At 37.2% G+C, this 72,089-nt stretch overlaps 4 protein-coding genes across 5 annotated transcripts; 2 read left to right on the top strand and 2 right to left on the bottom strand.

Annotated features, from left to right (window-relative positions):
- Positions 1–17,732: 17,732 nt before the first annotated feature.
- Positions 17,733–24,182, top strand: lim2.3 (lens intrinsic membrane protein 2.3). The gene is made up of 5 exons (XM_073818398.1): positions 17,733–17,882; positions 19,765–19,957; positions 20,047–20,196; positions 20,310–20,444; positions 23,972–24,182. The coding sequence occupies exons 2-5, from the start codon at positions 19,783–19,785 to the stop codon at positions 24,028–24,030; spliced, it is 519 nt and encodes a 172-aa protein (XP_073674499.1). The 5' UTR covers positions 17,733–17,882; positions 19,765–19,782; the 3' UTR covers positions 24,031–24,182.
- Positions 24,183–25,350: 1,168 nt separating this feature from the next.
- hspa8b (heat shock protein family A (Hsp70) member 8b) lies at positions 25,351–31,833 on the bottom strand. 2 transcript variants are annotated; one of them, XM_073817711.1, is made up of 9 exons: positions 31,714–31,833; positions 29,374–29,586; positions 29,043–29,248; positions 28,633–28,785; positions 27,278–27,833; positions 26,864–27,066; positions 26,213–26,411; positions 25,897–26,129; positions 25,351–25,817 (listed from the first exon to the last, which is right to left on the bottom strand). In XM_073817711.1, exons 2-9 carry the CDS (start codon positions 29,576–29,578, stop codon positions 25,632–25,634), a joined length of 1,941 nt encoding a protein of 646 aa, XP_073673812.1. In that variant the 5' UTR covers positions 29,579–29,586; positions 31,714–31,833; the 3' UTR covers positions 25,351–25,631. The 2 variants fall into 2 exon arrangements, with proteins under 2 accessions (XP_073673812.1, XP_073673811.1); XM_073817710.1 differs by having other exon boundaries at positions 29,374–29,583; positions 31,714–31,811.
- Positions 31,834–36,448: 4,615 nt separating this feature from the next.
- Positions 36,449–42,991, top strand: LOC141284342 (zona pellucida-like domain-containing protein 1). Its single transcript, XM_073817344.1, has 10 exons — positions 36,449–36,551; positions 37,722–37,948; positions 38,038–38,222; positions 38,308–38,380; positions 38,486–38,583; positions 42,095–42,175; positions 42,266–42,437; positions 42,570–42,669; positions 42,764–42,784; positions 42,885–42,991. The coding sequence occupies exons 1-10, from the start codon at positions 36,449–36,451 to the stop codon at positions 42,989–42,991; spliced, it is 1,167 nt and encodes a 388-aa protein (XP_073673445.1).
- Positions 42,992–48,972: 5,981 nt separating this feature from the next.
- Positions 48,973–68,033, bottom strand: sytl2b (synaptotagmin-like 2b). The gene is made up of 18 exons (XM_073818264.1): positions 67,823–68,033; positions 63,406–63,557; positions 63,207–63,327; positions 62,729–62,795; positions 61,281–61,398; positions 60,374–61,186; positions 56,965–59,400; positions 55,134–55,226; positions 54,849–54,902; positions 54,395–54,489; positions 54,194–54,298; positions 53,135–53,295; positions 52,946–53,048; positions 51,862–52,023; positions 50,622–50,700; positions 50,283–50,382; positions 49,968–50,173; positions 48,973–49,854 (listed from the first exon to the last, which is right to left on the bottom strand). The coding sequence occupies exons 1-18, from the start codon at positions 67,921–67,923 to the stop codon at positions 49,706–49,708; spliced, it is 5,115 nt and encodes a 1,704-aa protein (XP_073674365.1). The 5' UTR covers positions 67,924–68,033; the 3' UTR covers positions 48,973–49,705.
- Positions 68,034–72,089: the final 4,056 nt, after the last annotated feature.

Here is a 72,089-nt window from a genome sequence, read left to right as displayed (position 1 = left end):
CTGTCACTTAAGACAGCGCTCCTGACTGCACTGGCCTCCATCAAGAGGGTAGGGGACCTACAAGCCCTCTCTGTCAGCGAAACGTGCCTTGAGTTATGTGCCCAAGGTTCCCACCACGCCCTTCCACGATCAGGTGGTGAACCTGCAAGCTCTGCCCCCGGAGGAGGCAGACCCAGCTTCTGCGCTGCTGTGCCCTGTTCGTGCTCTGCGCACTTACGTAGACCGTACTCGGCACTTCAGACGCACCGAGCAGCTCTTTGTCTGCTTCGGAGTTCAGCAGAAAGGGAATGCTGTCTCCAAACAGAGGTTGGCCCATTGGGTGGTGGGAGCCATCTCCCTGTCTTATTTATATCAGGGAGAGCCATGCCCCTTAGGTGTTCGTGCCCACTTCACTAGGAGTGTTGTCTCATCCTATGCTACAACCTCCGCATAGAGGTCGTATCCTCCTGTGTCTTAACATAAAGACTTCAGGTGAGCGGAAGGACGGCTTGTGTCGGCTTGCTGCGCCATTCACACGTGGATCCGTGCGCCATTTTCCCAGAATGTTCCCTCCGGCGAACCCTGGGTCCTCCATGCCCCGCAGTCAGGCCTAGATGCGGAGTAGTCCCTGACTGTGATCCTGCCTGGGTCTCCTTCGAACCGCAGGTTGTGGATATATTTTTCAATATTTCCAGCGGAGAAGACCACTGTTTCCCTCGTGTATCCCTAAGAAGCTTTATGGATATATTGAATTATTCTCATTTCCACATGTGAAGATCTCATGTGCTCCGTCCCCCCAACCCATGCTTCAGTACATCTGGCATCCCTGTGGGGCCCCGTCTACTGGCCCCCAGGGCGTTGGGAAGGTTACGTTACAATTTCCATCTGCTGACACGTCCGCCTGTCAGCACGTGGGGTTGTGCGTAACGTGGCGTCAGGGTCGTGGCCTGTTCCATAGGGTCTGTTCCCATATGTAACGTCGTAGTGAAACAACTGAAGGGGAACGTCTAGGTTACGAAGGTAACCCTCGTTCCCTGAAGGAGGGAACGGAGACGTTACATCCCCTGCCACGACCCTGGCGTCGCGCTGACGCCGGCTCGATTCGGCTCCTCAGCAAAAACCTGAATGACTGGCTGTATGCCGCCATCTTATATACCCGTATGTATGGGGGAGTGGCTTGGCATGCAAATGCCACTCGCCAATTTTCATTGGCCTTTTGAATAAGGCTCAGAGATGATTGGACTCTCAAGCGAGTTCCCATATGTAACGTCTCCGTTCCCTCCTTCAGGGAACGAGGTTTACCTTCGTAACCTAGACGTTTTAATAATAATAATCGTATTTATTATCTATGGAGGCAGCATGTCATACTATTATTATATTACCAGTACTTGTTGAGCATGTAAGCAATTTCTGTATGTATGAAGGCCTATTTAAAAAACTAATTACATATATAATTAAATAATAAATGTAATAAATAAAATTTAATAGCAAAAGAGAAAAACTTTGAGAAGAATTCTGAATTTTTCTCGGAATGCTAAGTTTGCATCTCAAAAGTTTAGATCTCACAATTCAGACTTTTTTCTTTTTTTATCTCAGAATTCTGTTTTTTTTTTTTTTTTTTTTTTTTAGAAAAAATAAATACAGAATATAGCTGAACCTATAATCGTTCAAATTTTTCCAGGACGATTATTTCAATTACTTTCCCTTTAAAAAACATTAGCGCTCCGTTCCGTTATTCCGCCGACATGTCGATGGAGAGCTTAAACAGTATTTATACAGTAAAAAGTATTTACAGGATATACAAGGGTAATTTTATTTAGAGGAGATACTGCTTATTTTCTACTTTTAATATGAAAAACATTGACAATTATTTATTTTGTTTCCAATAGTGCAAGGTATTTATTTTCACTAATTTAAGAAAAATGTGACTTTTCGTTTTAAGCAATGCTTGCTTTAATTTCAGTTGTTCAACACTGATGTTCAATTAATAATCATAGATCGTAGATAGTGTGTTTCCTTAAATTATTTTAAAATCAAGTAATGCACCCTTCATCCAAAAATCTCTCGCTTGTAATATGTGCGCATATTTCCTGTACAAAACTTGTCAGTGAACTATGAGGGCAAAAAATAAATATTATATAAATATAATTAAATATAATTTAATTAATAAACAAAATAATCCTTCATTAATCGTAATCGGGTTAAAATGTTCAATTAATCGAGATTTTGATTCTAAGCCAAATTGCCCAGCCCTACTGCAAGCAGTGATTACCAGGGTTTAGGAACTTTAAGACATTTAAGCACATATGAAAAAAGACATTACATAATTTTTAACAAGCCTGTAACCACCTAAATATATGATATTAAAAAAGCATTTTTGCAGATCCCGGCTATTTACCTTATAAATATGTTTTTGCATGCTTGTTTAGAATCACCTGTTGCATGTGCTCAACATGTTTTGTGAAGTTTTGAGTTTTTGTTTAGGTTTTATAGGCTTTTGGGTATATTTGGACAGGCTCCTTTTCTAAACAACCCCGTTATAGCTTCCCAAAGGTTATATTTCAACATATTTTTAACAATTATTGACCTAGAGAGTCTAGAGAATTGTACTGCTGCATTTATTCCAGACTGAGTGAAGATGGAAGATTTGGTGAAGATATCTCATTCTTCCAGAGAATCTTACTGCACTGGCTTGGTTCTGATCGGGTGAACAACCTAGGACTAGTTTGCAAAAGAAGGTTTTTTAAATAATGCAAAATACCCAGAAATTTCATGGTGTTGGACGTTTTGTCATGAGCCAAGAATTCCAAGACACTTGAGCCTGCGACAAACGGTTGAGTTATGAGAGATTTCGATTGTTGTAGAACCCCCGTCAGGCCGATTGGGGTGAGACTTGGCAACGTTGTACTGTAGATGGTGAGAGTACTACCATTCCTCCAAGTTTCAAGTCTCTATGACTTAGGGTTTGGACTGCACGATCAGTTTTAGAAGGAGATCCTTGGCCACTCTAACAATTATAATAGAGTTTTAGAACCATGCGTAAGAGATGATCAGTCAACATGCCGCTTGAACTGAGGTTTTACAACGATCTGTCACGACACATTAAAGAGCCACAAAACAATATTTATTGTTTGAATTTCTTAAAAAATGACAAAATTTAAAAACTGAGACTTATAACGAGTACTTATACTTTTGCTGGCCTGATGACTGCAGTAGATTAGGGTTTTATATTATAATTTTCAATCCACATTGACAAACTGAAGCAGAGAGCGTCTGGTTGGCTCGAACTGTGAGTGATTTCCTATTTCAATTAATGTGGATTAACTGAGCTACAGCAAGGCCTGTGCTGGATCATTGTCTAATGAGGAGAAATGACTGACAGAATGCATTATTTCACCCATTTGTAACTATGGGGAAATCTGCTCTAGAATGTGTAATGACTTGCATCACTATATGAGATGCAAATGACTGTTACTTTAAAATACAAATCTAAAATTACAGTTTAGATCACAAGCAGGAGTAACATTTAATAATTTCCCAATTCTGCAAAATTTGCTAGTCAGTATTGGTAGGCAAGTAAAATCTGTTCCTGATTATGCTGAAAACTGAAAGCTGCATGAATATGATGAGATAAATTCAACACCTGACTTTACCAAGAGAAACAGTGCCAATTGATTCAAATACTTTTTATCTTCAAAAATGGCTCCGAAAACCCCTAACAATGTGGATGAGTGATTAAAAACAAGAAACCATGATAATCTGTCTTCACCTAGTGGTAGATCAATGGTTTTGCACTGCACATATGGCGTGGGCATGACTGGTCAAAAACAGAGTTGAGTAGGGCTGTCGCGATAACCGCAATATCGCAATACCGCGCTATTGACGTGCATAACCGCAGAGGAATGCAACAACCGCAGCAACCGCGATATTTGCCTGTTTTCTTTTTTCCTAAGGATTTGCCCTTCTCACTTAATGCCTGTGTGCTGAATATTAAATTAATAATAAGTTAGTAATGATAACATAATGTGTCTATTATGAGGCTCAGTAGATATGCACTTAACAAGCCTAAACAGACAGCGAATGAGAGAGAGATCGACTGAGCTTGTGCAGTTACCTGCGTCTGTCTTTCAGATTGAGTCAGGTATGTATGTGAAACTAACTTGTCATGTCCAAGGAAAGTGAAATCTCTGTCTTAACATCGATGCTCTGCTGGTCAGCTGAGCCTTTAAAAGTGGCGATTAAAGTTAAAATGATTTCAACTTCGTGTTTCATTACGTCTCTCTTTGAATAAATAATCGTTTTTGAACGTGTAGTTGAATGAACGGTTTAAAGACTTACTCAAAGATAATAGGCTCTTGCCTCCATCTTGTGGCGTAAAAATGAAACTGCACTGACTGACAGCTCGCCTAGAACACGTAGGTGAAATACTGACAGAAAGTCTCTTGTCCAGTCAGACTCGAGGGTGCGCGCTAACTGATGTATGTACGAAGATTTCAGATGCAAAGCCTCTAAATATGTCTGACATTTTTCTTCAAAATTTGCATTTCTTTCTGGCTAGGTTTCTATGTAAGTACTGTTTACTTCACTTCATGTATCAATGCGATTTGGTTTCGGTTTATTGATTTCTGAATATGACCTTACATTGTAACAGCCTACACACAATTATATATATATATATATATATGGCGGTAATACCGCATACCGCGCTACTGAGCCACTCAAATTTACCGCAAGGGAAATTCCTTAACCGCGACAGCCCTAGAGTTGAGTGAGTTCAAACCAGATGGTCGGGACACAGCAACAAGTCTCACACTCCAGACTTCAGTGTCTGTTATCATGAATAGTCGTGATAGCCATGATCGTAAAATACAGAGGCTGAGAAAAACATGAGCAGCATTTAAATAACATAGTTTAACCTGCTTTAAGCTGGCTTGTTTGACAAGTTTAGCACGGCCAAAATCTGTCTAAAACCAGTAAATATCATTTCCTGACCAGGCTGTGAGACCAGAAGAACAATTCATATTTTTTAAGAAGTCTTCTAAAATTGAGGCCTAATTCCTATTAAAACTACTTGCGTATTCAGTGTTTGAGCTAATTTTTGTACTCTTGAAAAAGCACTGGGAGAAGATTGAAAACTCAATTGCTTGAAGCCATTGTTTCAGTTGTAAAATGGATTTAGACGAGCATAAATCTAATTAGCCAATTAGCCAGCCAGCAGCACAGATCCACAGTGACGTTTAGCCTAATGAATCCGCCACACTGCGTTGTTTGCCACGGTTCCCTCAGCTCTCTGAAATGAACCGTGTGTCCCAAAATGAGCTTTCAGCACCTCGGAAGCCATTCTGACAGACACAGGAGGATTTCAAAGACTGTGATCATTCAGCCATTATTGCGTCATTCCAAAATCAACGCCCATGACGCAAAGGATGACGTCATGATGCATTGCTTGCTATGCTGAGGGCATCTGCCTTGTTCAATTTCACCGCTGGGAGCAGAGAAAATGAAGCTTGTATAATTGAGGAGTGAGTTAATACTGCATCACAAACTTTTCAATTATACAAGAGCAGTTTTCTCTCTTGCACCCCATGAATCTAGTTTCTGTGTCCACAAATCATTCATTTAAAAAGCCCTTTTCTTTCTGTCATTTCTTTTAAGTTGCAATTGTTTTGTGTGTTTTATTTTTTATTATAATTAGTCATAGTCAAAGTTTTCAACTTTTATCTAACTCTTTTGAACAAAGAACAAAACAAAACAGAAAAAAAACTATGTCAGAAAGCCCTCAGATTTTCATCCAAAATATCTTGATTTGTGTTCTGAAGATGAACAAAGGTCTTACAGGCTTAGAATGAAATGATGGTGAATAATTAATGAGAGAATTTTCATTTTTGGGTTAACTGTTCGGTCCTTTAATACACAAAAAGGAGACTAAGTAATACAAACTCAGGAAAAAGTTAACTTTTTTTTACCCAAAGTCATTACCCCCACTGATTTATTATAATTAGTATTAATTGTTGTATTAATTAAACAAGTGAATTATTCATTTGTTCAGATATTATAACCATGTCTCGTTGACATTGAACACATTGTGTTTAAAAACACCAGATGCAGCACAAGAAAGGAAACAAACACAACGTCTGCTTTCATAGGACAAAAATTGCATCATGGTTATTCTTCATGAAACAAAGCAGAATGCAAAAAAGCAAGTTTACTTTGGGGTGCTGATGCAGATGTTCTCATCTAGTGCATATTTTCATAGGAAAAAAAATTAAAGTGGAATGGAAAAGTTTCCATGGGTTCTTTGGATGGAGGCCTATTATGGGATTTTAAAGGTGTCATGAACTGCCTTTTTTAGTGTTTTGTACTGTTCTCTGAAGTCCCCTTATTATGTTATCAAGATTTGTACATAAAAAATATCAACAGGCTATTTTGTGTCTTGTTTTTAACCCCCCTAATCAGAAAGCTCTGTTTGAATAGCGAATGGCGGATTGTAGACTCGGAAGTAAACGCCCACTGCTATGATTGGCTAACATTGTGTATGTTTGACAGCCTAAATCCTTAATACAGTAGATGGATACATAGCTACTCAATATATTAAACGATCTGTAATAACAGACAAATCAACAGTGACCACGTAATATAAACAGTTACTCACAGTTTTGCAACATTACTGTTGGAATCAATATAGCAGACACAACATTGTCTTTTAGTTTTAATCTTTTGGAAAATCTCACATTGAAATGTGCCTTGTTTGTAAATAAATCTGTGGCAAAATGTAGTAAACAAAGGACCAAGTTCTTAGAGTCATTTTTATAGTCTAGTCTAACTTCCTGTTTGGTGGCCATTTAAGGAGGCCTACACCAAACAGGCCCCGCCAAGTATTGTTTTGCTGTGCGGACTCTACTTGGCATTTCTCCTGTTTCATTGCCATGTTTTGATATTTTTCCATGGTTTTGTTTCCTGTCATAGTTTTGCTTTATTTTCGCTATTGTTTCATTCTGTTTCTCTGCCATAGTTCTGCTTAGTTTCATAGCCTTGTTTATTTGTTACTTTCGGACTGCTTACTTGGATTTTGACGTTCTGCCTGTTTACTGGATTACACTTTTGTCTTGCCTTCGTATTACTGTTTGTTTGGAGATCGACCCTGCCTGTCTTGACTACGATCTGTTAAATAAAGCTAGCGTTTGGATCTTACACACTGTCGTCGAGTCCTGCGTTACACAGCGATGTAGAAGCACGTGTTGATCTTCTTCTGTGGAGGCAGTGTTTAGCCACACTTTTACATTACATGAAAAAAGATGGCGGCGCGTGCACACACAGCGGCTTCTCTCTCTCCCGACCAAACAGTGTTTTCGTGTTTTTCGTCCTGTAAGTCGCAGTGTTTTTGTACGTCTTTGTCGCGTTTATCTGCCCTTAAGCGCGTTTATAGCCGAACATTTTTGCTCGACGTCGGCAGAAACAAAGTTTTTAAGTTGAACTCTGTGGACGCTGAAGAGCTGAATGATCTGGGTCTGCTCCGGAGGCCTACTCAATCACCGACCCCCACTCCTGCACCTCGCCCACAATGGAGGCGCCTCAAGCAGTGTGAGAGGAAGCAGAAGAGGGGTAAGCGCGGAGGTATCCGAGCTAGGCTAGCGGCTAGCCCACACAAACCCGCTATCCCTTCCATCGTTCTGGCCAACGTACGCTCATTAGACAACAAACTGGACTACATCCGACTACTACGTTCATCTCAAAGGAATGTAAAGGACTGTTGTGTTTTTGTGTTCACGGAAACATGGCTCAGCGACAGTTGTCCCGGACCGCGCCATTCAGTTCGACCTGCTGACATGCTATCGTGCCGACAGGGTTGTCGTCACGGGGGGTAAGACCCGCGGTGGCGGACTTTGTGTTTATATCAATGCCGCTTGGTGCCGCGATGCTGTTGTAGTCTGCAAATACTGCTCACCAGTGTTGGAATTTATGGTTATTAAGTGCCGGCCGTTCTATCTACCAAGGGAATATACAGCTATACTGCTGTGTACATCCCTCCCACCTCCAACAACAACAGGAGCGAGGCACTATATGAACTGTATCAGCACATCAGTGAGCAGGAGACAGCCCACCCTGTTGCTTTACTCATCGTGGCTGGGGATTTCAATCATGCAGACTTAAAGAGTGTGCTTCCAAAAATTCAGCAACACATTGACTTTCCAACACGGGGAAATAACACGCTGGACTATGTTTACACCACCCAGAGAGGAGCTTACAAAGCTTTCCCCCTCCCCCACCTCGGCGCCTCTGATCACATCACTGTTATGCTAATGCCCTCTTACAGACCGCTTGTTAAAGTCACCAAACCGGTTCGTAAGCAGATACAAGTGTGGCCAGAGGTGTCTTCAGATGTTTTACAGGACTGCTTTAACACCACAGACTGGAATATGTTTAAGCAGGCTGCCACTTACAACAACACCACTGACCTCCAGGAGTACACAGAGACTGTTACAGCCTACATTAACAAATGCACTGAGGATGTAAAGGGGGTCGCACACCGAACGCGCAGCGCAGCGCCGCGTCGCGTCGCGCCACGTCTTTAAAATTCGAACACATAGTTTTCTATGAGCATACGCACACCGGCGGCGCCATTCGGCGTCTGTCCGCGGCGCCCAGCTACGACTCAGGAAGCTGTTCAAATTTCTGCCGCGCCACAGAGCGCCATCTGCATAGTTTTATATTAAATAACATCATATTTGTCTCAAATCGTCCTATTAGATTAAAAAAACAAGATACCACTGCTGCAAAATACTACGTACATTAGGTTTACAGCTTGAAAAAAATGTAAACCTATATAATTAATTCATATTTTATTTTCTCGAGACATTTTTACATAGGCTACGCAAAATCTAAAGTCCTATGTAACATTTGCCTGTCATTATTATATTCACTGTCTTTGACTGCCATCTATTGGATTTACAAGGTCACTCACAACCGTCATTCAGGTCATTTAAATAACGGTGTAGCGGAGCGCGATGGACGACGAAAAACTGATCAAGGAAGTAGGGAAATAGAAATAGCCAGAATTATTTGCAACAAATCATAGATTCAACATAAGGAATTCATCAGCTTGGAGGAAGATTACCGATGTCATCGGTTTTTCAGGTAAGAATGTTCAATTTTGTTTACGTACGATCTGAGGTAAAATGTATAGTGAGCAACTGTATGTAATTGTACAGTACAATCATAAAATAATGTACAGTAGGCATTGTCATTTCATGTCCTTAAAAATATCAATACTGTTGACCACAAAATGACAATTATTTTATTTTAAATACAAACCCTCATGTTGAATTTAGACTCCAATAAACTGCCTCAACAACAATACGATTATAATTGAAGTTTACAAAGAAATAAGTATACCTTACACAACAAAATAGCATGTAGTTTTTTATTGAGCAAACCAATCATATTACTAGCTACAGCATAGGGAATGTTGAAATTGCTTGTAATAATACAAAATGCTACTAATTGATGAATGGGAATCTAGCCTAAAAATGAGCTGGCGCGTATAGAATGTGCGCGTCCGGTGTGCGATACCTCCAGCTGTCCTCGGCGCGACGCGACGCGACGCTGCGCTGCGCGTTCGGTGTGCGACCCCCTTAACAGTCACCAAAACCATCACTGTCCGCGCCAACCAAAAGCCATGGATGACAGGGGAGGTCTACAGGCTGCTGAAAGCTTGGAACGCTGCCTTCAGAGCTGGAGACGAGGCGAGCCTGAAGACAGCTAGGGCCAACCTTTCCTGTGGCATCAGAGAGGCTAAGAGACAGTACTCCAGAGTCATACAGGGCATACAGACCATCACAGATTACAAGCCCCCACCACAGACCTGTGACAGCACCATCTCCCTGCTGAATGAGCTGAACACCTTCTTTGCTCACTTTGAAGTGCAAAACAGCACCACAGCACAGAAGACCCCACCCCCTCCTGGTGACCAGGTGATAACTTTGTCCCCGGACAATGTGAGGAGATCCCTCAGCAGGATCAACGCTCGCAAAGCTCCGGGTCCTGACAACATTCCTGGTCGTGTACTGAGAGACTGTGCAGTGGAACTCACTGATGTCTTCACAGACATCTTTAACATCTCACTCTCCCAGGCTGTCGTCCCCACCTCTTTCAAAGCCACCATGATCATTCCGGTGCCAAAAAAGTAATCTCCTTCCTGCTTTAATGACTACCGTCCAGTTGCACTTACCCTAATCCTCATGAAGTCCTTTGAACGGCTAGTCATGCAGCACATTAAGTCTGTCCTTCCCCCCTCACTGGACCCCTTCCAGTTTGTGTATCGGCCCAACCGCTCGACTGATGACGCCATCTCCACTGCACTCCACTCAGCACTCACACATCTGGACAAAAAAAGACTCATATGTCCGAATGCTGTTCATAGACTTCAGTTCAGGATTTAACACTATAATCCCCCAACAGCTCACACAAAAACTGGTCCAGCTGGGGCTCAGCACCTCACTGTGTAACTGGCTGTTGGATTTCCTCACAGGAAGACCACAAGCAGTACGGGTCGGCAGTAACACATCCAGCACTATCATTCTAAACACGGGGGCCCCTCAGGGATGTGTGCTGAGCCCCCTCCTCTTCACTCTGCTGACCCACGACTGCACACCGTCACACAGCTCCAACCTCTTCATTAAGTTTGTGGATGACATGACTGTGGTGGGTCTCATTAGCAACAGGGATGAGACAAACTACAGAAGCGAGGTCAGCCGCCTGGCCACGTGGTGCAGAGACAACAATCTCTCTCTGAATGTGGAGAAAACGAAGGACATTGTTGTTGACTTCAGGAGAGTGCACACTCAGTATGCTCCTCTGACCATCAACGGTGCGTCTGTGGAGAGAGTGAGCAGCACCAAGTTCCTGGGTGTGCACATCACTGAGGATCTCTCCTGGACAAACAACACCACTGCACTGGCCAAGAAAGCACAGCAGCGTCTCTACTTCCTCCGCAAACTAAGAAGAGCAAGAGCACCAGCCCCCATCATGTACACTTTCTACCGAGGAACCATCGAGAGCATCCTGCCAAAAAACTCTCCAACGCATAGTCAGAGCAGCTGAGAGGATAATTGGTGTCCCTCTCCCCTCCCTCCAGGACATCTACAGCACACGTCTCACCAAAAAAGCCCTCTGCATAGCCCTCACAGGAGATTGTGCAAACTTTTACTTCCTCAAAAAAACTCATTGTGCATGATTTATAAACCTGTTTCCTCATGGGGACCTGAGAAATGTCCCCACAAGGTCAAAATTTACTGGTATTCCTATCCTTGTGAACGTGATGAATACCAGGTACACACACACACACACACACACACACACTGACCTGCACCAGTCACTTTGTGCAGCATTGGTCTGCCAACTACCTCACACTGCTCATAAGACAGTTACAAGACTGCTCTGACACTTTTGCACATTTACAAGCTCTGTTGCACTATATTGTTTACATGGTTTGCACTCTCTACCATGTGCCCTTACTTGTATATTGTATTTTTCATTTTATATTTTATATATTCGATCATGCAAGTTTGCATTGCACAACATCAGAAAGATTAGGCCCTTCCTAACAGAGCATGCTGCACAACTCCTCGTCCAGGCCCTGGTCATTTCCAGGCTGGACTACTGCAATGCTCTTTTAGCCGGTCTTCCAGCATGTACAATCAGACCTCTACAAATGATTCAGAATGCAGAAGCACGTCTGGTCTTCAATGAGCCCAAAAAGGCCCATGTCACACCTCTCTTTATATCCCTGCACTGGCTACCGGTTACAGCCCGCATCAAATTCAAGACACTGATGCTGGCCTATAGGACAGCCACCGGCTCATCACCTGCCTACCTCCATTCACTACTTCGTATCTACACTCCCTCCAGAAGTCTGAGATCCTCTAGTGAAAGACGCCTGTACCACCACAGAGAGGCATGAAATCACTTTCCAGAACATTCTCGTTCAACGTTCCTGCCTGGTGGAATGATCTTCCCACCCCTCTCCGGAATGCAGACTGCTTAACTGCTTTCAAGCGACTGCTGAAAACCCATCTTTTTCGACACTATTTGATTCAATAATATTATTTAAAAAAAAAAAAACTTTGTTCTCCTCTCTTTCTTGAGCTTCTCTTTCTAGCCTGTACTCATCTAACAACGCCTAATATATGGTATTTTTGAGCACTTCCTATGTTGATCTGCCTCCTTAGGATGAATCACTTGTTGTATTCCCAATTTGTAAGTCATTTTGGATAAAAGCATCTGCTAAATGAATAAATGTAAATGTATATTATATGTTTATTTGTATTTATTCGTATTTTTTAAATTCTACCTTTGTATTTAATGTTACTTTTGTATTAATGTTACTTGTATGCACAATGGGTCTGAGAGTAACGCAATTTCAATTCTCTGTATGTCCTGTACATGTGGCAGAATTGACAATAAAGTTGACTTTGACTTTGACTTTGACTTTGACTACATCATAAAGTAGCACATTCCACAACCTGTCGTTTTGGCAAATTGGCTTCAATATATGAACAAGAAGGTTTTGAGTTCTGAAACTTATGTTTTTTATAGTAAACGACCTCTTATATGTCCAAATATCAATAGAAGTTTTGTTTCTCACTTCATTATCTCTTCAAATCTACCAAAACATGCAGTGATGATGTTTTTTATAGTTCGAATTTAAAGTTAGCATAACCCTGGCTTTCTCGAAAAAACAACCCAACAGGAATTTTTCCATTGGCTTTCACATTATTGCAGAAGTAAGCTCTGTGGCCAACAAAATTTATGATTCACATTAAATTTTGTTCATTATGATAATCTTCACAAATAAACACACTTTTTATTAATTCTGAGGCCTAAATACAATCACCAGAAGTAAAAAAAAAAAAAACTAAACATATGTTATAAACAAACTACAGTCACTTCAACACCGTTAAGGTTTCAAAAACTCTTTCAGTCTCTATTTGAAAAACCTGAAAGTTTGAGTTAGAATGTTGCAGGGGCATGATTCTAAACACAACAAGGCTGTAAAAGCGTTCTACTACACGTACAAGACGTGATTCTGTCATTAATTACTCATCCTCATGTCATTCCAAACCCATAAGACCTTCATTCATCTTCGGAACACAAATTAAGATATTTTTGATGAAATCTGAGAGATTTCTGACCCTGCATAGACCGCAAAACAACTGACACGTTCAAGGTCTATAAAAGTAGTAAGAACATCATCAAAATAGTCCATGTGACATCAGTGGTTCAACCGTAATGTTATAAAGCTACAAGAATACTTTTTTTGTGCACAAAGAAAACAAAAATAGTGACTTTTTCCAACAATTTCTTCTCTTCTGTGTAAAACTTTGATGTACATTACATGACATTAAGCATGCGTGTGGTGCTCCTGTTGTGGGAGCTAGTGTTCTAACATAGAACGTCCATCTCTCTTAGTTCAACGTCTGTATATTCTTATTCAAATAAGTAAGGCTGGACAAAAAATTGCAAATCATCCTCTCTGTGGAAATCTTCAGAAATCCTTAAGAAAACTGTTTTATGTACAGTGCGTGTCTTCTTCTGCTTGCAAACAAGGCGCAGTGCATCCGGGTTCTATGTCAGAACGCATTCGTTGTGATGCTGTCACGATGGCAGAGACTGACATGGAAGAGAAGAAACTTTTGAATAGAGTTATTTTGTTGTTATTTTTGTTTTATTTGTGCACAAAAAGTATTCTCAAAGATTCATAACACTACGGTCGAACCACTGCTGTCAAATGGACTATTTTAACAATGTCCTTACTACCTTTCTGGGCCTTGAATGTGTCAGTTGCATTGCTGTCTATGCAGGGTCAGAAAAGTGCTCGGATTTCATCAAAAATATCTTAATTTGTGTTCTGAAGATGAATGAAGGACTCACTGGTTGGAACAATATAAGGGTGAGTAATTAAATGACCAAATTTTCATTTCATCCCATTATTGTCCCAGACATCCTCTGTCCCACCACGCTATTCAAGACAAGTAAAGCTTTAAAAATGTATTTTATGTCATAAACTACACTGTAAACAAAATCTGTAGAAATTACAGTATTACTGGCAGCTGGTTGCCAGTAACTTACTGTAAATTTAAATTTATGCTATTTACTGGCAACAGTTTGTTCAAAGTTAATTGAACATTAAACATTAACAAGTCTTTATCTTTACAGAATAAAACTAAAATAACAGTCTCATGCAAAGCATTCTGGGAACCAAAATCTGAAGGAAAAAACAGAAAAAGGTTGATGAAGGTTTCTGGTTCCCAGAATGCTTTGCAGTAGGTTGTTATTTTATAGTTTTATTCTGTAAAGACAAAGACTTGTTAATGTTAAATGTTCATTTAACTTTGAACAAACTGTTGCCAGTAAATAACATAAATTAAAAATCTACAGTAAGTTACTGGCAACCAGCTGCAGAACTACAGCAAATTTTTTACAGTGTAGTTAAAAACTTAAAAATATTGAGCTTGTGTAGCCACAGACCTTATTGTGTGCATTTACCCAAAAACCCATTTAAAGGGGTCATCGGATGCATATTTTCAACAAGTTGATATGATTCTTTAGGGTCTTAATGAGAAGTCTATAAAATACTTTGGTTAAAATTTCTCAATGGTAGTGTAAAAAATAAAATTTTTACCTTGTCAAAATCAGCCCTTTTTAGAGTGAGCTATTCTGTTGCATGTTTCTTTAAATGCCTGCCCCTCTCTGCCGTGGGATGACGAGCCGTAATGTTTACTTTAGCCGCATTTAGCTGCGAAACTTGCCAACCAACACATTATTAAGAAAGGCCATTTGCAAAGATTACATTCATATGAACATAGATGCATATGTAGATCGGAATTGGCGCTTTCCTTTCAAAAACGAAAGTAACGTTATCCTCTGCGTGTTCAGCGGCTCAGATGTCGGGAGTAAATGATGACTGCTATGTTCATTATTACATCCAACAACATCCAACACCTCAATCGCTCAATCAGAGACATTCTTGTCTTCCCCTGCACAGGAAGTCGATACAATGGCGATCAGAGTCAGCTCGGTGAGGGCTGGTTTGAGGTAAGGCGCTCATGTCAATCAACTATCGTGGGAGTGGCCTCTGTTGGTGTGTCGTCATACCGACAAGATGCTGAGAATGACCTGATTTTAAAAAGGGGATATTACTTTTAAAGATTAAAAAAATACCACTGGGTGGATTTTTATCATTGTAGGGTGGTTGTTTACACAAATTCCAAACACACATTAATGTTCAAACAACATCTGATGACCCCTTTAAAAAGACATTAACTTTGGGACGGTGGGACGGTGAAGTGCTTAAATGTTAACTACTTTACAGGTTTTGGCCTACACTGTAAAAAAAAAAAAAACGTAAAATTTACGGTAAAAAACTGGCAGCTGTGGTTGCCAGAATTTTACCGTAAAAAATACGGTAGCAATGTTTTACATTTTAAGGTTTTCACTTAAATTTACAGGTAAATACCGTAATTTCATACTAAAAACCGTAACTCATATAATGGTAATGTACCAACTTTTTGAAGCACTGAAATCTGTTTTGTACCTTTGTAATACAATGATAACCACCAAAAGCAGGTGATGATGACAACATCACATGATGAACCAAAGCCCATTGCACAGAAGTTTTAAATAATAACATATATAGAAGGTGCACACTGTCATTCACACAAACACTAAACACCATCATGCTAACACACATAAAACTGAAATAATGCAAAAAACATTAATTTAACAACATTAGATGTAACATACAACCCTAATGTACAAAACTGCCAAGAAAAAAAATTAAGATTAAAATTAAATTCAGGGAATTCTGGGAATGTCAATTAACGGTTATTCACTGTAAATTTTACGTTCTTTTTCACTTCCATAGACGGTATACTACCGTAACATTAAATGCAATGTCCAACACAGTTTTTCACCGTATATAGAAGGGGAACTTACCGTTAACCATTTCACAGGTTTTTACCATAGCATTTTTACAGTTTTTTACCGTTAAATTCACTGTCATTTTTTACAGTGTATGAAAATGTCATCTCTGCAGCATCCTATAAGTCTCAGGCCTTTACTAGTCTCAGAAATGCTGTAGAACTATTTAGTGTAAGCAGTATGCCGTATGAATATGGTGTGGGCCTCAGTGGAACTTACACCATAACTTTTGCATATCTGACTGAGCCAAAACATGTTTGATATTTAAATATTGCAGGACAGAATTGCCTGAAGACAGAAAACACAGAAGTATCCCTTACAGAGACACTATGAGGAGAATGCCAGTATGGCGGGTGAGTATTTGGAGAAATACAAGCACTACTATCAATTACCAAAACAGACATATGTGACCCTGGACCACCAAACCTTAAGTAGTCTTAAGTAGGATGGGTATATTTTTAGCAACAGTCAAAAATACATTGTATGGGTCTAAATTAAATTATTTTCTTTTATGCCAAAAATCACGATCATGTTCCATTAAGATATTTTGTACATTTCCTACCTTAAATATATCAAAACGTAATTTTCGATTAGTAATATGCATTGCTAAGAAGTTCATTTGGACAACTTTAAAGGCGATTTTCTCAGTATTTAGATTTTTTTTTTGCACCCTCAGATTCCAGATTTTCAAATGTGTATCTCGAACAAATATTGTCCTAAACAAACAAACCATAAATCAATGTAAATCTTATTCAGCTTTCGGAAGATGTATAAATCTCAATTTCAAAAAAATGTCCCTTATGACTGGTTTTGTGGTCCAGGGTCACATATCAAGACAGATCAGATCAGATATCCTCTTACTCCCACCGCGACTGAGTCACGAATGTACACAGAAAGAGTTTATAAGTGATGCTTTCTCCCTGTTTATCTTATTTATGGTACAAAGCCTCCCTCTGCTGGTTGTAAAATGTACATATTATCAACAACTAGCAACCTTTTCACCCCAAAAGCTGTTTTTGGTTTGTAATAGCATCACTTTATCATATGGCTCTCCAATCCTTTTACAGATACAAAGACAAACATAGCCAAACGCTCACCTCCTCTTCTGGAAAATATCTTAATAATTCAAGCATAAATGGCACATTTACGAAGTTCCAGCTGCTATTATGTTCAATGTCCTGCAGAGGATTGATATTTTATTAGTTCCTGTGGGCAGCTGAGCTCTATTTTTAGCTGTTCATTACTTTCTATTTTCAGTCTACTGGTTTAATGTGAAAGCTCTAGGTGGCATCTAATGTCTAAGTAGACATGGAGCCTTCAGGGGAGACACAATGTTCACTTAATGGATTCTTAACCTTTTGGGAGACAGTTTATTATCCCACTAATAAGAAGCTTTTAAAATAAAGGGCCCAGCAGTAGAGGTGAATGGATAAATAATAACTGTGTAGTGCTTGGTGGATGTTTTATGTCATATATTTCATATATTCTTGCTGTATTATAAATAAAAAGTATGGAAATGGTGGTGATATCTTCTTGAATTAATAGAAAGACAAAAACCGTACAAATATTGTGATGAAAAAACAGAATTAGAAAGGTTTTTTTTACGATTTCCCGAAAAACTGCTGGTGAGTTTGCTGGTAACTTTTCTATGATGTTTCTATATTGTCAATTGAAAGTCCTTTGTCATCAGTATTAGTGGAACTAGTGCTAAATAGTTTTGTATTTTCAGCAGATTCTCTTAAGCACTCATGTGGCCTCTCTGATTGGCTGTTCGTCGGACAGCTCTATTGTTCATCTCCGCTCTCCACCCAGCTCCTGTGTGCCCTCACAAAAAATAACTGCCATTAGCTCATGGAAATCTGCCTGCCTTGGCGTAATTCAGCTTCACACTATTCAGTCTGATATTTTTTGTGAGGAAAAAACAGGTAAGTTATTTTTCATATTATATGTTGATTTGTTGTTATTTTTAAATCCCTTCACACTTTACAAAATGTGATTTTAGGCCATCAGTTGTGTTTGACTAGTCGCAGGTGATGTGATTGGGTTGAAATGCTGTACTTTTGTGTTTAAATAGTGTTCATGAACTCATTTATCTTTACTTATTTAAGAAGAATATAAGACATTTTAAAAATATATATAAGTTTTGCCAACATTCATTAGAAATGGTAATAAACTGAACCAAATGAATGTTGAATTTATTTAAACAGTTTAATTTTTAATTTAATTTTGACTTTAATTGTAATTTAGCTCTTAGTTTCCATTAATTGAAATTAAATAAAATGAAACTGAAACTGCTAGATAGAAATATTTAATATATATTAATTAATATATATTTTCAAACTAATAAAAATGACAAAAGCACTAACAGAATTAGTAAAACTAAAATGTGAATAAAACTGAAAATATATAATTAAAAGATAATTCGCAACATAATAAATACTGTATTGAAATAAAATAAATAAATAAACTGACTAAAATAAAAGGCTAAATAGAAATATAAAAATCTTAAATCAATCAAATTACAAAGGCACTAACAGAATTACTCAAATTAAAATGAAACTGAAAATATAAAATTAAAATATCATTAAAAAATAATAATTACTGTACTGAAATAAAATAAATTATGATAGATTAGAAATTGACTGAAACTGAAAAACTAAAATGACTAAAACATAAAAATCTAAATAGAAATATTTACAAATATATTTTAAATGAGTAAAAATAACAAAAGCACTAACAGAATTACTGAAAATAAAACTGAAAATATAAAATTAAAAATCATTCAAAACATAATACTGTACTGAAATTAAATAAATTCTGAATGATAGATTAGAAATTGACTGAAACTGAAATAACTAAAATGATTATTATATTAATAAAAATAATGTATGAAAAGAATGACTAAAATTAAAATAAAACTGAAAATATAAAATTAAAAGTTCTTTCAAAACATAAATACTGTATTGAAATAAAATAAATTATAAATGATAAATTTGCATTTACTGCAGCTGAAATAAAGAGCTAAATAGAAATAGTTAAAAAAATCAATTTTAAATGAATAAAATTACAAAAGCACTAACAGAATTACTCAAATTAAAATAAAATTAAAAGATTATTCAAAACATAATAAATACTGTACTAAAATAAAATAAATTCTAAATAATAGATTAGAAATTGACTTAAACTAAAATAAGTAAAATTATTATATTTCAAATTAATAAAAATGACTAGCGCATTAAAAGAATTACTAGATTTAAAATAAAACTGTCAAATTAAAAGATCGTTCAAAACAATAAATACTGTACTAAAATAAAATAAATAAGAAATGGTCTAAAACTGTAATAACTAAAATGACTAAAACTGAAATAAAAATACAAATTGAAATATTTTACAAATATATTTTAAATTAATAAAAATGACAAAGAATTAGTAAAACTAAATTTAAAATAAAACTAAAAATATAAAATTAAAAGATCATTCAAAACAAAAACACTGCAATGAAATAAAAGACATTATAAATGATAGATTAGAAATTGATTAAAACTGATACAAAAAGCTAAATATAAATATTTAAAAAATATATTTGAAATTAATAAAAATGACAATTAATAAAACTGAAAATAATAAAATCCTTAAAAACATAATAAATACTGTAATAGTGTATATATATTACAAAAATAACAGTTAATATGTTCATAATTGATACAATTTTGATCTAAAATTAAAGTATGTTTAAAAACTCTGTCTAAATATGTTTGAAATATCATCTTGATGAATTAATTTTAGTATTAACTCATATTTTGTCAGTGTGTCTGTAGGTGCGAGATGTACAGCTTTATGGGAGGTGGATTGTTTTGTGCAGGAGTGGGAAATATACTCCTGGTGATCTCCACTGCCACCGATTACTGGATGCAGTACCGCCAGTCCAGCAGTTACATGCATCAGGGCCTGTGGCGCTACTGTGTACCTGGAAAATGCATGACACACACAGACAGCATCGGTAAGACATCACATCCTGGACACAAAATATATACATTAGAATATTGTACAAAAAAAATCATGTCTAATCTCTGGGTTTTATTTAAACAGCATACTGGGATGCCACCCGGGCCTTCATGATCCTGGCCATCTTAGCTTGTTTCTTTGGCATCATCATCGGTGTCATGGCTTTCATCAATTACTCCTCCTTTAATGGTTTTGACAAAACCTTTGCTGCTGGAATTCTCTATTTCATTTCATGTAAGAATGTCTATACATCCAATATGAAAAATAACCTTACTAAGTTTAATTATTCCTATATATCCAAGTTTGTGAAGCTAACCTGAGTTGGATTTTATGGTTGTACCTTCCAGGCTTCTTTGTGCTGCTGGCTATGGCTATCTACACTGGGATGACAGTCAACTACTATGGAAAACGTTATGGGAACTGGCGGTTCTCCTGGTCGTACATAATGGGTTGGGTTTCTGTGGTGCTCACTTTCTTTTCAGGTACACTTTATGCTTATGTTACCATGAACCATCCTAGGTGTATATGACCTTATTCTTTCAAACAAATACAAGGGGAAATATAGCTGCAAGCAGCAATTATGGGGCCAAGCACTCAAAGGGGAAAATGAGGAGCTAAGGATGGCAGGAACAGCAGACCAACTGCAACAATAAGTAAAAGGAAGCAATTTTAAGGTGATTTTAGTCAAAACGACAGAAAAATGACGTAGAACGCCTACTGATATGATTTAATGCTTTGCAGAGATAAAGCCTCAGAATCATTTTGGCATCAAGTCGAAAATTTGTAGAGGCGCTGTACGAAAACGGTTTCATCTATCAACATGAAATCCATAACTTTTTGTCAACACAGTCTGAAGATGATCTGATTCAATTTTGGTGAAAATCAAACAAACCGTCTAGGACAAGTTCGAAAAAGTCGGTTTTCAACATAAATTAAAATGGCGGACAGGAAGTTTGACAAACTGTGGCATAATTGGTATCTATGTAGTCGGCATGACCCAAGAAATATTTTGAGACCACTTTCATTACAATAGGCTAATGCAATCTCCAGCTATTAGCATTTTTGGACATTTTATAATTGATAGTTAATGAATGGTTTATTACTCTTGACCAATAGGTGGCACTGTTACCAATTTGGTGTGGTGTAATCACTGTGAGGTAACAATGCCACATTTGGTGCAAATATCTTAAAGCTTTGCAGAGATACAGCTATAGATGTGCTTTGGCATCTTTTCAGCAAATTCGTTGATGCATTAAATGAAAACGGTTTCGAATATCGACATGAAATCCATAACTTTTTGTCAGCATGGTCTGAAGATGATCTGAGTCAAATTTGGTGAAAATCCGACTAACGGTCTAGGAGGAGTTTGAAAAAGTAGGTTTTCTACATTAATCAAAATGGCGGACAGGAAGTACGGCCAATCTTGGCATAATTGGTATCAATGTTCTCGGCCTGAGCCAAGGAATATTTTGAGATCACTCAAAACTTTCATTACAATAACCCATTTTTCTCAGAAGTTATTAGCATTTTTCTAAATTTCTTTATAACTTTTGACCACAAGGTGGCGCTGCCTCCAAACTTTTTGAGTACTGTCAGGGCATTATGCCGAAGATACATACCGAGTTTCGTAACGATACGTCAATCCGTTTGTAAAATATAGCATTTTATATCAAAATTCAAAATGGCTGACGCCCAAAATGGCTGACATGGGAAAATTGGATGTGGTTCGACTCGGCATGCTCCTCCGAATCTAACGGGATGAGTTTTGAGATTTTTGGCCAAAGCACTGAGAAGTTATAAGCAAAAATAGGCAATTTTCATATCTCCTGACCACTAGGTGGCACTGTAATGAAACACCGCAGGTAGCCTCAGGTCATGCTTATTATAACACATACCAAGTTTGGTCTCAATACTCCAAAGCGTTGCGGAGATATGGCGTCACATCCATTTTTGCACGCTTTTCGTAGAATTAATTAGTGTGTTATTTGAGAATGGTTTGTCCAATCAACTAAACCTTATGATTTTTGAATTTTGATATTCATTCGACTCGGCATGGCCCAAGGATTCAGAGAAAAAAACAATTTTGATTTTGTGGCTTACGGTTCAAAAGTTATTACCAAAAAGAAAGTGAAACTTTGGACAAGTGGTGGCGCTAGAGAGTTTGAGTTAGAGACTCCAAATTGGCTATGGTTAAAGTTGAGACTGTCCTCTATTAGTGTGCCAAATTATACAACTTTCCCGCAAGCGGTTCTATGGGCTGACAGACTTCAAGAGCGGAAGAAGAATAATAATAAGAAACAGAACGGATACAATAGGTGCCATCGCACCTTCGGTGCTTGGCCCCTAAATATAGCTGCAAGCAGCAATTACGGGGCCAAGCACAATCAGCAGCAAAATAGGGAGCTAAGCATGGCATAAGGCACCAGACCAACTGTAACAATGAGTAAAGAAAACCATTTTAAGATGATTTTAGTCAAATTGACAGAAAAATAATTCACTTTTGACCAACAGGTGGCGCTGTTATCAAATCGATGTGGTGTGTTTAGTGTGAGGTGACAAATGCACACTCAAAAGTTTGGTGTCATTATGTCAAAGCTTTGCAGAGATAAAGCCTCAGAGTCATTTTGGCATCAAGCCTAAAATTCGTAGCGGCGCTGTACGAAAACGATTTCATCTATCAACATGAAATCCATAACTTTTTTCAGCACAGTCTGAAGATGATCTGACTCGATTTTGGTGGAAATCGGACAAACGGTCTAGGACGAGTTCCAAAAAGTATGTTTTCAACATAAATCAAAATAGCGGACAGGAAGTTTGGCCAACTGTGCCATAATTGGTATCTATGTAGTCGGCATTACACAGGGAAAATTTTGAGACCACTTTTATTACAATAGGATAATGCAATCAACAGTTATTAGCATTTTTGAAAAGTTCATAATTAATGGTTAATGAACGTTTATTACTCTTGAACAATAGGTGGCGCTGTTACCAAATTGATGTGGTGTGATCACTGTGAGGTCATAATGGCACATACAAAATTTGGTGCAAATATGTCAAAGCTTTGCAGAGATACAGCCTCAGATGCAGCTTTGCATCTTCCCAGTAAATTTGTTGATGCGCTAAACGAAAACTGTTTGTATATAGCTGCGAAATCCATAACTTTTTGCCAGCATGGTCTGAAGATGATCTGAGTCAAATTTGGTGCAAATTGGACCCATGGTCTAGGAGGAGTTCGAAAAAGTAGGTTTTCAACATTAATCAAAATGGCGGAAAGGAAGTTCGGCCGATTTTGGCATAATTGGTATTAATATTTGCAGCATGACCCAAGGAATAGACCAAGACCAGTTTCCTTACAAAAGGCTAATTTAAACAAAAGTTATTTTAAAATTCTTTATAACTTTTGACCACAAGGTGGTGCTGCCCCCAAACTTTTTGAGTACTGTCAGGGCATGGTGTCCACCATGTTTGGTGCTTGGCCCCTAATTAAATAAAAAAATGTCCTGGCATTTCCTAGCTTTATAATGGCAGTGAATGGTGGTCGAGATTTTGAAGCAAAATAAAGTGCATCCATCATAAAAAGTGCTCCATACAGCTCCAGGGGTTAATAAAGGCCTTCTGGAGTGAATTGATGCATTTGTGTAATAAAAATATCTATACTTGAAACTTTATAAACTGTAATCTCTACCTTCCACTAACTGTCGTGTGCGCGTTCAAAAGGAAGTGAACCAACTTTTATTGGTGTCAAAATCTCAACAACCATTCAAGGCCATTATAAAGCTTGGAAGAGCCAGGACATTTTTTTATATAAAAGAATAAAGTCATATACACCTAGGTGAGTAAATCATGGGGTAATTTTCATTTTTGGGTGACCTAAACCTTTAAGTTTTATGGACAGCAAATGTAGTTGGTGCTGTCGTGACAACATGGTCAGTATCTTTAAGTAATGAGTAAAGATGTGTAAAGTTGTAGCTAATGATATAACTTAATATTTCTCATATGTCTTTTGCAGGGATCTTCTATATGTGTGCATACCGGATGCATGAACCAAGAGGCCCCATGTCACGCTGACGCTTCCCATCTTAGATCTGCTAATTGATCCATTCAGTCTGAATGTGAACCATCATGTCATCCCTGATCCCTTTATTTTAGACCTATCAGTTATTGTTTTAGAGTCACATTAACTAATAAACAACTAAAACAGTACTAATTCAGTGCACTAATTTATAGTGTATGTGTTTTTCCTAAAACTAAAATACACATGATGGGCATATATATATATATATTTACCAAAATAAGAGGCATCATTCAAAATGTATGTTATTTTTTTATTTAAGATATTTCACATAAAAAATACTAGTTGAATTTATAAGAATGACCCTGTTTAAAAGTTCACATACACTTGATTTGTGTTGTTACTTGAATGATCCACAGCTGTGTTTTGTTTTGTTTAGTGATAGTTGTTCATGAGTACCTTGTTTGTCCTGAACAGTTAAACTGTTCTTCATAAAAATTCTTCTGGTCCCATAAAAATCTTTGGTTTTTCAGCATTTTTGTGTATTTCCAACAATGACTGTATGATTTTGAGATCCATCTTTTAACACTAAGGACAACTGAGGGACTCGTATGCAACTATTACAGAAGGTTCAAACGCTTGATGATGCTCCAGAAAGAAACAATACAATGAGCTGGGGGGTGAAAACTTTTGAAAAAAAAAATTAAGATGTGTACATTTTTCTTGTGTATTTAGTAATGCCCTTCAGAAGCTACAAAAGATACTTACATGTTCCCCAGGAGACAAAATAAGTTAAATTTACCCTGATCTACAAAGTCAAGAAAGTCTTAACCCCTCTGCTCTTAATGGATCGTGTTTCCTTCTGGAGCATCAGTGAGCATTTGAACCTTCTGTAATAGTTCCATGAGTCCCTCAGTTGTCCTCAGTGTGAAAAGATGGATCTCAAAATCATACAGTCATTGTTGGAAAGGGTTTAAATACAGAAAAATTTGAAAACCAAAGAATCTGTGGGACACAAAGGACTTTTTTGAAGTACAGTGGGCAGTTTAACTGTTCAAGACAAACAAGGGACTCTCTTGTGGACTATATGTAAACGTCTTTTATGTGAAATATCTTATTCAAGTCAGTACTCACTAAAAATAATACATGCATTTTGTATGATCCCTCTTATTTTGGTAAAATAATCAACATTTTGCAGATTCTGCAAGGTGTATGTAAACGTTTGACCTCAACTGTAGATTTAAAAAAAAGAACACAACTTCAAGAAAAGCTTGCTTTTGGTAAAATGTTGATAATTTAAGATCTGCATTTAAGCAACTGTACATGGTTGACTTTTTCAAATTGTTCTGTTAAGGAATAACCAAAACCACACAGCATTCATTTTGTGAACAGTGAATACTTTATTGTCAGTGTTTGACACACCAGAATGTGATGCATAAGCAGCATTTTTAACATACGTTTAACACAAGAACAAAAACATGCTGCTCAAACCAGCTATAAAGCAAACTGGTAATAAATGCTCATGAGTTGCAAGTCAACTCACAACACAAAAAAAATCGTGAGTAACATGCAAAACAGAAAACACACTTATACTTATTAAGGCGCTCAAAAAATACAGTAAGGTGCTTCAAACAGTGAAAAACTTCCTCAGAATGATCTAATCAACTTCTTCAATGGTTGGTCCAGAGGATCCACCTCCACTAGGGGCACCTCCAGCTCCTGGGAAGCCTCCAGGCATTCCTTCTGGCATCCCACCAGCGCCCTGGTAGAGCTTGGTGATGATAGGGTTGCACACCTTCTCTAGTTCCTTCTGCTGATGCTCAAACTCGTCCTTCTCAGCTGTCTGTACAGAAATAACGAGACAATATGAGTACTACAGATGCATTAAGATGACTGGACACCTCAAAAGTTGAGAAGCATACCTGGTTTTTATCCAGCCAGCTTATGACCTCATTGCACTTGTCAAGAATCTTCTGCTTGTCCTCGTCACTTATCTTATCCTTGAGTTTCTCATCTTCAACTGTGGACTTCATGTTGAAGGCATAGGACTCAAGGCCATTCTTGGCAGAAACCTTATCTCTTTGGACATCGTCCTCAGACTTGTACCTCTCAGCTTCCTGGACCATGCGCTCAATGTCCTCCTTACTTAGACGTCCTGGAAAAGTTGGAAGCATTGATTAGGATTTAGATTTCAAATGTACAAGACACTCAGGAGGTCAAGAGTTATGTTTGAGTTACCTTTGTCATTGGTAATGGTGATTTTGTTCTCCTTGCCGGTGCTCTTGTCTACAGCGGAGACATTCATGATGCCGTTGGCATCGGTGTCAAATGTTACTTCGATTTGCGGGACGCCACGTGGAGCAGGAGGGATGCCCGTCAGCTCGAACTTTCCAAGCAAGTTATTATCTTTAGTCATGGCTCTTTCACCCTCATATACCTAGAGGAACACATTAAGGGAGAAGTTCACTTTCAGAACAAAAAAACATTGAGATAATGTACTCACCCCCTTGTCATCCAAGATGTTCATGCCTTTCTTGAACCGGAAAAAGGCAAAGCAAGACAAGTCGAGCGTTTGAGGTTAAAAAGTATATAAATTGTAATAATAATGTTTCGCTAGATAAGACGCTTCTTTGGCTGGGATCGTTTACAACCACATTTGGGATCGTCTGAAGCCTCATTTAAACTGCATTTTGGAAGTTCAAACTCAGGGCATCATAGAAGTCCACTATATGGAGAAAAAAATTTCTTTACAATTGAAGAAAGAAAGATATGAACATCTTGAATGACAAGCAGTGAGTACATTATCTGTAATTTTTGTTCTGGAAGTGAACTTCTCCTTTAAGTGTGAAACCATGGACAAACAAAAAACCAAAAGGAACATCTGCTCACCTGAATGAGGACACCAGGCTGGTTGTCGGAGTAGGTGGTGAAGGTCTGTGTTTGTTTGGTTGGGATAGTAGTGTTACGTTTGATCAGGACGGTCATGACGCCACCAGCAGTCTCAATTCCCAAGGACAGAGGAGTAACATCCAGGAGCAAGAGGTCTTGGACATTCTCAGACTTGTCTCCAGACAAAATGGCTGCCTGGACAGCTGTAAAAAAGGAAATATGTCTCTAATAGGACATTCATGGAAGAATATGCCATTCACCCTGTTGAAAAACCAGCATATGCTGGTTAGGTGTGTTTTGAAGCATGGCAGTTGGTTTGAGCTTGGTTTAAGCTGGTCCTTAGTTGGTTATAAGCTGGTTATGAGTTGGTATGCTGGTTTTTCAACAGGGCAAAACCATGTCCATTTTGATTACCTGCTCCATATGCGACAGCCTCATCAGGATTAATGCTCTTGTTTAGCTCCTTCCCGTTAAAGAAGTCCTGCAGCAGCTTTTGGATTTTTGGGATACGGGTGGACCCTCCAACAAGGACAATTTCGTGAACTTGAGACTTGTCCAGTTTGGCATCACGAAGGGATTTCTCGACCGGATCCAATGTGCCACGGAAGAGATCGGCGTTGAGCTCTTCAAAACGAGCCCTGGTGATTGAAGTGTAGAAGTCGATTCCCTCATAAAGAGAATCGATTTCGATACTGGCCTGAGTGCTGGAGGACAAAGTGCGTTTCGCACGCTCGCATGCTGTGCGTAGCCGACGGACAGCCCTCTTGTTGTCGCTGATGTCCTTTTTGTACTTGCGCTTGAATTCCGAGATGAAGTGGTTGACCATGCGGTTGTCGAAATCTTCTCCGCCGAGGTGAGTGTCTCCGGCTGTAGACTTGACCTCAAAGATGCCATCCTCGATGGTAAGGATGGATACATCAAAAGTGCCACCACCAAGGTCAAAGATCAGGACGTTTCTCTCAGAACCAACCTGGTACCAGACAAATAAATCAGTTGTACTTGATTCTTGTTTTAATATTTATGTATAGTAAAAGTAACACTCTTACTTAGAGCTAGGGGTGTGATGAAAAATCAATACATCTCGATTAATGAATCGATTTCTGAGCTTAGTTTTTAACACCAGATGGCGCATTAATCTAGTTTTTAACCACACACTCAAATGGTTACAAAAAAGTCTCAGAATGCTTTTATGATGCAAAATTAATGTAAAGCTCACTGTGAACCCCCTTGTAATTCTCTTCCTTTTAGAACTTTATGAATGATAATTTTAGGTTCAAGTGTGTGTAAGGAATTGTAATTGTAAAATACGGTTGTTTTTAAAGTATGCAGAACCATCTGCTGTTAAAAACTAAGCTCAGAATCGATCAAGAAAAAAAAAATCGAGATGCATTCGGAAAAACCCTAAAAAATGCACAATCATTTCGATTTATTTTTTCCAGCATTACTTAGAGCACTATGATTTCCGCGGTGTGGAAAACCGAGACGGAATCATGGAATCCAGTCATGAAAATGAAATTTACTGTATAACAAAAGACTCCATGGATTTTGCCAAATTTTGGATAAATTAATCAAAAGTAGGTCAGTACATTTAAATCAGATTGTGATATGGACTATTGTCTGTGAATATTAAGCTGTACAAATGCCTTTGACTTAAGAGCAAAAATCTTTAAACTTGCCTTTAAACTTGAAAGAAAGAAATGACATTTATTGTGATAATTATTGATAACGATTTTTTTGCCCATATTGCCCAGCTCTAGGGCCCAACTTACTTTCTTGTCCAAGCCATAGGCAATGGCAGCAGCAGTCGGCTCATTGATAATTCGTAGAACATTGAGGCCAGAGATGGTCCCAGCATCCTTTGTGGCCTGGCGCTGAGAGTCATTAAAGTAAGCAGGTACCGTAACAACAGCATTCGTGATGGTCTGTGAACACAAATTGATGTCTTTCAAGAAGTGTAACAATGTGATGCCATTTGGTTCTTTTACTCTAAATCAGAAGACACTTTTTCCCCCCACAAATGTTTAAGATGTGTTATTGAAACAGGCCTCCTTCATGCTCTAATAAGCTGCAGTGTGTCAATGTTGACAGGTGAGACATGTCAACATCTTTGACATACAGCAACAAGGACAAGGAAGTTGGTTTCTCAGCACCATTATAGCAAATACAGGCAGAAACCTACTTTTCCAAGGTATGCCTCAGCAATTTCCTTCATCTTTGTAAGCACCATGGAAGAAATCTCCTCTGGGTAAAAGCTCTTGGTCTCCCCTTTGTATTCGACTTGAACTTTGGGGCGTGAGCTGTCATTTATAACAGTGAAGGGCCAATGCTTCATGTCTGACTGCACAACAGCGTCATCAAACCTGCGCCCGATGAGCCGCTTTGCATCTAGGGAAAGAAATATGGCAACAAATTCAGATGTGCAACTTATATGCCAATAAATAAGCTAATAAATATGTTTGTAAATGCCACAGATTTACAATCTAAATTATATCATGCATGAAAGCACTTACCAAAGACTGTATTGGTGGGGTTCATTGCTACTTGATTTTTGGCAGCATCTCCAATCAGCCTCTCTGTGTCTGTGAATGCAACATAACTTGGGGTGGTCCTGTTACCCTGGTCGTTGGCAATGATTTCAACTTTGCCATGTTGAAAAACCCCTACGCAGGAGTAGGTGGTTCCTAGATCAATGCCAACTGCTGGTCCCTTTGACATGGTTTCTGCTGGCAGCAAACAAACATCATGGCAATATTTAATATTCATGATGGAAAATGTATTAAGCATTCGACTCAAGCCTCCAAATAGAGGATGTATGTTTGTTTTATATCCTATTCATAGCTTAATTCTTTGTTTACAATATGTGACTGTTTACTCAAAAGCTTTATTGGCACACTAGTCAACAGATGATCCTGTGGCCTGCATGGACCGCAGAGCGGATCAGCTGTCACTGTGTTAAAAGAAGCTACTTTAAACAGAGCAACAGCTTTATCATTCCGTCAGTGTCATTAGTGATTACATACAGTTGAGGTCAAAAGTTTAAACACACCTTGCAGAGTCTGCAAAATGTTACTTACTTTACCAAAATAAGAAGGATCATACAAAACACATGCTTTTATTTTATTTATTACTGACCTGAATAAGATATTTCACATAAAATACGTTTACATATAGTCCACAAGAGAAAGTAATAGCTGAATTTATAAAAATGACCTTCTTAAAAAGTTTACATACGCTTGATTCTTAATAATGTGTTTTGTTTTGTTTTTTGTCCTAAACAGTTTGTCCTGCCCACAGTGCTGTTTTTCAGGTAAATCCTTTAGGTCCCAAAACATTCTTTGGTTTTTCAGCATTTCTGTGCATTTAAAACTTTTGCAACAATGACTGTATGATTTTGAGTTCTATCTTTTCACACTGAAGACAACTGAGGGGCCCATATGCAACTACTACAGAAGGTTGAACAGCTCACTAATGATCCAGAAGGAAAAACCATGCATTAAGAGAAAACTTTTGAACAGAATAAGATGTGTACATTTTTCTTATTTTGCCTAAATATGTTTTTTTTCATTTAGTACTTCCCCTATAGAAACTACAGAAATACTTACGTTTCCCAAAGACGAAATAAGTTGAATTTACCCTAATCTAAGTTTTTTACCCCTGTCTCCGTCTGTAATAGTTTCAGTCATTGTTGGAAAGGGTGGAAATACACAAAAATGCTAAAAAGGTTTTTTTTCTGAAAAATCATTCAGGTAACAACACAGTATTAAGAATCAAGCATATGTAAACGTTTGAATGGGTCATTTTTTTTTATAAATTTAACTATTAATTTCTCTTGTGGACTATATGTAAACATCTTTTATGTGAAATATCTTACTAGGTAATTACTAAATAAAAAATAACATGCAATTTGTATAATCCCTCTTATTCTGGTAAAAACAATTAACATTTTGCAGATTCTGTAAGGTGTGTGTAAACTTGACATCAACTGTATGCTTAAATCATGCCAAATAAAAAGTCAACATTTAACTTACTTGGTCATTCCAAACCTACAAGACTGACATTCCTTTTGTGGAAAACATAAATTGTCAGACAATTGACAAATGACAGATTGACAGCCTCAAACGGTCACTTTCATGTCTTTTTTAATAAAACGAATATTAGTTTTAGGTGAACTATCCCTTTAAGATAATTGACTGCCTTTCTGAGGGAAAGTTAAGGTCTAGTTTCCTGTCGTTTGCTCCAAACTATTATGCAACATTTGTGATTTCTGAAAGCATTCCTAAATTGGAAAAACTGGGAGTGTCTTATTCTGGAATCATTTGCTGCTAGAACATTCCATAAACCCTAATCAAGCGCGCCCACAACACTCAGAGAACGTTCAAATGACATAAATTATTGACGTTCTAGAACATTCCATAATATCGCTGGTTTAGTTGGCAGATCGAATGCAGGAAAACATTCAAAACATTTAGCTAACGTTAGCGCTATTCAAATTTGACAGTTTTGTAATTTCTTCACTCGTGTTGGAAATGTTATCAGACTGAGAGTGACTGAGGCTGTCAGTCCCTCACATCCCGCCTAAAATCTCTCGTTATGATCTAACGTTACGGAATAAAGAAAGTCATAGTTTTTGGTAAACATGAGAAAGTAAATGATGACAGAATTTTGACTGTTGAGTAAACTGCACCGTTAAGTTGCTAAACTAGCGTTATCAAGCCTGAACAGCATTAAATTCGACGCATCTTCGTATGTTTTAGTCTTGTAATATTAGCAACTGCGCAATCAGCTTGTTTATAATTAAAAAGAAACCCTAAACTCTTTCAATGCATGAGAACAGTAATCATAATTCTCACCAGAAACGCTGTGAGTCTGTCAATCACCTGTGGTGTCGCAGCTCCAAACGCGCTCGGTGTCTGCAGTAGAACTGTGCTGTACTGCGCTTGACTTCCTGAGAACAGTCCAGAACATGAAACTAACGCACTCAGCAGCCAATCACGTCGCACGGCGGCTGAAGCGTTCAGAGATGGAGAACGCCAGCATAATTCAGCCTATTACACAGCAGAATGTTCCTAAAGGAGGAAAATATACATAGAGTTCTAGAACATTCCCAGGTAATTTAGGGTACTTTTTGCACTAGTCAAAAATCCAGTCAAATGGATGGTCAACGAATAGCGATTGGAATAAGCATTATAGATACAGGATTTAAGTGGTTTCATAAATGTGAACGATGAAAAAACCCTTAGAGTAAAACATAGCTCCCTCTGGCGGCCATTTTGCTCGAGTGTCGTCTTTATTCAAGATTGTATTGAAGACTTCATTACCAGGCGACGGTCGCGACAAAATCCCTCGAGTTAGAAACCTCTTTATGATATTATTCTTATAAGTAGAACGAAACACTTTTTTTAACATAAGGGCTTTGTTACGTTTGAAGCTTTAAGTTACTGACACGGGATAGCGCCGTTGTTATGGTTACCTCGTCAGGTCGGCTCGATTTCTTTTGGAGAGTGGTGCAGTTTTCTAACTTTTGTGTTCACTGAAAGATTATAAAATCTTTATATTGTGTAAAAAGAGTACATACACTTGAGAAGCTAGTCTTGGTTTACTGGTGTTTTCTAGCACTGATATCTAAATGCTATATTACACGCCACGCCTCTTTAAATGTCAGAAGGACATCTATCTATCTATCTATCTATCTATCTATCTATCTATCTATCTATCTATCTATCTATCTATCATCTATCTATCTGTCTGTCTGTCTGTCTGTCTGTCTGTCTGTCTGTCTGTCTGTCTGTCTGCCTGCCTGCCTGCCTGTCTGTCTGTCTGTCTGTCTGTCTGTCTGTCTGTCTGTCTGTCTGTCTGTCTATCCATCTGTCTGTCTGTCTGTCTGTCTGTCTGTCTGTCTGTCTGTCTGTCTGTCTGTCCGTCCGTCTGTCTGTCTGTCTGTCTATCTATCCATCTGTCTGTCCATCCATCTATCTATCTATCTGTCTGTCTGTCCGTCCGTCCGTCCGTCAGTCCGTCCGTCTGTCTGTCTGTCTATCTACCATCTATCCATCTACCATCCATCCATCCATCATCTATCTATCTATCTATCTATCTATCTATCTATCTATCTATCTATCTATCTATCTATCTATCTATCTATCTATCTATCTATCTATCTATCTATCTGTCTGTCCATCTATCTATCTATCTATCTGTCTGTCTGTCTGTCTGTCTGTCTATCTACCATCTATCCATCTACCATCCATCCATCCATCATCTATCTATCTATCTATCTATCTATCTATCTATCTATCTATCTATCTATCTATCTATCTATCTATCTATCTATCTATCTATCTATCTATCTACCTGTCCATCGATCTTATCTATCCATCTATCTGTCTGTCTGTCTGTCTGTCTGTCCATCCGTCCGTCCATACATACATCTATTCGACCATCTATATATATTAGCTATATTATACTATATTATATATTCTACATATTCTCTATTATAAATCAATGCCATCATCAATGTCATCTTGAAGTTTCAGATATGTTTTTGAAGTTAGGCTTAATTAATAAACAAATAATGATAAATAAATACGGGTCCTACTTTATCTGTTGTTTATCTGTGGTAATTCTTTTTGTAATGTTTTTTTTTTCTTTGCTTGACCTTCTTATTGAGTGGCAATGCAGTATAGCTGCCCTGTAAATCAGCCACATTAACAAGTGTCCACAAGGTGTCGTAGTCATGAAAACCCCTGTCAGTCAGAGAGCTGTCACAGTTGTCAATAGTGAACATGAGGTCAGTAAGACAATCAGTCCACATACACTGAAAACAATTCGTGACAGTAGAAACTAAATGACCGATAAAAAAAGATGCAGCTATTGTATAGAGGGTGTGATGAGTTGAGCCTAAACAGAAGCGCAGCATAGCTGGACACACCCTTGAGTGCCAGACAAAGCAAAGCGGTTGATCATTTCAAATCCTCTGGGAAGTGATATTTTCAACAAAAGGGGGTTCAATCAGAAAACAGAGGGATGTCATTGTATAGTTTTATTCACAATAGCGTTTTGTACCTGACCTGGATAGAGCTAAAGGGCAGACAAGCATACAATCATGACCCTGTCATAAAAACAAAGTAGCCTTGAGTTTGAAATCACCATAAACTTTAAATTCACTATATTCTCACAAGTTAACCAGACCTATGGAAAAACAATTTCTAGAAAATTATTAATTTTCCACTATGACTAAAATACTCTTTATTTACACCGTCTTTCAAAAGTTTGGGATTAGATATATTTTTAATTTTTTTAAAGAATTTTCTTATGCTCATCAATGTTGCAAAAATCTTTAAAAAAAACAGTAATATTTTAAAATATTATTACAGTTTAAAGATTTTCTATTTTAATATATTCTAAAAAATATTTTTTCCTGCGAAGCAAAGCTGAAAATGGCAAAGCCATTACTCCAGTCTTTAGAAATCATTCTAATATGCTGATTTATTACTTTTATTATCAATGCTGGAAACAATTGTGCTGCTTAATATTTTTTTTGGAACCTGTGATTTTTTTCAGGATTCTTTGATGCCTACAAAGTTAAAAAAGAACAGCATTTATTCGAAATAGAAATCTTTTCTATGTAAGTCTAAGTCTTTGCTATCACTTTTTATCAATTTATCACATCCTTGGTGAATAAAAATATTAATTTCTTTAAAATAAATTAAATAAATAAAATAATTACTGACCACAAACATGAATGGTAGTTTATATTGTTACAAAAGATTTTAATTTTAAATAAATGCTGTTCTTTTTAACTTTTTATTTATTAAAGAATCCTGGGGAAATGTATCATAGATTTCAACAAAATATTAGGCAGCAAAACTGTTTTCAACATAAATCAGCATATTAGAATGATTTCTAAAGGATCATGTGATGCTGAAGACTGGAGTAATGATGCTGAAAATTCAGCTTTGCATCAAAGGAATAAATTACATTTTAAAACATATTTACATAGAAATCAACTATTTTACATTAAAATAATATTTCACAATATTACAGTTTTTCTGGATTTTTGATCAAATAAATGCAGCTTTGATGAACATAAGAAACTGCTTTAAAAAAACGTAAAAATCATACTGATCCAAAACTTTTAAACAGCTAGGTATGTTTATTTAAAAAAAAAATGAAAATAACAGTTAATTAAGAAATATTATACCAGCATACTGTGACTATTTTAAAGAAACAAGAGAAATTCCTTTTTTGCATGTTTATATTTTACCTATATTAAAAAGGTGATTGGTTTCATCAAGGGAATGTCCTGTATGTGGTTGCTGTCCTAAGAAAGGAACAGTAGGTACCTTTTTGTTGAAATAAGTGTTTACCTATGATGTAAGTTGTAGCGTTAGTGCCAATATTCATAAAAAGAAATTCTATCCCTAAAATCCCTTGTTAAGTGACCAACACCTTTCTTTAACACCCTGCCTGGCGACAAAGTGGCTACACCCGCCAAACAAACACCACAGTTAATGCATAATGAGCGGAACTGAGTCGAAACACATTAAAAATAGTGAGGGCAGTTGCCCATACATATATGCATACTGAAATCTCTTCTTATTTGAAATCTATCTGGTACCCTTATTTAATTTGTTAAAGAAATAGAAGCAAAAAATAAAAATGTTGTCATTATTTACTCTTTTCTGTCATTACACACCTGTATAACTTTATGTTTTTCTGTGGGAACACAAAAGAAGATGTTTTGAAAAATGTTGGTACTCAAACAGTTTTCACACATAATTTCTTTTAAGTTCCACAGAAAAAATAAAGCCATACAGCTTTGGATGAGGGGTGAAAAAACAACGACAGAACCAATTTTTGGCTGAGCTATGCCTTTAAGAAAATGATTATGTACTGTAAACAAATGTATATTAATTTAAAACTAAATTATGATGAATTATTCTATTATGAATTCTACTTTATCAAACATAAAACCGAAATAAATATGTAGAAATGGTAAATTCTATACATTTCGTTTGAGAAGATCATTGTCCAAATATATAAGCATACAATGGTATTATACATATTGAGCTTTTGACTGATTTGAGTGAATGGAATCAATTGAAATCTTAAGACTTTAATGAGGATGGAGTCCTGACATACTTTTATTTCCATGTGATAGTTTCAGGTGTGGTTCTATCTGTTCAATCAACAATATTGCTGACAAAATTGTTTTGTAAACGTAGTTACCAGATCTGAATAGATATCAGCGGGGAGATCGCTGGAGAGTCTCGTGTTGCTGTCTTTTGTCGCGTTTTCTCTCACGCCCTTCTCACCTGTATAAATACCCAATCTGGAAGAATCTGCAAGAAAAGAAGAAGTTACTCATCAAGAGTTTGTAGGTCCAAAAAGGTAATGTTTCTTTTATTCTCTAAAATGATTTAGATGGCATAATGAATATTTGCTTCTTTATAATACTTCAACACGTTTTTACAGACAAATTTTTGTCTTAAAGTATGTTTATGTTAGATGAAAAAAGGCTGAAAGAAATATTTGCTTTATTGGTTTGTATTTTCTAATGGTTTGTATTCTTTAGTTTGTCTCAGGATGATCAGAATAGTCCAGCTATTGTGTCTTGCTGGCCTTCTTCTACAGTGTGAAGGTCAGGGTCTCCAAACATGCCTCACTCACAGCACGTACAGAGCGGCAGGTTAGTGCTTACACTTTACACTTTCTCTAGATACACTGCGAAGATCATTTTCTTAATCAGATTGGTCTTATTTTCCAGGAAAAATGATGTAAACATTGTGAAAAAAATTTTACTTGAGAAGCAAAATTCAGGAGATATAAAGGTGTTTCAGACTATATAAAATTGTGTTATTTGGAACTTTTTCTATGAACGGTACAAAAAATAATAATAAATCAGCCAGTAAAGTAGAAAAAATAAAGTTAGGGATAAATAAATTCCTATTTTAGAAAAAAAATTTTTTTACAAATTTGAGATGATCTTAGACACTTTTGCTTCTCAAAAACACATGTCTTGTTTAAAGAACATACGCTACCAGTCAAGATTTTTCATGTTTTTAAAGAAGTCTCTTCTGCTTACCAAGCATTTATTTGATCCAAAGTACAGCAAAAACAGTCAATTTTTTACTATTTAAAATAACTGCTTATTTATTTACTTTATTTATTATTATTATTATTATCAGAATATAAAAAAAGTATTTTTTTTTTCAGGATTCTTTGATAAAGATCCAAGGATTAGCATTTATCTGAAATAAAAAGCTTTTGTAACATTATACACTATATGAAAGAAATTATAGAAATGAATACTTCCTTCCTTTTACCAAGGATGCTTTAAATTAATCAAAGGTGATGATAAAGACATTTATAATGTTACAAAGGATTTCTATTTCAGATAAATGTTTTTCTTCTTAATTTTTTTAACAATTCTACTCAGCTGTTTTCAACATAATAATAATATTTAAATGTTTTTTTGTTTTGTTTTTTGAGCAGCAAATCAGAATATTGGAATGATTTCTAAAGGATCATGTGACTGGAGTAATGATACTAAAAATTCAGCTTTGAAATCACAGGAATAAATTAGATTTTAAAATATATTCAAACAGAAAACAGTTATTTAAAATAGTAAAAATATTTTAGAATTTATTGTTTTGCTGTACTTTGGATCAAAAAAAATACTTGCTGAGCAAAAAATCTTACAGTTCAAAAACTTTTTACTGGTAGTGTATTTTAATATTTTAACTAGAAAATACTGATTGAAGTGTTTGTTGCAGAAAACATACAAAATGATGCATTCATATGAGACTAAATTAATGCAGGAGCACCTTGAGTAACAGAATATTCATATATCTTTCAGACAACGCCGATATGACAGTGTTCTGTGGAACCGACTCAATGTTTTTAAAAGTTCTCATTTGTCCAATGTATTTTGGGGGATACAACGAATCACTAATGGCGCTCAATGCCAAGTTTAACATCCTAGCCTGCCGTGGAGTACCGGACTGGACTGTCAATCCTCCCGTCTTGCTGTTTAACTTCTCAATCTCTCATGACGCGCTCACCCTTTGTGGCAACAATATGAACGTAAGAGCTTTTCACTTTAAAGCAATCAACTTTGAAACTTTTAATCCTACAGATTTCCATAATGTGTCTGTGGAATGTTTGTTCATTAGATTACAAGTCAAGTGGGATCAGGAGTATTCTCAGACTTCTCGCAAATCCAGTCGGTTAATATCTCTGGATTAATCAATTCCTGGGATCCCAGTACCTCCACTATCACTTACAGGCAACAACTTATGTACCAGTTTTCGTGTCTGTATCCACTGCAGTATTTAGTTAACAACACTGAGCTTAGCGTGTGAGTATAACTGCTAAAAATCTGTTTCTCGCTTGAAGTTTCTGTACGGTAACTTTTGTGACAAAGCCTCTCTTCGTGCCAACAGGTCAGGAGTGAGTCTAGCAGTAAAGGACAACAATGGCACATTCATCAGTACTCTAAGCATGGGTCTGTATAATGTAAGAATCTGTTTTTGTTTTTGTTTTTCGTTAAATGACACTTAATCAGTAAATCAGTGAATACAACTTTCTTAACATCCTCTCTTTATTTGGAATGTTTTTTAGAATGCCAACTATACTACCAAACTCCAAATACCAGGATCTGGGCTGCAGTTGAAAACAAAAATATATGTGCAGGTCAAGGCAACAAATCTCACTAACAAGTAAGAATTCAACTCTCCAATGTTTTGCATCTCATGACAGAAACATACCTGTGGGACCTTTTTTGCAAAAAAAAGCAAGATACGTACCAATAACTACATATCGCTAAAGTTTTGAACACTAGGTGGTAAAACAGCAAGCACTTGTCATCATTTTCGTACACAGTTATAATTACAGCTCCATATGTTTCACTTTCCAGATGTAACAAACTTGCTCGGTAGCTCAGCCAGCACGGAATTGGATTTAGGATGTGTAATCCTTGGGTACGAATCCTGTGAAAAACATGACTCACAATGAAAAAGTTGAAAGATGAGAGACCGAAAAACAAGCTAAAACTGCATGCTTGCAATTGCGTTTTTACGTCATATTCGCTTTTGTTCATACTATCGGGTAGGTTTAGGTGTAGTGCAGATGGTACTTTATTAAATGCGAATTTAATTATTCACATGAGTAGATTACATACCAAGTCAATGCAAAGATGCAAAATGTGCGACATGTTTGTCGCAAATGCGGCATATTCGCCTCAATCGCGTATTCCACACAAGTTAAACATTTAAAAAAAAAAAGCATTACTCTTTCTTGTGGAGGCCAATCAGAGAGCTTATTGACACGTCCGATTGTATCAGAAAGAGGGAAGACAGCATATTGTAGCCTGAAATGTATGATATAAATATCTAGAGCATAGAAAACAATTAAAATCAGTTGCAGTGGTAGTTGTATTTTATTAGCATGGCTACATAGATGCTGCTATCAATACAAAAATAATGTCAGTGTATATCAGGATTAATACTCATCCGCCTCTGGATGGTGCTGTGAACCCAGACATGTCGGCTTTTGGCTTTCCGGCGTATTTGGGACTTCCACAACAGTTGTTCACATGAGTGAAAAACATCTCACGAGTAATCTAGAGCAAATGATGTGATGCGCTAGCCTGGAAAAATCCAGACCCTAATCTATTAAGATTAAGGGTCTGGGATCAAGCAATGAAAACTGCCTAACTCGAGAGGGCGGCACCAAGCATGCATTTGAAACTCTAACTGCACGCAATTGGATAACGCCACGACCAATCACAACAATACACGCTTAGCTACCAGCAGAGCTAAATGATGTTTCATTAACAAAGTTCGGGAGAAGCGCGTCAGATGCTTAGCGTAAACATCACAAGTCAATCAGCGCCATAGGTTTAAATACAGCTGACTCACCTCAATTCACTCGATGGTTTATCAGTAAACCTCCACCACCCCATCTCATCACTCCGAGTTCTCGCTACTTCTATTGGGGGGGTACTCTGGGTTCGGGCCACTCCCGAGCTCGGAGCCCTTCACCGGACAGCACGCCAAACATGCACTACTATTCTCCGGCTAATTATATGTAAGCGTGAACTCGTGAACTGATAGATTAAACTCTTGCCGTATCCAGTCGGCAAAACAGCAAAAACGTCCTTCTTGCAAAGGAACGATTCGAGTTTTCGGTTTTCTGTTCCTATTTTATATGGAAAGCCAAGTCTAACTCGTTCATTGTAGCGGCCAAAGCCGTTTCAAACAACTTGTTGTTCATCTGTAGCGACAGCGATCTTTCAAAGTTTACTATATGATTCGGACGTCGCAGTGCTGTCATCATCAGTTTAGCTCGCCTCTGGCCCGCCTACATCAGATACACCGATTTGATTGGTTCCCACAATTGCTTACGTATTGCAGTAACCTGCATCATTGCTTGATGCCAGAGTGTCTTGCAGAGACAATTCAAATTGTGCTCTCGCGAGACCTCTGGATTTCCAGGGTAGTGATGCGCAGTTCCACTTTGCATTTGGCGTGAACACTAGGGCTGGGAAAATAAACTGATGCATTGCAAATAAAGAAATGATTCTGCATCGATTTTGCAATTTTCTGAATACATCGTGATTTTCTCTCGAATCGTTTCTGAGCTTAGTTTTAACAGCTGATAGCACTGCATGCTTTAGAAACAGCTGTACCTTACAATTACAATTCCTTACACACACTTAAACTTAAAGTCATTCATAAAGTTTGAAAAGTTTGAATCGAATTACAAGGGTGTTCACAGTGAGCCTTACTTTAATTTCGCATCATAAAAGCATTCCAAGACTAAGCCAAACGCACAGACGCTCTTCTTCCTGAGCATTTCAGTATGTGGTTAAAAACTAGCTTAGTGTGCCATCTGCTGTTAAAACTAAGCTCAGAATCGATTTCAGAGAGAATCGTGATGCATTCGGAATTGATTTATGAATCACGATAAATCAATGATTTATCACCGCAGCCCTAGTGTGAACACACAATTAGAGTTATAGCACCACTCAATGGACATTTCAAGTCTGAACTGCGGTGACACATACATAACCAACGTCACATAAAATGTACAATATGTACGTTCATCGTTTCCGGGGAAAAAAACAAAACACTCTTTAGCGCAACTCAGTAGACCTTTCACTTTGACTACTATGTCACGAAACATACATGGCGGTACGTATTGCGCATCTTGCGAAAAAGTTCCAACAGATATGTTTTAATCATGAGATCAGTTTGATGTAGTATTTTAAAGCCAAGTTGTCATGAAACTCTAGATGGTGCAGGTTGATGCATCCTTAAAGGAGTAGTTCACTTTCAGAACAAAAATGTACAGATAATGTACTCACCCCCTTGTCATCCAAGATGTTCATGTCTTTCTTTCTCGTAAAGAAATTGTGTTTTTTCAGGAAAACATTTCAGGATTTCTCTCCATATAATGGACTTCTATGGTGCCCCCGAGTTTGAACTTCCAAAATACAGTTTAAATGCAGCTTCAAAGGGCTCTAAATGATCACAGCCGCGGTAGAAGGGTATTATCTAGTGAAACGATCGGTTATTTTCTAAAAACATTTACAACTTATGTACTTTTTAATCTCAAACGCTCGTCTTGCCGAGCTAGACAAGACGAGCATTTGAGGTTAAAAAGTATATAAATTGTATTTTTTTATAACCCATCATTTTGCTAGATAAGACGCTTCTTTCCTTGGCTGTGATTGTTTAGAGCCCTTTGAAGCTGCATTTTGGAAGTTCAAACTCAGGGGCACCATAGAAGTCTATTATATGGAGAGAAATCCTCAAATGATTTACTCAAAAAACAAATTTCCTTACGACTGAAGAAAGAAAGACATGAACATCTTGGATGACAAGGGGGTGAGTACATCATCTCTAAATTTGTGTTTTGAAAGTGAACTACTCCTCTAATGCAAACTGATCATATTCACAGCGTTAAACTACTTGGCACAAGCTGATTAGTTCATACTGCATCACAGCCAATGAGCTTTACTTTACATTTAAATAGCTGGTAAGCATTCACTAGAGCAGTTCACAGTGTTTTCTTCTGAAAACCTTCCACCTCCCCAGCTCCACCTGTATAGATCTGCTATAGGTTATTATGTGTCACTGGTGCAAAATTGAAATTAATACTGTTGATTATACATTTACAGATCAATCAAATCTAATTGTCTAATCTAATCTTATTGTGTTTTGTAAGGTTCAATGTGTTGCTGGACCGTTGCTATGCCACAACAAGCCCGTATCCAACCAGCAGCACCTCTTATGATCTTTTTGTTGGGTGAGTCATTCATAAAAAGCAGACTGAAAGCGAGCAGTTGAGAAGACACTTTAATTCTCTTGTGAGAATCACATCTATTGTTGTTTATAGGTGTATTCGTGATGCCCAGACAAAGATTGATTGGAATGGGATGTCCCAGGTAGCTCAATTCTCCTTTGAGGCCTTCCGCTTTGTGGAACACAAAAACTTGACCATCTCCACTTTCTACCTGCATTGTGCTACCCGACTCTGTGAGAACTCCACTTGCGCCTCCTTGCTTCCGGTAACTAATTGTGCTTATCTGATGATAGAATTGAATTCATTCATTTGTTTACTTCATTTTTAGTTTGTTGTGTTTGTCATGTGTTTGTGGTTATGTGTGGATTTCATCTGACCTTTTTTTGTGTATACATAGAAATGCCGTAGGAGAAGAGAAGCAGAATCTCCAGTGTACAACTCTACAAGTGATGTTGCCATGGTCTCCTCTGGACCAATCAGAACCAGAGTTGACAACGGTACAAAGAATCATATATTAGTTACATAAAAATAACTTAAGGTACTGATTTGTACTTTGATTTGTACTTAAATTCTCTTTTGCTTTTTCCTTAGGTGGCCTTGTGACCACGAGATGTAAGAATTCACTCGTTTTAATGAATCCTTATCTGAATAGTTATATTAATGTTTTGTTTTTAACATGTGATCTAATATTGATATCTATATCTTCCTATAGATACCTCATCAGCGTCCATCCCTCAGCTGACATATGTTGGTGTAGCCACTGGCTTGCTGAGCTTCTTTCTAATTGACTGGTTGTCTACATCAGGACTTGCACAGTGATCTTCATCTGGATTCTGGAATTCCTTATCACTTGACTGAGCACGTTTCTTAGAAGATATCTCACCTGTTACATAAATGTGAGAAAATATATTGTGTGTCAGTTATTAGCACCTCTATTTTCCAATTTAATGTGGTAGATAGACTATTGTTTTGCAATTTTTATTTTCTTTTGTTCTATGATCTTCTATGAGAACGAGACAAAAGAAACATATTCAATATGTAGTTTACATATTTTTGTTCTTTTGATAAGTCTATAATGCATGTAACACTGCTTTGGGGGAAAATGTATGCACTATGAATGTAACAATTTAACGTTTAAAGTTGAATAAAATATTAGAATCTGTCTTTTGGATTTTCACTCATCCAGGTCATCATTGAATATTAGGACTTTATTTATGAGCAGCTTAATGTTCAGTTAAAATATTTGTTTGCACAAAAGTCTTCGGGAAAAAGTGTGCAGTATTTTAGTATTTAAGACCATAATATAAACATGCATATAACGGATCTTTCATAATGTAGGCTATTTTCAATGTGTTTATTAAATAATACAATTAAATTCTGGCCACATTATATATCAAATGATAAATACTTAATAACCTACACAGAGAAAATGTATTGCTCACGAAACCCATCACCATTAAAATCTAAAAAGTTTGACTTTAGCTTTTTGAAACTATACTACATATATAACTATATTGCATAAAACAAATAAAAAAATAGTCCACAGACTGAATAAGAGCACAAATTCACTCTCTGACAGCAGGTGGCGCTAATGGAACAGCTGCTATACAGCGTTTCTTGGTTATCACTGTAAACAAATTTGCACTGCGCTTATAAATACTACTTTAATATGCAACATGAAAAGGAAATACCATCTAAACTTTTCTGAAGACATTTGTATTGCGATAGTTTAACATCTCAGCTGACTTGAATTTTCACTTCTTTTATCGATTTTTAACCGTTTTGGGGTAACGGTTGCTTCGTTACATCTCTAGTATATAAAGTATCGCTACCTGATCTCAGGATGAAAATGTACCTGTGGGAACTTTTTCGCAAGGCACTACAGTTTCCAACAGAAATGAACACTAGAGGCAGTAAAACAGCAAGCACTTGTAATCGTTTTCATACGATTACAGCTCCATATGTTTCACTTTCCGGATATAACAAGATAGCTCATTAGCTCAGCAAGCATAGAATTAGAATTATCATGTGGAATCCTTGGGTACGAATCCCATAAAAAAACATAACTCATGATGAGAGAAATTGAAAAACAAACTAAAACGGCATGCTTGCAATTGCATTTTAACTTCACATTGGCTTATGTTCATACTATCAGGTAGGTTTAGGTGTAGTGCAGATAGTACGCCATTTTAAAACGTCACAGAGCATAGTTTTCCCTGCTGAAAAAAACAGCTAAAACCAGCCTAGGCTGGTTGGCTGGTCTTAGATGGTTTAAGCTGGAAGTAGCTGGTTTTAGCTAGTGGTTTCCCAGCCTGACCAGCTAAGACCAGGCTGGGAAAGTGGCCAAAACCCCTCTAAAACCAGCCTGCTGACCAGCTGTGACCAGCTTAAACCAGGCAAGCATGCTTTTCACCAGGGTTAAGCTAAACGTTTTTAAACTTACGGTGTACACAACAGTCACCGTGCTTGTGTTGCGGTGATGCATACCACACCAACATAACATAAAAAGTACAATATGTAGGCTATGTTCATCTGTTCTTAGGTGAAAACACTTTTAGCGCCAGTTAGTGGAAATTTCACATCATGTCACGAAATGTACATCTTCTTGCAAAAACATTACCACGTCCTTCAACAAGCCTATGGACGAGACTCCCCTTTCTTCTGCAATAGGGAAATAATGAGAAGAATAACAACGTGCAGTAAATGGTAAACTGTTAGCACTACAAACCAGTGTGTTCATAATTAAGTTAAAACATTCAAATATTTTTATAAGACACACTAATTTGCAATATCTCGCAGCAAAACGAGTTTTTTTGTACAGATTAAAATAGCTGAATACTGAAGCACCACTTTACTTTACAAATGGCAGCGCCCGCTGTTACGGGAAAAAGGTAGATTGCTTAAATGTGTTTACCTCCAGACTAAGAAAAATAAAAAATGGATATCCCATGTATAAAAGAAAATATCGAGAAAAATATATTTGTAACGTCTACCTCACGAAAAAGCATTACAGAAAAAAATAACAATGCATGGCCTCTTACGGCTTCCGTAGTAAACACCTCGTTACAGATGCGATCATACAACTTTACATTCATACTCTGCGGCGTGAAAATATGAATTTGACATGCAAACTTTCTGAGGCGGAGATACAGGTTTGTTAATTCTATACTTACTGTGTGGATTAAATAGAAACGATGTATAGGCTTACTATGGCAAGCCGTTCTTACCTGTATGAGAACGTTTATAGTTTAGACTATTGTTAAATTGTTAAGTCCTTTAACATGAACTTTTGTTAGTTTATACCGTGGCTTTGTAACCGGGAAAAACAAACAAACATTAGGCTACTTTTGTTTTATTCATAGGGGTATTGGGGTACTACGTTAAAAATCTAACAATTTGTAATATACTATTAAGTTGATTTTTTTAGTCTTAACGACTCACACTCCTGTTTTATAATCTCAGACAGTCGATGTAATTTATCACTGGCATCAAATGTTAAACTATGGGACTGGGGACTATAATTGGTTCTCATCTTTATGAGCTAACATTAATTTATGTGACCCTAGACCACAAAACCCGTAATAATTTTTTTTTGTTTAAAGGGCTGAATAAATAAGCTGTCCATGATGTATGTTTTGTTAGGATAGGACAATATTTGGCCGAGATAAAACAATTTGAAAATCTGGAATGTGAGGGTGGGGGAAAACAATATATATATATATATATATATATATATATATATATATATATATATATATATATATATATATATATATTGAGAATATCGCTGTTAAAGTTGTCCACATAAAGTTCTTAGCAATGCATATTACTAATCAAAAAATATTTTTTTAGAAGTTATATTTACAGAAGGAAATTTACAAAATCTTTGCATTATATCTTAGTGATTTTTGGCAAAAAAAAAAAAAAAAAATCTATAATTTTGACCCATACAGTGTATTTTTGGCTATTGCTACAAATGGTTTTGTGATCCAGGGTCACCTTTTTACATTTCTGTTTCCAAATACTATTTAAATTGTGAATAATTAACACATTTTGACTTTATACATCTTGATTAAATTTGAGAAAGTGTGTTAAGAGGGCAAACATTTAGATGTCACAGTTTTGTTTATCATTTTATTCAATCTGTGAATCTCAGTACGAAATCTTTCTCTCCCAAGGGTGCACATCTTCTTTGTTTTTTTTTCTGAAAGAGTGTTTGGAACTTGATGCTGTTTATCTAGTCCTTTGAGACAGGAGAGAGTATGTGGCAGCAGCACAGTGTACACATGTTCAGACAGCTCTGCTCCTCTCTTCAGTCTCACCAGAGCTCTTGTTCTGCGAGTGTGACCCAGTCTAACCTCCTCCTTTCAGAGCCTTGGCTCCTTGCACCAGATTTCAACAGTGGTCCATTGTATTTGTATGCATTGTCAGAATTGCATTGTCATGTAATACAAAGTCCAATACAGCACTGCCTCTATGAAGTTTAATTGGTTCAAAATGAATGGATGAAGATGTGTTGTTTTTCAAAGGAAGATGTTTCTGAACTGTAGATGTGGGAAGTAAACTTTTTCCACTAGATGGTGCCAGTGACAAAGAGTTTCATATAGTTCCTGACTAAAGTGCTCATCTCAAGAAAACATTGTTGCCATTTTAAAAAAGTCAGTAATTTATGATTTAGGTGTTTAAAGGAGAAGTTTACTTCCAGAATGAAAATTTCCTGATAATTTACTCATCCCATATCATCCAAGATGTTCATCTCTTTCTTTCTTCAGTCAAAAAGAACTTAAGGTTTTTTAAGGAAAACATTCCAGGATTTTTCTCCATATAGTGGACTTAAATGATGGCCAACAGGTTGAAGGTCTAAATTTTAGTTTCAATGCAGCTTCAAAGGGCTCTACACGATCCCAGTTGAGGAATAAGGGTTTTATGTAGTGAAACATGCGGTCAATTTCTTAGAAACAAATAAATGTACAGTCAAGCCCGAATTTTTTTTTTTTTACCGGAAATGACACAGGCTTCTCCCAAAAGATAATAAGACGATGTACAAGAGGCATCATTGTGGAAAAAAAATATTTCTCAGCTTTTATTTACATTTGAACAAAAAGTGGCATGTCCAAAATTATTCATACCCTTCTCAATAATCAATAGAAAAGCCTTTTTTTTTTGGCTATTACAGCAGGCAAATGATTCCTATAATCGCATACGTAGACCAGCTTTTTGCATGTCTCCACTGGTATTTTTACCCATTCATCTTTAGCGATGAGCTCCAACTCTTTCAGGTTGGAGGGTCTCCTTGCCATCATCCTGATCTTTAGCTCCCTCCACAGATTCTCAATTGGATTTAAGTCAGGACTCTGGCTGGGCCACTGCAAAACGTTAATGTTTTTGTCTGCTAACCATTTCTTCTCCACTTTTGCTGTGTGTTTTGGGTCGTTGTCGTGTTGAAATGTCAACTGGTGCCCAAGGCCAAGTTTCTCTGCAGACTGCCTGATGTTGTTGTTGAGAATTTTGATGTATTGCTCCTTTTTCATGGTGCCGTTTACTGTGATTAGGTTCCCTGGTCCACCGGCCGGTGTTCCTAGGGTGGAAGGCTTCTCCTTTTTTACACCAAATGAAGGCTACATCATTGTGGCCAAACAATTAAATTTTTGTTTCATCTGACCATAAATAAGTCTTCTTCTTTGTCCAGATGAGCATTTGTAAAGGCCAAGCGGGCTTTTGTGTGCTTTATCTGGAGAAGTGGTGTCCTCCCTGGTCTGCATCCGTGGAACCCAGTGGTGTGCAGTGTCCGTTGGACTGTCTGCCTTGAGATGTTGCCACCAGCAGAGCCCAGATTCATCAGGATGGCCTTGGTGGTGATCCTTGGATTCTTTTTGACCTCTCTCATTATCCTCCTGGCCAGCACAGGTGTCACTTTTGGCTTCTGACCACATCCTCTGAGATTTTTCACAGTGCAGAACATCTTTTATTTTTTTAATAATACTTTGCATTGTAACCACTGGAACTTCAAAACATTTAGATATGGTCTTATAGCCCGTTCCTGACTTGTGAGCAGCCACAATTCGCAGCTGCAGGTCCTCAGTGAGCTCCTTTGTCTTAGCCATGACTGTCCACAAACCAACAGCAGAGAGCTTGTGTTTTTCACCTGTTGAGTTGATTAAAACAGCTGTTCCCAATGAATCAGGGTAATTAGGATTCTTTAGAACAGCTTGGACTATTTGGAATGGTATAGAACTTTGGATTTTCCCATAGACTGTGACAGTTTGCAAAGGGTATGAATAATTTTGGACATACTTTTTTTAACCACAAATGCTTGTTTTGCATGTGTGACGTAGGCGGAAGTACCGACCCAGTGTTTACAAAGCGAACGTCCAAAGAAAGTCAAACGCTCTTTACAAAAAAGGTAAAACAACGAAGTTGGAAGTTGGAAACTGCTATTTGGACCTTCAACCCGTTGGCCACCATTGAAGTCCATTATATGGAGAAAAATCCTAGAATTTTATCCTCAAAAACCATAATTTCTTTGTGACTGAAGAAAGAAAGACATGAACATCTTGGATGACATGGGGGTGAGTAAATTATCAAGACATTTTTATTCTGGAAGTGAACTTTTCCTTTAAGGTTTTATTCTTCTTCTGGGGAGTCCTGTGCTACTTTCTCGGGTAGCCAGATGTTTATTTGTGTATTCTATGCATGGAAAAGTGATTTAGTGTAGTATATACCCATACTAAGGTAAATGTGTCACTATATACAAATACCTTTGATATAGCAAGATTAAAAAAAAAAACCAGCATGGTGAACCAACTTTGTTTATTCATTTGCTTTTGGGATTTTTGTAAGTTATTTTATTTTTTTGTAGTACAGTATGTCTTTGAGCTTTGATGTTAGTACAGCGTATTTGACAAATAAAGCAGTCATTCACTTTACACTCACACACATTTTTGGCAACAAATCTATTCCCCGACACAGTTTGTTACAATACAATCCTGTTTTAATCATTTTTTGTTTTCGCCAAGGCTTTAGATTTTAGCTTTTTACTGTCAAATAGTATCCTTAAACTTAATCAGCACTGATTTAACAACAGTCTTGAACATAAACTACAGTATTTAGACTGAAAAAAAATCTTTTCAGGGATTCTCATTAGATACATAATTCTGCAACCTCTTAAAAAATAGACTGCATTAGAAAAACATCCACCTTTAGACATTGCTTATAACTTACCTTTATGGAAAGCTATTTGAATGATCTCATGTAATATGTTATTACCTTTTTGGGTAAGTTTGATCTCATCTCTGTTCAATCTTACTGAATATGCATAGGAGTGAAGGCAATAAATAAATCTAGCTATAGAATATCTATATACTATCTAGAAATAGAAATAAAACTCATGTTAACGTCTGGTCTAATTGTGGCCAAAATGTCCTAACATGACAAAAACCTAATCTATTATACAATAAATCATAACAAATGCAAGATATTATATATGAACAAATATTATTTGAAAGATGTGCTTTGATAAATGTCCCTGTAATCTCATTTCCATGTGTTTTTGGCTGCTGTTACCATTCTTAGTGGTAACATGCCCTCCACCCATTCATTGGGAGATTCCATCATTCTCCTCCATAAAGCCACTTCCTCTGCTTTAGAGTCCATCCAGTCCACCTCTACTCCATAACTCTTGCCTGTGCACAAAATTGACTTTTAAATGCATATAATTGTTTGTGTTATTATGTATTTTATGTGTTTTTATATTTATAGATCTCAGGACACATAAACCTCCAACACTGGACCGCACCTGTGCCCATGCCGAGTCTCAGGCCTCCGAGAAGGTGATTGGCTAGTCGGTCACGGTCCCAAACGGTAAGCTCCACACAAGCATCTTTCAGGTCCTCTGCCCTGAAGCCATCATACACCATAGTATGGTTAAACATGGGGTTGACTGTTCTCTTCAGTACCCGAGTCTTCTGACGACTCTTTTTGCTGGTGTCAGGAAGTACAAAGCTGTGCAAACAAATAAACAAACAATTATTTCGATGTTTTTTAAGAAAAAAACACTATAATGCCATACAGTTGTAATATAATAGAATTGTTTAATTATTATTATTCTTACCATTTTACATATGGGTCAATAGATGGGCTTCTGATCAGAGGGAGATTCTTGCAGTCTTTGACCCAGATATGCACTTCACCAGAGCCAGGAATGGTCTTTGCTGGGTTAAAAAAAGAAACATTAGCACTGATCATTTGACAAACTGATCTTTTTGACGTTTGACTTTTTCTGTGACATAATGTGCTGTGCACTGAAAAGAATCTTGTGTAGAAAACATTTTTCACTCAGAAATTGCTAGTTAAACAACTGAACATAGAAATAACAAGTACACCATTGAATTAAAGTGAAGTGAAGAAGAAAAACTTGAATTATTCTGAGAAGTAAATGATTGAGCCTTACAGTGGGAAATCTGAGGCAGGAAACGTATGGCCAGTCTCATCTGTCCTCTTAAGTCAGATGGCTGGAGGCTGTTTGTGGTCTGAGAGAAGAGATTCTAGAATCAGAACAAAGCAGCTTAAAGACATAATTCAACCAAGAATAAAACATGCTTCACTTTTGTAGATCCACTAGATGACACTAGTAGCACAGAAACTGAATACTCCAGCATACTCCCAACTTTTGCTCAGATTTGTCCCAATTTGCAGTCCACGATTTTACGATCCATCTTTTCACTGTGAGGACAACTGAGGGACACATATGCAACTATTTCAGAAAGTTACAAGAGAAACACTCACTGATGCTCCAGAAGGAAATGCATTAAGAGCCAGGGGTAAAAACTATTGAACAGAATTGAAGATGTGTACATTTTTTCTAATTTTGCCTAAATATCATATTCTTTTAATTTAGTACTGCCCTTCAGGAGATACTTACATGTTTCCCAGAAGACTAAATAGGTTAAATTTACCCTGATCTTCACATTAAAAAGGTTTCATTTTACCCCCGGGTTTGAACCTTCTGTAATAGTTGCATATGAGTCCCTCAGTTGTTCTTAGTGTGAAAAGATGGTTCTCAAAATCATACAGTTGTTGTTGGAAAGGGTTGACATACACAAAAATGCTGAAAAACCAAAGAATTTGTGGGACCTGAAGAATTTTTCTGACAGCGGGCAGTTTATCTGTTCAGGACAAACAAGGAACTCATGAATAACTATCACTAAACAAAAAAAACAGCTGTGGGTCATTCAGGTAACAACACAGTATTAAGAATCAAGTGTTTGTAAACATTTGAACAGGGTCTCTTTTTTTTTACTTTGACTGTATATGCTGAAAGTCAGAACCTGTCTGCAGATTTTTGTTCAGTTAGCACTGTCAGATTTGACAAAAAATTGCTTTGGGTACAGGCTTTCTTTTTTTTTTGGTATTTTGATTTTAGGCCACAAAATGTTGTTTTCATCCATTATGCAACAAAGCGGAATATTTTGAAAGGTCTTTACTTATTGTTTAACCCCTTAGCATTCTTATCAAACTTAACTCAATGCAAAATGTTCTGCGGTTGGAACATTGGAACGCTAAGCATATAATAAAGACAAAGTAACATGAAAGTAAGAGATCTTATATTTGTATTTTCATTCATGAAGTTTGAAAACGCTGTAAATCACAAGTGTCACGTAAGAGAAGTGATCAGCAAATTCATACTATACCCTTGGTTTAAGAGGTAAAAGCTTCCACTCTGTGTCATTAAAATCCCAAGTGGAGAGGTCAAGCTCTATCTCACCCAGGAAGCTGTTACGACCAAATGTGTCATTGTGCCATGCTGAAAGGTTGAGAACCTGGGACATCAGGTACTCCATTCGAACTCTGTACTGTACGCATCAAATAATAAAATGAACAGAGATTATTAGGCATTTGACATAATGCATATAGAAGAGACTGCGGCCTACATTTCCCCTATTATAGCCTGGATAAAAAATTACACTTAATTGAACACTTAATAGAGGGGCATGTTGTCACAATGGAATCTGCCATTAAAGGGTACATCGGATGCAAAATTTACATTTACATGGTGCTTGCAAATAAATGTGTCCTACCTGTGTGGACACAACCACCCTACAATGATAAGAAAAAATCTATTTACTCCTTTGTTAATCCCCCAAAAACCTAAGCAGTCTCAATTTGTCGAGCCACTATGATTTCGGTCACACCCACGCCTACTGACAGACAGCCCCGTATTAGCATATTTCTGCCTTCAGCCAGTTTTAAGCCATTTTTGCCATTTTCTCCACACTTGAGCAGCTGTAGCAACAACAATGTTTAGTAAGCAATACAGGTGTTTTTGGATGTAAACGTGAACATACGAGTCTTCATTTTCTCCCGAAATCAGAACCACTGAGGACGCAGCATTTTGTTTTTAAAGGAAACGCCCCACTGAATACCAAAAAAAAAAAAAAAAACGGTAGAGAGGGGCGGAGTGAGCAGAGCTCATTATCATTTAAAGAAACATGCACTGAAACTGGTCCTTTTGAACAGAGCTGTTTTTGACAAGGTAAAATTATGTTGTTTTACACTACCGTTGAGGAATTTTAACAAAAGTATTTTGCAGACATTTCATTAAGACCTTAAGAATCATACCAACTTGTGGAAAATGGCCATCCGATGTCCCCTTTAAACTATTATCGACAAGTAATAACAGGTAAACAGTTATGAAACATTATGCAATTCATGCAACAAAGTGAAATGTGATGTGCAAATACAGTATATGACTTATTCTATCAGTGATGCTCTTACCCTAAGAATCTCATTGTATGTAGGATTCAGCGTTTTCTTCTTCACTGCAGTTTTTCTTTTCCCCAAATTGGCAGGATCAGGTATGAGGTAACTCTTAACATACCTGGAAAACAAAGAACAGGTTCTCCTTAGAGAAAAATTTTCTATTTATAGGAGAAAGGGTGGGTGGTACTGAGATCGCAGTCTTACGGGTCAGATCGATTCCTCTTTGTGTCCACTGCTGCCAAATTCTGGCACTGAACAACAAAGATGTGGAACTCCCGCAACTTGTGCACATAGTTTAGTGAAAACTGGATGCTTCCTTGAACGTCAACACTGCTGTTGTACACGCTCACAACACTGCCGCTAACCTGAGGATGATGGAAATACAGTATTGAAGAATTTGCAGTGCACCAATGTGCCTAAAAACTGATAATTACCCCATGATTTACTCACCCTCAAGCCATCCTAGGTGTATATGACTTTCTTCCTTCAGACAAATATAATCAGTTATATAAAAAATAAGTCCTGGCTCTTCCAAGCTTTATAATGGCAGTGAATGGCTGTTAAGATTTTTAAGTCCAGTAAAGTGCATCCATTCATCATAAAAAGTACTCCACCCAGCTTCGGGGGGTTAATAAAGGCCTTCAGAAGAAGATCAATGTGTTTGTGTAAGAAAAATATCCATATTTAAACATTTATAAACCAAAATCTCTAGCTTCCACTAATTGTCATACATGTTTCTTTACAAAGCTTCGTTTTGTACTTCTGATTCATGACCGGTGTTCCGTTTTGCTCTCTTCTCTGCATTTCCATGTTCGTCACTTCTCACTGGAGCTTACGCTATGCCACATCCTACGTTATCCACTGGAACACAACTCTCTCATAAACACATATACAACAGTTAGCATAAGCTAGAGATTACAGTTTTAAATATGGATATTTTTCTTACAAAAACGGATCAATTTACTTCAGAAGGTCTTTATTAATGGCCTGGAGCTGTGAGGAGCACTATTTTATGATGAATGGATGCACTTTATTGGACGTCTATTGAACTGTTGAATATCAACACCCATTCACTGCCATTATAAAGCATGGAAGAGCCAGGACATTTTTTAATATAACTCTGATTGTATTCATCTGAAAGAAAAAAGTCATATACACCTCGAATGGCTTGAGGGTGGGATAACTGTATATGCATATAATTATACAGTATATGCTATATTATGTGCATGAACTTGGAATATAATATATAGAATATGAACATACAGATGACAGGAAGGTGGATCCAGAGTAGTTGCTGAGGTCAGTGAATTGTCTGTTATCCCACTGTGGTATACTGCTGCTCTCAGAGTCACTTTCACCTCCATCACTCTAAAAAGACAAGACAGAAGCAGACACATTTTAAGCACCACAGATTTTTTGTGACCTAGCCTTTAATCATAGATAAAAAAAGACAAATGAACCAACTTCTTTTTGCAGGAAGGAGGGCACTGATTTGCTGAGTTGCTTTAGTTGCTCTGGGTCTGATGTGGCGAAGGAAGTCTGGACAAGTGTGCTAGAGTCTTAAACAAGATGTCAGGAGAGAGATTCAGGGCAAATGGCAATATCATAGAAAGCTAATAAATGCGTAAATTGGATGTCAGCAAAGTTTGTGCTTACAGTTGAGGTCAAATTTTTACATGTACCTGGCAAAATCTGCAAAATATTAATTATTTTACCAAATTTTGAGGGATCACACAAAATGCATATTATTTTAAATTTAGTACTGACCTGAATAAGATATTTCACATAAACGACGTTTACATATAGTCCACAAGAGAAAATAATAGTCGAATTTATAAAAAATTACTCCTTTCAAAAGTATGTAAACTTTTGACCTCAACTGTGTATAAAACATCAAAAAGTTAAGCTCAAAACTTGCCATCATAGTTGCTCTGCATGTATTCATTTGTTTGTTTGAGTTTTTGGTCTTGTCCTTAGGAAAGAGATCACAATGACAAAACACAGGAAAAAGTAAAACAGATTCTGTTGTCACCTGTACTCTCCATTTAGAGCTAAGCAATAAAGGTGTACTCTGGAAGAACTGCTACTGCATGGAAAGTAAACTCTGGAAGGAAGGGCTAAATATGATTATGATGCTTTTAGCTAAAAAGCTAATAATGTAGATTCAAAAGTGCTTGACATGATAGAGAAGACTGATGCTTACTAGGAAAAGTGCTGATGTCTTCCATGCTTTTATGGTACATGGGTCTAGTTGAAGCTCGTCTCAAAGCTTTCAGAATGGCACTCTCACTTTCACCTGTAAGATTAAATAGTGTAAGTTTGATTCCAGATGTAAAGAATTTATTCAAGAAGCAAGAAAAATGTTGCTGGTCTTCAGTTCCCTTTTCTTGTACTACCATGTAATGTGAGCACTTCCTATTTGACACTTGAAAAGGAAGCTGAGAAATTCTAATACAACACTGATTTAATTACACATGCCTAATTTGTCAGTAGATCAAGATTGGGGTAATTTAGTCCTTTTAAGTCATGTTAATAGTTCTCTCATGACTGCACACACATTTCATGCTTATATTTATGGTTAGGAACTTTTTCTAAGTCACTAAACCTAAGTATTAAACGCTGGCATGTAGTTTGTTCTGATGAGGAGAGGTGTATTATTACTTTTCAAAGTAATCAGATTTACTAAAAACTGTTCCTGTAGCTCAAACAGTAGAGCGTACTGATAGCAACACCAAGGTCATGGGTTCAGTTCCCAATGCAGTTCTATCATGACGACTCTTTGAACATTTAAGCATGGTAATGGATATGATATTAATGTAAATGTATTTGGTTATTGCTGTTGTTGTGCCAATTATTGCAGCTGCTTTTACGACAAAATGCAAAATGGCCAACACCTAAAATTGCTGACATAGGAAAATTGGGTATAGTTCGACTCGGCATGCTCCACCGAATCTAAAAAGGCCAGCTTTGTGATATATAGATTTTTTTGGTCAAACCATTTAGAAGTTATAAACAAAAATAGCCATTTTTCATATCTTCTGACCATTAGGTGGCGCTTGCTGAAACTATGCAGGTATCCTCAGATATTGGTTGTTATAACACACACTGAGTTTGGTCTCAGTATGCCAAACCATTGTGTAGATATAGCCCTTGCATCCATTTTTGCGTGCTTTTCATCTAATTCCTTCGCACATTATTTAAGAATGGTTTGACTAATCAACGTGAATTTCATAACTATTTGCCAGCATGGTCTAAAAATCAGACAAAACATCTAGGACAAGTTTAAAAAAGTAAGTTTCTCGAGGTATTAAAAATAGGGAAAAACTTGACCTTACAAAGATTAAATTTTGGTGTCTATTTGACTCGGCATGAGCCAAGGATTCAGAGGAAAAAGACCTTATGGTTCAAAAGTCATTAGCATAAACATGAGTGAAAAATTGGACAAGTGGTGGTGCAAGAGAGTTTGAGTTAGAGACTACAAACTTGCTAAGTTTAATGTTGAGACTGTCCTCTATTTGTGTGCCAAATTTTATAACTTTCCCGCAAGCGGTTCTATGGGCTGCCATAGGCTTCCTGGAAGAAGAAGAGACAGAATAATAAGAATGCCAACAGATGCAATAGGTGCCTAAGCACCTTCAGTGCATGGCCCCTAATAACCCATAGCAGATTTATACAGGTGGAGCTGGGGAGGTGGAGCATTTCACACTGTGAAATGCTCTAGTGAATGCTAACCAGCCATTTAAATGTAAAGCAGCAATCTCATTGGCTGCAACATGAACCTATCAGCTTGTGGCAAGTAGTTTATTCTGTGAATATAATCAGTTTGCATTAACGACCCAACAACCTGCACCATCTAGAGTTTCATGACAGAACTTCCCATGTATGTACAGTTTAAATGCAATGCAAGTACCTTTGGAAAAAAGCATCTAGTATGTATACATTTTTATCCAACATTGGATTGCAAGTATACATGAAGGCGGTTCTTGGTTTGCAACACCTGTACAGTATAATAAGAGAAAAAGTATCATACTCACGGTTTAAATTCCCCTTAGTGGCGTTTCCATCAGTTTGTGTGGTTGAGTGGTGTCCCAGGCTCCCTCTCCTGGGTTGGAGGTCAGGGGAACCCTGTACTGGAGTACTGGTTGTCACAGGGGAACACTGACAGCTGTGGTGTGTCTCTGGAGATGATGTAAATGAGGTGCAGATAAAGTCATCAACCTGCTCTGTAACTGGAGGTGGAGTGTACATACTTTTTTCCTCTGTAATTCCAAGGTAATAATGCTGATAGTCCCATGGAATGAAGGATCTTGCAAGAGGTTGAGAGTCGGAATCCTCTGAGGTACGTGACGGTCTTCTCTGAGAGTTTTTATCTCTGTCTCTCCAAGAGATTTCTGGGGATGTTTTTGGCAGGGTATAGCTAGCTTCCTGTGTTTTCCTGGACTGTGTGATGCTAGCTTCTGGTGGCTTTTTAACCTGTTGCAGATTGGGGGCCTGGGACTTCTTGGACTGAACATATAAGTCCTCCTCCTCAACCTCAGTGTTCAAAGAAAACATGCTGGCGGCACGTCGCATGGCATTTGCTTTTCCGCTTACGCCGCCTTTGCTGTTTCTTCTACCATGTTTAGGTTGTGACTCTTTATCAACCTGAGGTTTAGGTACCATTGTTGCTTCTGAAATGGTCTGAGAGCCTAAGACCACAGGCGACTGATCAGTCTTTGATCCAGATTCTTGTCTTGACATAATCCTCTTCTTTGAGGGAGACTGGAAGACTCTAGTTTTGGCTGGTGAGGATGTTTTGTTATTCTGGCTCTCATTTACAAAGTCTTTGACATTGGCTCTCTCGCTTTGTGGACTTAAGGATCTCTGATTTCCACTTTCAAGAACCGGTGACCCTTGCCCAGGTTTTGAAGGTGAACCTCCCCAGAAGTCTCGGAGGTTCTTAAACTTTGAAGTGCTCATACCGTCCGTCACAACTGGTTTATCCTTCCGTAATGGATGTATAGAGAAATTGTGAGACAGTCCACCTTTGGCCGAAGTACTGTCCTCAGCATCATCATCAGAATCATTATACTCAGTCCCTATTGTTCTGAGATCAAACTCCGATTTTGTAAATCTTTGGTTTAGTCGAGGGGTAGTATTTGATCTGTTTTGATCCACTGCTGAAGTTCTAGATTCTTTCTCCCAGAAGGACTTAAGTTGCTTAATCCTCTCTGCCATGTTCTCTTGCTGGGAATTTTGCTTAACACAAGGCACTTGATTTGTCCTCGGTACGGTTCTTGATTTTGCATCCATTTCCTTTAGATAAGTGTGATCTGCATCACCACTGTTAAAGCTAATTGTGCCTTTGCTATCAACCTTTTGACCCGCTAGCAAGGATCCACTGTCAAGTGATGGCGAAGATGATTTTACATGTGGAAGAGTAACATCTTTCTCTGAGGGAGAGCTTGCATGTATTTGGTCAGTCTTCTGATTGGCATATATCAATTGTGGTTTTGATTCTTCTGCAAAAATTGGTTCTTGACCTTTATAGGTGGTGTTAGCACTTCCAACATGCTCAAGGTCTAAATCTTCTCCAACTCTCTCTCTCTTCTGATGTCCTGGAGATGTTACTTTCAAGCTCTGTTGGTCCTCCACAGTTGGCTTTCTGCTAATATCACTAGGGATGAAGTGTTCATTTTTGGTAGGTGCACTAGATTTGCCAATCAAAATCTTTGGACCAATGTTTTCTTTCTCCCAGAATGATCTCAAATTGGAAATCTTTGGTCGCTGGTTCTCTTCAACACAAGTTCTTTCATTTGGCTGATGTTGAGTCTGCTTGATGTCATTGTTTTCCAGTTTGACTTTGTTCTCTGTTCTGTTTTGAATAAGTTTCTCACCTATAGAAATATTCACCTCTGGGTTCTCTGGTGGCACATTGTTTGCAGTATAACCAAAGTCAATAGGAGGCTTAAAGATGAGAGGTTCTTTATAAGAAGCCGATTCAGATCTTCTCCTTTCTTTTTGAAAATTCTGGGGAGGCTCTTCAACACTCTGTTCCTTTTCCCAATCTGTTTGTTGTAGAAATATTGTATTGACTTCTGATGGAACCTCTTCACTTTGGCGTGGTATTATCAAGTACACATTATCTCTTGGTTTGGCTCTCTGATCAATGTCATCTTCAAAGTCTATGTCATCGATCTTGGTGTCGTCCTCCATGTCCTGAACATTACTCTCTATATCAAGTATATCACTGCTATCTGAGCTTCTGCTAAACCACTCAAGAACTTTGGCAATGGAATCTCCTTGTTCATCAGTAGGTGTGGGAATATGTTCATCTGTTATGACTTCCAGTTTGGCGTCTTCTTGTTTTGAGTTATCAGTCTTTTGTTTTATATTGAATACAAGGGGGCTGCTGGCAGTCTCACAGTCAGTAGAAGCATCTGTTTTGGTGAATGTATCTGTTATGCTGAAGGATCTAGGAAATTGTTGATCTGTAAGACAAACAGTGTCATGTTGAATGGCCAGAGAAGAATCTAGACAACTCTATTGTAAGCAATAATTTAACTAAATTGAAATTTAAGATTATTTCACCCAAATATGAAAATCATGTCAAACTAACCTGCATGTCATTCCAAACCCATATGACATTCTTTCTTCTGCAGAACACAGCAGTGGATGCACAAAGGAGAATGTAATGAATATCCAATTGTGTGAATTTTCAATATAGGTGGCAGTACCTTGCAAGTAAGTTGGTTTGTTGAAGCAGAAGAGGGATGAACATTTCCATCATCTACTGGACTGGAGTGTGAAGAGCTGAATGAGTGCTTGAATATTAGGTTGTTTCTCACCAAAACTGATAGGAGCACATGGGAAATGATCAACATACTTGGGTGTTTTAGGCACTGAAGTGAGACCCAGTGTACTGCTATTATTTTCCAGTTCACCCATAATTTAACCAGATGTTTGTTAAAGGGTTAGTTTACCCAAAAATGAAAATTCTGTCATTAATTGCTCACCCTCATGTCGTCCCAAACTTGTAAGAGCTTAGTTAATCATCAGAACACAAATTAAGATGTTTTTGATGAAATCCGAGAGCTTTCTGACCCTGCATAGACAGCAATGCAACTACAGCGTTCAAAGCCCAGAAAGGTAGTAAGGACGTCAGGACGTAGTATTGTTGCTGTCCATGCAGGATCAGAAAGCTCTCGGATTTCAACAAAAATATCTTAATTTGTGTCCGAAGATGAAAAAAGGTCTTACATGTTTGAAACAACATGAGGGTGAGACAGAATTTTCATTTCTGAGTGAACTAACCCTTTAAATAATCTCCTTTGTGTTCGGCAGAAGTCAGTCAGTCGCACAGGTTTGAAATGACATGAGGATGAGTAAATAAAATAATTCAAATTTTTTGGGTGAATTTCTCTATGAACAATCTTGAACATTTCTAAAAAATGTGCATCATACCAACAGCAGTTTTCTTCTTGTATTCTTCAGTACTCATTGTTTCTAATTTTTGATCCGGACTCATATGATTTTCCACATTCCCAGATTTATGAGGAGGGGCAGTGATCTCATCCACTGGCTTTTCAGAGTTATCAGTCAACACTGACATTGCCTTCTCGCGAGGAAGGTCAATTTCACCAGAAATGTTTTGGCCCTCTGACTCCATACTTGATGTCTGAGGAAGGGAACTAATAGTTTCTCTTCTTTGTTTTAGAAGTTCTTCCACTTTTTTGCCATCAACTCCTCTTGTGATGGAGTTTAGACTCAGACGTGGTTTTATCTTTGGCTTTTCCTGTAAGCCTTGTGGAAGGTTTATCAGTTGCGATGAAGCTCTAACTGGTAAACGTGACTTTGGCAACTTCACTGGTGAAGGAGAGCTAAATTTCTCTTTGTTTTCAGTTTTGCCACTTGATTCTTCTGTACTACCCAGAGAAAGTTTAGATTCTTCAGGATCATTGTCTTGACTTCTGTTTTTGTGAACATAACTTAGGGATACTACTGGTTGTCGCAGTTGGCTCTTAAGAGTGGGCTCATTGGAGCTAGGTTTGAGGATACTTCTTGGTGGTGGAGACCTGATACCTGAGCCTGCTGTGGTGGACACATCCTGGCTGGATACACTCTGGATGGACATAGAGCTGGTGCTGTCTGAGACAGAGCTCTGCGGTTTGTTGATTTTGGTCCTTTTCTTTGGCACAGGCTTTTGACAAGGTGGTTGGTTGTGTGGGGTGTTTACCTCATTATTAACTTCATCATGACTTGCTTCCTGATGTTTTACTGCAAATGTGAGACTTGTAAGCAAACACAAAACTACAAGTTTCATAGAAATTACACATTACATGAACATTATACAACAAGTTGGTACATAAACCTTTTGAATCAGAGCCTCGGTCTAATGAATTCCTGAGTCCAGGTCCTGATGTAAAGTGGATATCAGTTTCCTCAAAATCAAGTTCTGTTGGAACACTGTTGAATGGGTTGTGTCTTGGCTGGAACCAGGTAAAGAGACAAAGTTCACTGTGCAGAAATGCATTGATTATTGATGCCATATTGATGTATTTGTCATTTAATATTGACTTTCACTCAGCTTTCACACACTAGAGTGACCTAAACTTAGAAAGGTCATATCATACTTTTTAATTAATTTTATTTATTTTCTTATCTTGTAGTGCAATAGTGTACGGTGGTGTTCTGAAACCAGGAGTAAATGTAAATTCATGTCCCAGTCACATTTTGTTGATTAAATAAACATTATCATAACTATCAGAAAAAGAGAATATACTGTATATATATATAGCTGCAAGCAGCGATGACGGGCCCAAGCCACCAGTGCAGTCGCCACCCTGGTGGCATCAGGAAAACGGTGCACAGCCGGCACATGTATTTACAGCAACCCACTGGCAGTCTGGTTTTAAAAGTTAAAAGGGTTACACTATAACATCAAGAGTGTATAACAAAAAGGAAAACAATAGGGCCATTTGCCCCCTAGGGCTCGAGCCCTAAAAAAAATTCTAAAAAACATAACCAGTCATATCGCAATGGAGGCATTGCCTCCTCTCATGTGACTTTCCCCCATTCATTCTCAATTAAACCCCACCAAACTCACCGCACACTTTATGGGGGTCTGTTAAAACTCAATGGGCTCAAGGGAGGCGAGAGAAACGTGGACTCAGGCTTTAACTTTACCTGCTGGTGTCGCTATTGTACAATGTTTCTTTAGAAAAAAAAGACAGATTTATACACTTTTAATGTTATATTTTGTAATACTGGAGTTTTTTTTTTTTCGCACAAAAATTTTATTTTTCATCCTACATTTTGCCCTCTCTCGAGGAAATGTCCCTGCTGTAGTGTTACTGAAGATATGAATTTTTGATTTTAGATTTTGACAAGTTTTTTTTACCCTTTCTCTGATAAATAAAAACAACCCTTTTTATATACCTCTACACCTAACACCCTGGTTGCATGTGACATAAGAAACAGCTGTGTTTACTCACAAGCTGCAGGTCTGCTGATGAGTCCAATATACTGTATATACTGTTTGCTCTGCCCTATCCTTCAATAACAGCCTCTTTGCAAACCATGTGTTGTATTTAGGCGGTAGTCTAGTAACCAGGTGAACCAAGTTTCTACATACAAATAGGTGTTGTCGATGTCTATACAGTATGTTAATGTATTTATTTAAGTCATGAAAGTTCAGTAGGAACAATTTTCCCATATCATTTTTAATAAATAATCTTAATGATATGACCCTTTAAGTGTTCTCCCAAGAATTTACAGTAATTGTAATATGTCTGTGTAGTTTAATGAGCACTTGCATACCTTGGATGGTGATCTCATGCCTCTGTTTAGTTTTTCTTGCTGGACCTCTACTGTCTCACCATTTTCCCTAATTTTAAAACAAATGGCAATTGCATTTTTATGCTTGCATTCACAACAAAAGAAAGCTAATTTGGAGTAAAGTTCTACAAGACATCCTGCAATGACCAGGATCAATTAAACCTTCACAGGCAGAGTACTTTAAAAGGACAGTGTGCAAACTCCTCTGTTGACCCTTATCGAGTCATAAAGATCTTGAAATCATGAGGTATCCACACCTGTAAAGCACACAAAACGCCTAGGAGGGGTGGAGGTTGCACACACAGTACAAACTAAAGGGTTCTGGCAAGCGTGAACAGTTATTGCTCCTCTTGTTCTGGATAAGTTGATAAATACAGAGCTAGATGAGATAGACTTTGAGTGTCTAAATAAACAGTTTGAGCTGATGGCTGAGCTTTTATACAAGAACATTAAGCAGTACCTCTCCTTTAGCTGCTCTGAGGACTCAGTAGTTTGTGTTACGTCAGGTAACGTCATGATGCCATCACTATCCTTTCGGCTGATGCTTCTGGATCTGCCGCCCCATGACTTGGTTAAATACTCTATTTATGAAGAAAGTGAGATGTTTGGCATTTGATATGCTTGCTAACAAAGCATTTTGTGAACTGTTTTGGTCTCACCAACAACTGAGGGTTTCCTTTGCTTCATTGATGCCATGATGATTTCAGAGCCATGAATCTTGTCTTGGTGTCTCTGTGACTTTGCTTCGTAGAACCATTCTCCTGACATAAACTTGCGTTTGTCTTCCTCTGGGACGGCTTTCTGGAGCTGTCTGGGAATTAGATGAGAGGTTCAACTTGGGGTGACAAAAATGAAATTCATAAACAGTTCCCAGCAACTTGCACCTAACCTAATATAGTCTCACCTCAACATGGTCCTTTGAACAAATACCATGCATTCCACAGACGCTAAATTAGTTTACTCATCAGCAGTCAAGGACTGAAAGCACTTCACTTATCACATCTTCCGTTGTTTGCTCACAAAATGTTGAATTCTTTTTATGTACAAATATGTCAGGCAGTTGTTTGAGTACTAGGATCATAAACTGAGCTCTCCAAATGTCGGTACCTCATTGCACTTTATTACTTTATTGCATTACACAGCTCTGCTGTACTAGAGCCTCCTAAATCAATAACATTCCTTATAACCAAAGAGTTGGGACAAACTCTTCCTTCACTGTTCTAAGTACTGACTCTGTTTGCTTTTCAAATACTAAATCTCTCATAATGGCTGCTTCTTAGGTACTATCAATGTTCCCAGTAGCTGTACCCTGTTACGTAATTCTAATGATGAAGAGTATTATCAAATGATTCCTTGAGAAAAACAACTTAAGAGGTCGAAACTAATAATTATACTATGACTTGTTTGAGAGGTGGTTAAGGCTACAAATAGCTACCATTTTTCAAAACAACCTTAATAAAGACATTGTGAGCAAAAACTGGTTTGATTAAAATCATGTGTTGGGAAACAACCATTGGAACACATCTTCGCTTTTGAAGGAGAGGAAAGTATGTTGGTCATGTGAAAAGGCCAAGACAATTATTCCACAAGGGTAGACTTAATCCTTTTATATGAGGTTGAGTACGGTTGAGGCTGAACACAGGGAAATCACCCAGACATGGCCAGATTCTGCATTCTTCCTTTTATGTACTGTAGTCTTCCAGTCTCCATTCAGAGCATTAAACATGAGAACAAATAATTTGCTAGCGCAATGGCGTTCATGTGGGTGAACCCGTCACTGTTTGTCTGTGGATTAATGTCATGTTTTTTTTATGTTGTATTTTGATGTATTTCATTAGATATGTGTTATATCACCGTCATTATGTGCGCTTTAAATTTGAGGCCAGTAAGATTTTATTTTTTTATCTCATATGCTCTCAAAGGCTGCAGTTATTTGGTCAAAAATACAGTAAAACTGTAATATTGTGAAATATTACGATTTAAAAACTTTTCTATTGTAATATATTCTAAAATCTAATTTAATCCTGTAATTTCATCATTATTACTTCAGTCTTTAGTGTGACATGATTTTTCAGAAATCATTCTAATATGTTGATTTGATGCTCAAAAAACATTTCTTCTTCTTATTATTATCAATGTTGAAAACAGTTGTGCTGCTTAGTATTTTTCAGGATTTAAAACTGATTTTTTGTTGCATTATAAATGTCACTTTTGATCAATTTAATGTGACCTTGATGGATAAAAGTATTAATTACTAACCCCAAGCTTTTGAAGAGTAATGTATATTTTAAGTTAAAATTTATGTGAACTACCAATGAAATGTTTTTGAACAGTAAGATTTTTAATGTTTTTAAAGAAGTCTCTTCTGCATTTATTTGATCCAAAGTACAGCAAAAACAGTAACACTTTGAAATATTTTTACAATTTAAAATAACTTTTCTATTTTGCATATATTTTCAAATGTAACTTATTCCTGTGATTTCAAAGCTGAATTTTTCAGTCTTCAGTGTCACATGATCCTTCATTACAAAGATTTCTAAAGGATTGTGTGACACTAAAGACTGGAGTAATGATGCTGAAAATGTAGCTTTGATCACAGGAATAAATTATATTTTAAAAAATATTTAAATAAAAAAACTGTTGTTTTAAATAGTAAAAATATTTTGCTGTACTTTCGAACAAATAAATGCAGGCTTGGTGAGCAGAAGAGACTTCTTTAAAAAAAAAAAACATTAAAAATCTTACTGTTCAAATACTTTTGACTGGTCGTGTACAAGGGAAAGTGTATTTCAGATTTGCTAATATTTTATAAACCTTTTAGCTTTTTTTTAAGTTCATTTCACATTAATTTTTCACAGTCAAGGTATTTTTAAAATGTTATATATATAACTACGGTGGCCAAGAGAGCTCAACACGCTGCAACTTAAGAAAACACATGCAAACAGAAAAAAACGACAACAAATAAAAAAAAAAAACATCATCAGTTTGACAACACAGGCGCTGCAAATCCTCGCAACGCAAACACAAATACGGAAACGCTGCAAACACAAAAAAACGCTGCAAACAAAAAAAGCGCTGCAACTAGCACGGAGCACAACGGAAATGTTTCAGGTGGACCCCAAAAAGTGACGAACCCATCTGGGACCTGATTATTTGTTCAGTGGCTGTTGGTCAGAGCAGAGGTGTTGTCGGTGAACTAAAAGGTGATAAAGATGAACTTAGTGATGGGAAAATGAAGCTTTTCGAAGCACCGAGGCTTTCCCCTCAACTGTATCGTAAAAAGGTTCATTACTCGAAGCTTTTCAACACGTTGCACACTAAGGACATCTTGTGGTCAAAGGTGGAAAAAGTTGCTTTCGCGTCCCAGATCTCAAAGCGATTTTGGACAGTTTCATCAAATACATCGATTTGTGCTACGAAGCTGTCAGAAATAAAAAAATGTCATTTTACTTGAATTAATCTGTAAATAAATTTTTTATAAAATTATACAAGTATGAGCATGGTTCATGTAGGCATGTTCAAAGTAAATTAAGAATACTGTTGACTAATATTATTATTAATTAGAAGTGCTTGTGAAGCAAGGATAACTACAAAATTAACATGCACAAAACTACACATGTACATATTTATTCGTATCAGTGTTGTTTTTGACAACCATCTTAGATTTAGTCTTAGTCTTAGTCTTTTGGACTAAAATGCTTATTAGTTTTAGTCAAATTTTAGTCACTTCTATATGTGATAGTTTTAGTCCAATTTTAGTCGACAAAAGTCAAAAAGGTTTTAGTCTAGTTTTAGTCGACGAAAAGTCAAAAAGGTTTTAGTCTAGTTTTAGTCAAAAAAGGGGAAAAAGTAGTGTAAAGTAATGTAGGTCAGTAAGTATTTTGCTGTTGGGTAGTGTCACTTGTAAGTTCTGAAAATAGCAGATCTATAGTTCAACACAATGTGAGCTTCCGGATCGACTATTTTCACCAATAATTACAATAATGAAGGAATGTTTTGAAACATAAAAGACAAACAAGGATGGAATGCTAAAACGGCTTGCCATAGCGCAGATACGTTTTAGGTTTTGATTGGCATGCACAATAAGCAGAAATGTCATGCATTTTAAACGTCTGACGGACCACCCACTAACATTTTCATCTATTCTCGTCTCGTCAACGAAAACTCACACACGTCTCGTCATGTTTTAGTCATCAACGAGCCATTTTTATCTCGTCATCGTCTCGTTATCGTCATGAAAAAAAGTGGCGTCAACGAAATGATTTTGTCATCGTCATCGTTGACGAAAACAACACTGATTCGTATTATGATTTATTCTTAACAAAAAGTGAATGACACTTGAAACCTGCGCAAGGGGTTTGTGTTATTTGAATCAGAATATGAAGCAGTCACGTGGTTGTGTGCGAAAACGAAGCTTCGGACGTCACAGGCCACGTGGTTATGGCAAAACGAATCAAGCTGCGGTACAGTGCTTCACTGTGAGATGTTTCGTTTTTTTGATACAAGCTTCGAAGCTTCGGTGTCAAACGTCACATCACTAGATGAACTATCACCTTTTAGTTCACCGACAACACCTCAGCTCTGACCAACAGCCACTGAACAAATAATCAGGTCCCAGATGGGTTCGTCACTTTTTGAGGTCCCCCTGAAGCATTTCCGTTGTGCTCTGTGCTATTTGCAGCGCTTTTTTGTGTTTGCAGCGCTTTTTTTTTGTGTCTGCAGCGTTTCTGTATTTGTGTTTGCGTTGCGAGGATTTGCAGCGCCTGTGTTGTCAAACTGATGAAGATGTTTTTTTTTTTATTTGTTGTCGTTTTTTCTGTTTGCATGTTTTTTCTTGAGCTCTCTCGGCCACCGTAAATAACCCATAGAAGATCTACACAGGTGGAGCTGGGGAGGTAGAGGGTTTCAGAGGAATGCTGCAAACTGCTCTAGTGAATGCTGTGTAAGCAACATGAACCTGTACCATCTAGAGTTTCATGACAGAACTTGGCATTTAAAATTGATTAGGAATAGCATATCACACTACTGCCACTGCTTGATTTTAAGAGAGAGGGTTATTTAGCCTACAAGTCTTACTTGATTCGTTCCTCCTCTGCTTTCTTCAACTCGACGTCCCTCTTTAAAACTGTCATGATCATCTCCTGCTCCTCCTCGCTCAGGTGGCTCAGGTCTATCATGATGACCGCTGTTCCTCTTACAGTTGAGGACTCTAGTACTACGACTCACAGAGTCCACACTGCTATCTGTTCTTCCTCCTGAATCACCTTCATTTCATAATGCGCAATTACGGCACCTGCAATTAGCACACCAAAGCATCTGAGATTCTCCATTAGTCTCTTTCAGATCAAGTTTTTCTATGAAAATAAAATAGAGTATTCAGTCATTTGTTCAATGGAAAAGACAGACGTAACCCAATTAGTATGCTGAATTTGATGTAATTTGGAATGAAATGTGATTCTAAATAAGTGCACAATGAAGTCGAATGAGAGCCTGTTTCGAAAACACTGAGATTAGACAAAACATGTGACGGTTGACCATGAGAAGGGGCAGACCTTTTAGATAAAGCAAATGATGAACTTTTCCACTGAACATAAATTGCATAATGCTGATTCCATTTAAAAGTTATGTCAGATAATGGCTTTAATATGTTCTATTCATAATGGGTTATTTCTACGCACAGAAAAATAAGAACACGCCTGAATCCGTTTGTTAAAAAAATGTTTCCTCACTCGATCATATGACTATATTTAATGCTTAAGACACCAGCGTGTCGCGTTAACTGTGCAAATATTTGGAAACAGCTCACTGAAACACTATTTACTCTGGGTTACACCTGGAACAAAACAAGCCTCAAAGAAACGACAAAGGCAGCCTAATGCATAACATTATACAAACAGCCAGCGAACAATAAAATAGCATTGAAATGTAAATACTTTACATTGCTAAGGAGCTTAATAAGGCAGATTAATAGAAATACATATTCTCTAATGAGAGTAACTCAAGTCGGAAATTATGAATGTGTTTGGTTTAATTAAACAAAACATGCTTGTTGATCTGCAGTATTTGATGCTGTAATGTCGCATCCTGAATCCTGTTTCTGTCCAAAGAGCTTTTGACTCATCAAATGAGGCTCTTCATTGCAAATTGCATTGGCTTTGATTAAACTGAACAAGTTTAGTACACAAACAGCATTTAATGAAATTCAAGATTTTTACATATTAATTTTTCAAATAAACAAGATAAGTAACAATAAATTAGTTGTTTTTTCTGCATATGTAAATAATTTACCACAAGAAGCACCTTGGAGCTTTTATTTGTTTAACTTACAGACATGTCATTTAATTTTAAAAACAGGATAATGTGATGTATTCCTGTCTGTAGTGATTGAATCACTGCTGTCTCAGGATTCATGTCGTTTTTTTTCTATTCTGTTTGCTCATAAATTCATTATTCCTTCGTATTTAATTTATATTTAAATGGCATAAATGCATTGCATTCATCAGTACTGTATCTGTACAGTAGCGAACTGACGAGCAGATAAGATAAGAACCTGTCACAATTACTTCCTTTACATCATAATCATTTCGATAAATACTCAAAACCAGCCGGAGATTACTAACACGGCATTTTAAATACAGTGTAAATACAGCTTTATATGATTTATGTCAGTCTGTCGATCACTTTACTTTCCATGCAAGTTATACTCGAGATTTAAAACAGTGGCAACCTTAAAGAATATATTCAGGTATTTCATGAAACCTTTAGATGCTCGTAAATATATTCTAGAGTGCTAAAACAATCTTCACAACATAACGACAGGTGTATGTCGATATGAAATGTTTCAGCTCACCTTGTTTCCGTGGCAGAACGTCTGGAGCGCCTCACTGACGCGCAGTACAGAACATCTTCACTGTATGAGCGACGCGTCTCTCAGGATTGGACGGAGTCCTGACGTCGGCTTCTAGTCGACCAATCAAAGACTGTTTTCGGGCGGTCGATGCGTCGCGTCAAAGTAGAACGCTCCAATAGAAAGTATACAGAGGGCGTTTTTCAACGCGAGCACCTCGCGTAACATTAACGGATTAAAGTTGTTTCCAAAAGAATGTTAGTTGACTATTATCATGTAGGCCCTTTTTTAAAAATAGTTTATATTTCACATGTTCTGCCTTTTAAGTGCGTTTTAAATTTGTTTTGTTTGTATGTTTTTTTACATTCATGTACGACAACTGTTACTTACGCAAGCTGAGTCTGTTCTCATAATTTACAGTACAAACCCAATGAATTATGGATACATCTGTAACCATCTCATGTAAAACTTACCTGCATAATGATATTAATGCGTTATTTAATTTGTGCGTGATTAGTAATTCAGAGTCAGCCAGTGTCTGTGCCAACAACATTTCACAAGTCTTCCGGTTTTTCTGTACTGCTGTTATACAACGGTCCTAATTTGATTAGCGAATGCTGATATACAACACAACCGTGACTTGATTTTATCACTTGTCTGTTTTTTGTTCCAGACAGTCAATGGTGGGGGCTATCCACCTTATTTTTAACGCGGATGTGCGAACCTTCCGGGTTCATTAGTGGGTGTAGAAAAATAAGGAGAAGAATAACAAAGGACAGTAAACTGCAAAACTGTTTGCAATACAAACTAGTGGGTTCATAATTAAGATAACACATTAAAATAATATGGTAAAACACAGCAGTTTGCAATATCAAGGAACAAAAGGCGTTTGTGGTTGGCCAAACTGTACCAGGTTTTCCAGGGCAAGAATCTTGACAACATTCATGTTTGTTCTTATAATTTCCAGTCAGAGTAGGTGAAATATTACGCTAATATTTTAATTAATACTGCTCATACGTATCTTTACCACTTATTAACTTTAGTTTGTCAAAGGATTGCACCCATTCCTGCTTACTAAGTCCTTCTCTGTAAGGTTTAGCAGCTTCCACATGTTTTTTCTGTGGTTTAGTCAGCATAAATTAGTAGAACAACATATTCAGTAGTAGGCTACATTACCGTGCAATCCATGCTGTTGTTTACATCCGAGTATCTCCAATATGGCTGTGCATTCGGGTAACTGACCAAATCGTGACCTAAGTGCAAACCCTTTATTCAGCGTTTCTGCAGGCTACATCAATATACCAGTAGGTGGCGACAAATTACTATCGTTATAAGTGAATAATTGAATCATTTACCAAATCACTTTGTTCAAAATAGATTCAGAAACACACATCTATGGGTATACATTACTTTATTTCCTGGTACGTTCCAGGAAAATCAATATAAGAATGTAGTCTATCAGATTTCCTAAACAAGTTTATATTAGAACAAGTTAACCTGGTTTATATTTAACAAGGAGGAGTAAGGTTTTGAAATGGGTAGATTTCACAGTGTAAAGAGGCAAGTGAGTACAAACTCTTAAATCTATCAAACATTTTTATACCTCAATTAAGCTTCAAAGTTTTGGATCTATGACTTTGGAGTGAAGTGTCATATTTGATAATTTACAGGTTCCTACTGGTAGATAAGTTATGTTTGAGTGTATTTGTACAGTTGAAGTCAAAAGTTTACATGCACCTTGCAGAATCTGCAAAATGTTAATTATTTGACCAAAATAAGATCATACAAAATGCATGTTATTTTTTATGTAGTACTGACCCGAATAAGATATTTCACATAAAAGATGTTTACATATAGTCCACAAGAGAAAATAATAGTTGAATTTATAAAAAAGATACACTTGATTCTTAAAGGAACACTCCACTTTTTTTGGAAATAGGCTCATTCTCCAACTCCCCCCGAGTTAATAAGTTGATTTTTACTGTTTTGAAATTCATTCAGCCGTTCCCCTGTTCTGGCGATATCACTTTTAGCATAGCTTAGCATAAATCATTGAATCCTATTAGACCAGGAGCATCGCGTTCAAAAATGACCAACGAGTTTCGATATTTGTCCTATTTAAAACTTGACTCTTCTGTAGTTATATCGCGTACTAAGACCAGCGGAAATGTAAAGATACGGTTTTCTAGGCCGATAAGATTAGGAACTATACTCCCATTCCGGCGTAATAGTCAAGGAAGTTTGCTGCCGTAACATGGCCGAAGCAGGCGCAATAATACCACACAGCACATGTGCAAATGTTTACTTCCGTCAACATATCCAACGTGCATGCACAGCACAGACAGCGTTCCTCGCCATGGAGACATTTGTGAGAGACGATTTAGAAGATATTTACTTTGGTGCAGATCCTGAACCGTATCAATTTGAACCAGAATTCACTGAAGCTAAGGTTTTGGTACGCGAAAGACAAGAAAGTGTGTCTGAACTGCCTTGGAC

This window comes from Garra rufa, chromosome 14, assembly GCF_049309525.1.
Source record: "Garra rufa chromosome 14, GarRuf1.0, whole genome shotgun sequence".
In the NCBI taxonomy this organism is placed as follows: Eukaryota; Metazoa; Chordata; class Actinopteri; order Cypriniformes; family Cyprinidae; genus Garra; species Garra rufa.
Note: the sequence above shows the minus strand (reverse complement) of the source record. Positions and strands in the feature narration are given on the sequence as shown.

Coding starts and splice junctions, on each gene's coding strand:
- LOC141284342 (XM_073817344.1), top strand. CDS start 36,449: ATGATCAGAATAGTCCAGCTATTGTGTCTTGCTGGCCTTCTTCTACAG. Junction 36,552..37,721: donor CAGCACGTACAGAGCGGCAG/GTTAGTGCTTAC, acceptor TATATCTTTCAG/ACAACGCCGATATGACAGTG. Junction 38,381..38,485: donor TAAGCATGGGTCTGTATAAT/GTAAGAATCTGT, acceptor AATGTTTTTTAG/AATGCCAACTATACTACCAA.
- sytl2b (XM_073818264.1), bottom strand. CDS start 67,923: ATGATAGACCTGAGCCACCTGAGCGAGGAGGAGCAGGAGATGATCATG. Junction 54,299..54,394: donor CCTCCTTCCTGCAAAAAGAA/GTTGGTTCATTT, acceptor TTGTCTTTTTAG/AGTGATGGAGGTGAAAGTGA. Junction 49,855..49,967: donor GAGACTCGGCATGGGCACAG/GTGCGGTCCAGT, acceptor TTTTGTGCACAG/GCAAGAGTTATGGAGTAGAG.
- hspa8b (XM_073817711.1), bottom strand. CDS start 29,578: ATGTCAAAGGGACCAGCAGTTGGCATTGATCTAGGAACCACCTACTCC. Junction 27,834..28,632: donor CCTATGGCTTGGACAAGAAA/GTAAGTTGGGCC, acceptor GTCTGGTACCAG/GTTGGTTCTGAGAGAAACGT. Junction 25,818..25,896: donor GCTGGCTGGATAAAAACCAG/GTATGCTTCTCA, acceptor ATTTCTGTACAG/ACAGCTGAGAAGGACGAGTT.
- lim2.3 (XM_073818398.1), top strand. CDS start 19,783: ATGTACAGCTTTATGGGAGGTGGATTGTTTTGTGCAGGAGTGGGAAAT. Junction 20,197..20,309: donor AATTCTCTATTTCATTTCAT/GTAAGAATGTCT, acceptor TGTACCTTCCAG/GCTTCTTTGTGCTGCTGGCT. Junction 20,445..23,971: donor GGTGCTCACTTTCTTTTCAG/GTACACTTTATG, acceptor TGTCTTTTGCAG/GGATCTTCTATATGTGTGCA.